The sequence below is a fragment of the Ptychodera flava genome, chromosome 9 (assembly GCF_041260155.1).
Source record: "Ptychodera flava strain L36383 chromosome 9, AS_Pfla_20210202, whole genome shotgun sequence".
Taxonomy (NCBI): Eukaryota; Metazoa; Hemichordata; class Enteropneusta; family Ptychoderidae; genus Ptychodera; species Ptychodera flava.
The window spans coordinates 8,350,292-8,422,380 of NC_091936.1; the positions used below are offsets into that span (position 1 = coordinate 8,350,292).

The following is a 72,089-nucleotide window of genomic DNA, read 5'->3' on the forward strand; positions in this document are numbered from 1 at the left end:
TGTTTGAACATAATTCTGATCCAGTCGAATTTTGACCGGCGTTTTCATGGTAGCAGCCATATTTGTTGTAGCATGTTCTATCAGGTGACTAACCTCCGCCATCTTGAACAATTCTGTTCAAGATGGCTACCCGGTACCTGACCCTATATTTCCCCACGCCCTCTACCGGGGAAATGGGTCAGGGAACCAGACTATGGGAAGGCACATTTTCAGTGTATACCAGTGGGAGGGCAGTTACGAACAGCTCTCACTTTCCCCTCCAAGTTTTAGGTCAGGGTCAAAAATAAAAAAAATCGGTATATCAGCCTTCAAAATAGGTTTGTGATGATTTTGAGAAATTCATGAAATTTACAAGTTGGCGGCACTTGTAGATTGAACTGTAGAAGTGAAGGCAAAGAAGCTGTTGTGAGACAACCAACCCATGTCAACAAAAAATTGAAAAAATCATGACGTACTGAACAACATATCAAGTATACGTTATGTGACTAAGAAAAAGCATGAAACACACAAAAAGTGTTTATATTTATATGTTCTGTTTAAGAAAAACCAAAAAAAAAAAAATCAAAAAAAAATCCGACCTACCTACCCAACTTTGAAGTCATCCCGCCCGTTGAACAGCTTTTTTTTTTTTTGGCCTAATGGGAAATTGTCTTTAGGAAACTTTATTTTGTAAGGAAAATGCCAACCGGTCTTTAATGTGATGTAGTTGCTCAATGGTTTCACCACCTGAATCATGCTATGGTGGTTGAAAATGTTCTGTGAATGACCATGTTTTTCAGCCGACTATACAGATGGTTTCAGCTGATAAGGGTGGCAGCAACCTCTATATCTGGTAATCCCAGTTTAGAGTTTTGTATTGGTACATCAAGGATTATCTTTTGCATAGCAATTTACACTTTTACATGACTTCCATGTATAGGGGGATCAGTATGGTTTGTTTCAGTCAATACAAAACACCACTAATGCACATTAGCTGTCTCTGATGCAGGAAATGTTTCACAATGCTAGACGGTTGATATTTTTGTCATTCACAAATTGACCTCAAGTCCTACAAACTGATGATCAAAGGTACAGTCAATGGGTTTATATCTCCCATGTCCTTGCATAAACATCTGAGGGCGCTGCAATATGAATCTGATGACTGGAATGGCCAAGTATAAAATATTTCAAAGTAATCTGTGTTTCCTCTGGCTTCTGAAATTTTTTAGTGAATTTACGAATTGGGTATTGAAACTTTTTGTAAACTTTTCATTTATAAGTAAACTTAACCGTTCCAATGTGGAATATCATTCAATCAAATTCAAATTAAGTACAACATGTGCTTAGACAGAAACTATTTTGAGGTTGGGGGCCTTCAGCTCTCAATCAACTAGCTGCTTCCTTGCATTTGTATATGTATGAATCAACAATGAAAAAAATTAGTAAATCATCTAAAAATTAGTAATTTTACGAATTTGAGAGTGGCAGCAGAAACACAGGTAATGAAAGTTACAGTACTGAACATAAGCATAGATGCCAAAGACACAATGATAACCACACAGTACATCAGCCATATGTGTTTCTTTAAGTCCATCTTGCTGGAGAGATACCTTGGAAAATATATAACCCCTGTGCAGAAAATTATCATTTCTTTCCACTGGTGTCAGAGAATACACCCTACATATTTAGACAACTGCATCTTTGTCAGTCTTGTGTATGACGACCTGGCTTTGAAATTGACTTACTTGACTGTTTTGATTTATCAAAAGTAGTTACAGCGTCCACCAGTCTTCTGATAAGTGAATAGTATGACCTTTGAACTTTACTCTCCAGTTCCGGTCTGCAATATTCCAATCTGATTGCATAGTCACTGAAAACAAGAAAGTCATATCCTAGTTACATCACTGGCAAATTAGTATAAGTTCAGTCTACTGTTCTAGAACTTGAAAATATATCCATTTTATGACAAAAAATGCACACTGGACACATCTTGGCAAGGATTTTGATAGCATGAGTGAAAATTTCATGGACTCAAGCCTTTGCATGTGATCAAAAGGTGTTTTCCTGGGAGCCTTAAGCCATGTACTGCATGTGATCAAAATGTATTTTCCTGGGAGCTTTGAGCCAATGTACTACATCGGTAACCCTAACAATAATAAATCTCTAGGGTACCAGTGATTAATGCAAAACACTGCGTCTGCTCAATTTCACTCTTCTCCAAGATATTACTATGGTGATATGTTAAACACAACCAGACATGTATACAGATATCATATTTCTGCAGACAGTGTGCCTTCTAAGCCAATATCATGTGACATGACTTAAAGAAATTGCCTGTGATGCAAGCAAATTCATTGGTTTACATGTAAAGATTTACATGTAAAGATATGTAAAGCTGATGCAAAGAATTTAAAAAATTCCTGATATTGACGCAAAGTTTCCAGAAAGTCATGTTTGTTAGAGGGCACACTGGTTTGCAGACCAATGATACATTTATAACATTCTTGTCATATTTTCTTCAACAAATTATCTGCCACACATTTAAGACTTCACAACTGTCTGTTGGGAGAAATATGGTAACACTGGACTTCACAACTGTCTGTTGGGGAGTAATACAGTAATAATGAACTCACATTGGAAAGTACTTCTGAGCCCTCAGCATTTCTGGAGGTAAAGCACACATGGTACTTGAAAGAGTCTAGGATTTGACATAATTCTGATGAACTCTGCAGCAAACATGAAGACATCAGCCAGTGACTGAGCTCTTGACATTGCTGGTCTAGTAAATGATGTACTCTGATAAGAAAAGAGAGAACTGATTTTAACCTCCTAACAACCTAAAATCCATTTAAATATGATCCTTGGCAATAAATATTTTGAAATCCTTGGTGATCAAAACCTGAACACATTTATTATTTTTGCTTCAAAAGAATAAAAGACTTACTGAACTAGAGTATCACTTTGCCGTCCCCTAACAGCATGGATACACCGGAGTGAATCCTGATCTAATCATTTGATTTTTGCCCTGAATAAAACTGCTGAATCAGATACTATTCAATCTCTACAGTACAAAGAACAGGTTTTACACTTTCACTTCTAGCACTCTGGTTTAAGGTCCAATTGCAGCATAGTACGATATAACAGGATTGAACCAAAACTGTTGAGCTGAAGAAAAGCTAATTCAAACCCTACGTTTCAACTGTTGTGGTTATGTACCTTTTGGTAAGATATAATCTATTTTGGCAGCCACAGAGATCACACACAGGTTTGACACAATGGCTTCAAATAATACAGGATAGTGTGGTATCTTTATATACTGCCACAGTAATTTTCAAATCATTCTCCTTATTTATATAGGTAGATCATCGTTTAGTGAGACTTTGCCATGTAAAGGCACTTGTACACTGCTGCCTTTAGTTTCACCATGTCTAAGAGTATGAGCCAAGCTGTTGTAACAATAGCTTGGCACATGTGACTTATACAGAGTGAAACTTTAAAAAAAGCAACAAATAAAAAGTCAACTTTGTAGGGATATCCTGCAAATGGCTCTAACACTTGGTTTCTTATTGCTTAGCTAGTTGTCCCTTTACATCATAACAACACCACACTTCCTAATCACCACATTTCAAACCCAGCTGGCAATGGTTTACCTGTTTCTGCTTAGCAGTGTATTCCTCATGAAATCCATCACAAGTCTGAATGATGGATACTTCTCATAAACTACTCTCCTCTTCCATCAACGTGTATCTACCCTGAAAGGCAGAAATTGTTCATCAAATAATGTTACTACTTTTGAGCAATATATATAATGCACACTGAGCATCAACAGGGCTCATACCAACACACCATTCCAAACATGTATTCTTCATAAAAACTTTGTGATACAAGGGAAAACCATGTGCTATTACTTGTTTGATGCACTTGTTACTGGTTACAATTGAGTGGTGAGGCCTTAAAAGCAATGAAGTTATTATTATTACAGTTGAGTGGTTGGTCCAATACACAAATAAGGAAAAAAGCTCACAGGATTTAGCAGCCTTTCTAAAACAATCCTCAATTACACATGTGTACAACACTCAGTTGTTTAGGATTATTTAAAAAATAGCGTCAATGACACTGTAGCTCCCATCCTGGACTATTATTGTTTGTTCTCTGGTCAGATATTGAACATGTGTGAAAGGGATAAAGTGCATGAAGTGAAAATAGTTAAATGAAATGTACTGGAGACAGTGAAATATGTTTAATGTAATTATTCAGAATATAAAATGGAAAAAATACAGAATTAGATATATCAAATACTGTGATACAACCATTAACTCAACAAGTCATTTACAATGACATAGTCCCCACTTGTAATAGCAGTATTAGTCTTGATGGGGCAGAAAAATGTGGTCATTAAGAAGTATCACTGGAGTGTATATGTTGAGATCTATGGGCACATAGGTCTATGTCGTTGTTCCCAATTTGAAACACATGAGGCATGTCTAAGTTATGGTTCTAAATCGGGAAAAAAGATCAGACCTCTAGCAGTATTGGCCAGCCAAGAAATACATATGCGCATAATAAATGAGGTACAAGATGTGACATCTTAAGGTCTAATATCCTATCAAAATTGGAGGGTATAGAACTTGTGGTTACTGAAATATGCATATATGTGTATAATCAAGGTCAAAGGTCATCGAGGGTCGCATGACATTTTGAAAAAAAAATTATATTGCTAATTAATCCCTATATGCCAAAAAATCCGATCTCTAGCTCTATTCGCTTGCCCAGAATTAGATGTGTACATAATTAATGAGGTAAAGCGTGTGTTGTCATAAGGTCTCCCATCCTACTAAATACAAAGGACATAGCACTTGTGGTTACTTATTTATTGACATAAACATATATTTTAGGTAAAAGGTCATCGAGGTCACATGACATTTGGTCAAAAAATTTCTCTCCTATAGTTATCCCTATATACCAAAAATCAGACATCCAGCTCTATTGGCTCGCTCAGAATGAGATATGCGCATAATTATTGAGGTACAGTATGTGGCGTCATAAGGTGTCCAATCATACCAAACATGAAGGGTGTAGCACTTGTGGTTACCGAGTTATGGAAAAAAATATATATTTTAGGTCAAAGGTCACCGAGGTCACGTGACATTTTGTCAAAAAAAAATGTTTTGCTAAGTTATCCCTATATACCAAAAATCAGACCTCTAGCTCTATTGGCTCGCTCAAAATTAGATATGTGCATAATTAATAAGGTACAATATGTGGCGTCATAAGCTGTCCCATCATACCATACATGAAGGGTGTAGCACTTGTGGTTACTGAGTTATGGACAAATATGTATATTTGAGGTCAAAGGTCACCGAGGTCACGTGACATTTTGTCAAAAAAATTGTATTGCTAAGTTATCCCTATATACCAAAAATCAGACCTCTAGCTCTATTGGCTCGCTCAAACTTAGATATGCGCATAATTAATGAGGTACAATATGTGGCGTCATAAGGTGTCCCATCATACCATACATGAAGGCTGTAGCACTTGTGGTTACTGAGTTATGGACAAATATGTATATTTGAGGTCAAAGGTCACCGAGGTCACGTGACATTTTGTCAAAAAAATTGTATTGCTAAGTTATCCCTATATACCAAAAATCAGACCTCTAGCTCTATTGGCTCGCTCAAAATTAGATATGAGCATAATTAATGAGGTACAATATGTGGTGTCATAAGGTGTCCCATCATACCATACATGAAGGCTGTAGCACTTGTGGTTACTGAGTTATGGACAAATATGTATATTTGAGGTCAAAGGTCACCGAGGTCATGTGACATTTTGTCAAAAAAATTGTATTGCTAAGTTATCCCTATATACCAAAAATCAGACCTCTAGCTCTATTGGCTCGTTCAAAATTAGATATGTGCATAATTAATGAGGTACAATATGTGGCGTCATAAGGTGTCCCATCATACCATATATGAAGGGTGGTAGCACTTGTGGTTACTGAGTTATGGACAAATATGTATATTTGAGATCAAAGGTCATCAAGGTCACATGACATTTTGTCAAAATATCCGAGATATCTACGTGAACGGGTGGACTCACGGATGGACGAACAGACGGACATGACCCAATCTATAAGCTCACTGGACTTCATCCGTGGGGACTAAAAATTGTGTCACTGCATCCTTTTTGCAATATGAATACGATGAGAAACTAAATTTTTATTTTTCGTGGCCTTATACATGGGAGTCTATGGAGATCTGCCTTATACATGGGAGTCTATGGACGTGTAAACTAAAAATATGCAAATTTCACCACGATTTGCCCAAATTTGGGAAAGGTCACTCCTATGCACTTCCATACCAAGTTTCAAATCAATCGGACTTGTGGTTTCAGAGCAGGAGATTTTTTGACCAAAAATGGAGAAAATTACAAAAAATTCATGAAAAATAGCAAGTCCAAGATACTGACCCAAGATGTGCACAATCATTTCATGTCAGCCCAAAGTACTTACATGCTAATTTTTCATGTAATCTGCTCAGTGGTTATTGAGTTTTTTCAACTTTGACTGTTTTTACATTTTTTCACTTAATTTGCATATTTTTGGCAATGACAACTTCATTTGAACAAAATCTCATCTACAGCCCATCATCCATGTACACACCAAATATCAAGATGAAATGTACAGCGGTTTTGGAGTTTTTGATGTTGACGGACAGACATACAGACATAGAGACATACAGACATACAGACACACAGACATACAGACATACAGACATACATACATACAGACATTTCCCTAGCCTATAAGAATAGCTTCCATTGCCATATATACATATGGCTATGGGAGCTAAAAATCACTCATTATTGTGGATCCCTTCCAATCCTCTACTAGGTTTGAGTCTCTCTAATGCACCATGTGAGGGCAGTACTACTTGCACAACTTACTTTGAGAATTGTCCCTCTCAGTTGCCTCCGGCGAGGGCAGTCTATTCCTTCCACATTGGTATGACAGACTTCTCATCAAGTTCCTATTACTTTTCACTTGCTCCTGAAGAAAAGAACACATCAAGTATGAGTTATGTTTTCGACAAATGAAACTGGTCTGAACCATGATCACTTTCAATGGGATTGTAATCAGTATGTGGTAAAACTATGGCATTGAAATACCATCAAGCAGATTATTACAAGCTTATCACTGCAATGACAAAACTCACTTCCATTTAGTTATAGGTATTGAGACACTTACACCCAGACATTTATAATTCAGAAACTTCTGACCAGAATGGTTAGGGACGGGCTTAGAGCAAGTGACTGGTGGATAAATGTCTAGGTAAAGCTAACTCCCTTGGCACTAAACTATGACATTTCTGGTGCTAAATCTTTTGAGATCTTGATATTTTCCTTCCGTCAAGTTACTAATCTTTGATAAATCTTACCTCTTGCTTTGATTCTTGCAGCGAACGTCAACAGAAACATTGCTCTATCTCAGCAAACAGTCACTGAAAGAAGAGTTCAACAGATTACAACTTGAAAGACACGATGGTTACCTTGATCCTTTTACCCTGCAATACTTGGGTTAGATCATTCCAGTGACATTATAGAACTTTCAAAATAATAAAGATATGATATCCACTCAATACAGCTATCACGTTTTCACTGGGTAAAGGAGTGCTGTTATACCATAGTCACTTTTCACCTGTCACACCAATCCCTCACCTCTATAGCCATGTACCGGTACACACACTCTCTCTCACACATCATCCAATTCCTCTTCATAATGCAGAATTGAAAGTCACCTTTACACAAACTTGGGAAAAAATAGCTGTTCTCAAATATGAACTAATTTTTTCCAACTATCATCACACTTTAAATACGCCTGGGTGCAGAATATGTCACTCCTTAAAAACGATTTCAACTAGAACAAAATGAAAAAGCAAAAGCAATATGAGTAGCTGATTAGAATTTATAAACGTAAACAGTATACCTTGCTCCTCCAAGCTTTCTTGCGGTCTTTGTCTTTTTCCACTTTTTAGTTTGCCAGTTTGCACTTCTGATGTCAATCAATCTGTGAAAAAAGTTGGATATGCAAACAAATACATGACTGTAGAAATTTATGAACAATGCACCTCACTACATGCAATGCAATGGAAATATTTATATCAAATTTTTTTCCAACGCATTTGATAGTAAAACGACTTAACAACAAACATCATTTATTCTATTACTTCCTTTCTAAATACTGATACAACACAGCATTGATTTCCAAATCTGCTCATTACTAAAAATTAAGATATAAATCGACAATATAAATTTTATTACTTTTGCAACAATCTCTATTGCAACCAGGGGTGAGCAAATCAGAGAGGTCAAAGGTCACAGATCCTCACATTTTTTCTTGCTCTATCATTCCACTGGACTGACTGCTCTGTGAATATCACTTGTGCACTTGTATAACAATTTTATTCAGGACTAGTAAACAAGCCTGCAATGTGTCTGAATTTATCTTGATGCCGGTCTTTGGGACACAATACACTGAATAGGTTTCCTCAATCTTGTGAAAAATTGCATGGGTTGGTGGGGTGGGGATCTTAAAATCCTGAATCACTACCTTTCTGTGTGTCAGTGTTATCTATAGAGCAGGTGGTTCCCTTGTTTGTGTATCCAGCTTATGAAAATGTTGTTTGTATGAGACACATATGCATGTTTAATACATATGTGGATGGAAAAGTGAAAGACTTAAAACTTGCTCAAACTTTCCTAATTGAAACTTTCAACCATTTTCTTACCAAATCAACAATAAAAAGCATGGCTAACTGTGCAAATTTTGGAACTAGTGGGACAAATTACCCAACATTTTGTGATATTTGAAATTCAAAATGGCTGCATTGCATGACAGTGAAATACCATGTGTACTGTTGAGATAGGGCCAGACAGCCAGACAAAACTCTTGAGCAGGATCGAAAATATAAGATAGAAGAATCTCAAAGAGTTAACTTTTTTGCTGACTGATCAATGGAATTTAAGTGTGCTAACCACATCTTCTATCAATTTTTTTCAGAAGTTCGGACAGCATGGTGTGTGATTTAGAAAACTTACAGGTAGGACAGTACCGGTATGATTGACATGTACAGGTTACACGCACTGAGAAATCTTGTGATATAAATCTAGTGGCTTAACAAGTCATTGACAATTTGATTGCTTTGTGAAAGTGAGTGGCTTGCATCAAGAGACTAGGGTACTATACTTATGCCAAGTTTTTAAAAAATTGCTTCATAGATGTTTGAGAAAAGGCTGGTGATGATGAATGCTCAGATCGACATGACCTATGACCTAATCAAGAAGCCCCTGCGGCGGGGACAAATAATACAAGGATAGAATATTGAGTGATGGGACACTAGTGGACCACTTTCATAAAAAATATCACATTTTGTTGAACTCCACTGCTGTTGCAAGCATTAAGAGAAACCCACAGTGTGTACTGTTAAAGGTGTAACTGTAACAAAAAAGCTAATGACTCACAGGTTCAAGGTGAAGGTTGTTGGTTCAAGAGACCCTTTATAACCTTGTTGGATACTCCACATCTTCTACCATGTAAAACCCACTGGATCTACCACCTTTGATGTATGCAATGTCATGGTCAAAGAGATCTAGAAACTCATCGCTCTCTTCTCCCAGCTCCTCTTGTATTGTTTCTGTTTCAGCTCGCAGCATGTTTTTTAGATTAACGGCATGAAAAGCTGAACAGGCTTTCTCGTCCAGCTGTAAATATTAAAATTGTAAGATATTATACCAGTGCAGTAGCAACATGATAACTAAACTTCTTGATATGGAGGAAGAGCTTTTAAGAATACAACAGAGAAAATGATGCACTATCAATTCTTATATCTTCAATGACAGCACTTGAGTTGTAGTTGTATTGCAAAGCTGAGTCTGATCAGTTCATCACTTTTTATTATCAAACAATCTTTTAAATATGAACATTGCATGCATGAATTTAACTTTATCTTCTACAAAATATGACCGCATGCTGTACGTCTGATTTAATCAGATTGCAGACAATCCAACTAGGACTGGGGAATCATATAGATGGAATGTTGGGTGATTATTAAGCGCAGTGGTCGTCGCGCTGCGCGTGCGCGATTGTTTTGTTGATAAACATGAATTTTTGTAAACATAAGTCTTCTCAACTTCAATCGGAGTGAGATGGGAGCGGTCCCCCACTTTGTTAATGCCTTTGTAAGACTCAACATCATACAATAGTAAATATTAAGATCGGAAACGAACTTCAGTGGTGTATTTCTATTTATAAACTCATGTAAGGCTACGAACATTGAGACACTACACTCGGCACATTATGTCGCTGAGTTTACTGCACGCAGTCACAAGTGAACAAATGGGTTTGATTGCGCGCGGTCACGCTGATTGTAAGCTTACACAATGCTATGTATAGTACAGTAAAAATACATCTCATTGTACAGTATATACAGATCTTTCTTTGAGGACAGATTTTTCCACTCACCTTGAGTCAGCAAAGGAGCCTTCCTCTCCACTAAGCTGGTTTTCCATGAGAAATTCAAAGAGCCAGTGGAGTTTCCCTGGATCACACCTTTCACAGGCTATCGATATGCTGGCTGCAAAGTCATTGACGGTTTCTACTGTCATGTTATTCAGAGATGAACACTGCACAGGTGAAAGGAATTCCCACAACCTGTCAAGCTGAGAATAGACACAAAATACTGAGTGTTTACTTTTTTCAAATGTTAATGGCTGCATTTGACTGTCACGAAACACAGGTCACTCTCAAGGATGCATACTATAATGTACATGTGTATCTGCTGCAAAATGTACAAATGGTACAGCAAACCATCACAGTATAGTACGACACATCTACACTGCCAGCTGATGGAAACTGTAGGTCTGTTCAGTCATAAAAGATGTCTCTCTCTACAGAGACATTTGTACATGTAAGCCTGGTGTTTATTTCTATCAATCAGCAATAGTTTCCAATATGTGCATTGAAATTTGTCTACAGGGACTAATAGAGAGTGGGATTACTGGGATAAGGACTCAATGTTAGTTTCCTTGCCTTTCTTAGATTTCTCATAAAACATTTTACATTTTGTATACGTAAGTTAGTTAATGTACCAGGCACTACTTTTCTGATGAAATTGTTTCTTTCTCATTTCATTTACTGTGTTAATGAAATAAAGAGTAATGACAACATCAGACAGTGAAAGTACCACTTTGACAACAACGATGAAGTTGCTCATGGCGTGGGGACTTTGTGAGGAAATTTGCATTCCTGTGATTCAACTATAGTTCACGGTTGAGTAAATTAAGGTAGAATGTGCTTGGTGGGACATTTATTTGGACACTAACACTTTTACAATCCTTTTCTGATCTACCTCTTGTGGGACACATTTTAAAGCTCTTGGTGTAAGAAACATTTTCATTGCCTTAGTGTTTTTTGAAAAATTTAACATTTTATTTATCTTAATAGAGTTAACACAGGGATGGCAGCAATTTTCAATTTCAAATATCGGTAAATCTTGGGCACTAATTTGTTTCTCTAGTACCAAAATATGCAAGGTGATGACCCCGGGTTATATATTTGTGATTTTGAAAGAGAGTGGTTGAAGTTTCATTAAGGAAAGTTTGAGCAAAAGTTTAAGTCTTTCACTTTCAAGGTGCATACCACCTTAAAACTTTCAAGGTGCATACTACCTTAACTGTTAGAAGACCAAGTCCTTGATTTTCACTTTTACTACAAGAATAATACATAAATACTGAACAATCACTGTGTGATCCTTATCAACAAGCTCTAACCATCCATTGGCACCATCACTGCAACACTCACCTTCACCAGTATTTGCATCCCTTGATGATTCCCGAGATCAGCTCTGCAAGGCACCTTCGACTGCGCTCTGGGCTGTCTGAGGCAAGTCTCTCCATGCGTGGTTTGAACAGTGGCAGGAAAGTGTTGCGGTAGTTCCTGAACAAGCCCTGTCAGAGAGAGGACATGCAACATTAGCAGGTTGGATGAATCACTGAAGAAAGGTACAGTAAAATGTGCAGTACAGAAAATCTGATAAACTTTCTCAATTCAAAAGACAAACAACTCATAAACCAAAGTTAACGCTAGTATGAAAAATAACACTTATCCCCCCACAAAAATCCTTCTCTCTCGTTAGGGTTACTATGACCCCTGGATATTGTGAGATATTCAGCAGCTGCTTTTAAATAAGTTGGGATGAGAAAACCACTTAATGAATGTCAACAAGAAAAGACAACCACTTTGGAGGAAAAAGAACATCTTGCCTTTATGTTGTAAACTTTTACTGAAGTTCTGACGACAGCTTATACCTGAATACAGTCATTAGACAAGCACTAACAATATATGTCATGCACCTTTGAAACAAATGCTTGATTTAGCCAATCACAATCAAGAGCACAGAAATGAGCTTCTACTCACTTTGAAAAGTACAAATCTCTTGGTGTTGAACTTGTCCTTGCCTTTCCTCTCTTCTAAAGGACAAAGAAATTTAAAAGTTTGTCTTCAAACTCTAGGTTGCTAAAATGATTATACACTATGGCCTCACCCTGGAAAAATAAAAAAGATGTCTGACATGAAATGCTGACATGACATGAAATCAATATACAATACATATACCACCAATGAAATTGAAATGCTCACATTCAAGGAATGCTGCACCAATTAGAAAATGTTTAAACTAGACGTGCATTTGCCTTTCAGAGTGCCTTTCTTGCTTTGATTACATTTAAAAACGTGAAATACTTGTTGATATTGTGTCTGTCACAATCTTGGTTGTCCATTCCTGTTTATCTTTATTGTATAAAGTATGTGCAAATCACTAATCAACAGAGACAATGTGTTCAACGTCATTGAAATGCACCTTACCGCAAACATTTCCTCTCTACTTCTGTCCAGATTAGGTTGTTCACTCAGTGGAGCATACGTCAGCATCGGCCTGAAATCAGGGGGAAAATTGAACAATACAATACATTGCCCAGGTACTCTGAGAACGGTGATGAGTAAATTGGAGTTCTTAATACGAGTACAGCTTACTTTGCCAGTCTGCTTATACAATACAAGCAAGCTACAAATATTTCAAATACTGTCATCTCACATTGTCTCACACTGTGGAGTTTAATATTCCAGTTAACTATTGAAATGCTACCAGTGTTATTCTTTTATCTGACAATAAGTAGACAAGGTTGTCACTAGAGGGCGCTTCTTCTTGGCCCTTCCCTGTACAGAGCATCATCCAATTCAGACAAATGGTTTACAAGAATGTTTCATAAACTGGTAAGTCTGCACTCACATGGCAGGAATCTCTGAAGGAAAAACTGAATTGAAACGACACAAGAAGCAAGATGAATACAGACTCACTTTGTCCATGTGTAGTATCCCCAGTGTCTCTCATCAATCACGACACACTTATCCCCTTACTCCTGTGTTTAAGCAGATTACTGCTGTCGTAGTGGTACCATGAGTTGTCAAGTCTCTCACCCATGTGGATTTCATAACTTGGATAATCAGCTGGCAGGTCAACTTGTTGAAACTGATCAACTTCCAGAGATTTTTGGGTTTTTGCTTGTCTTGTCTCAAGATGCTGCCACTCCATTGATGGCAGTCTGCCAAAGAAAGAAGCAAAAATAATTTTATAATTTTATAATAATCTCTCTTGAAAGTATTGCCTTTTACTGCTCTTAAAATTATCAATTACTCATATGTCAATTAGTAAAAATCCTTATTCTCCCATAATAAAATAAAAATGCAAAATAAGCACATTACACCTAGGTTGAGTTCCTGTTCACAAGATTTCCCAAGCAGGTTCTCTGAAAATCACACAGTTCACCTCATTAACTGGACAAGCTGTAGACCGCAACATGAAATATCAGGCAAAGTGAAAAATGACACAATGCATGGCAAGCCAGGGTGATCATTACACATGAAAAGGCAAAATATATTTCATGAATTTATTATCAGTAATAGATGCATGAAATATATGAAATATAAAATGTGAGTATATTTGTCATCGGCGATGTTCACTGTTTCTCTGCCAGAGGAAACACGCATTTGTTTGTGTAACCTCAAGGTCTTTGAAATATTAAAAATACATATATGCAAATTTTATGCTAATTTTCAGAACTATTGAATCTACTCTCCCCACCAACATACATACCTATTATGATAGAAATAACTGTGTTGTATTGGAAATTTTTGAAATTTATGAAAAACCACTTTTCGTAGTTCTGCAAAACCACATCTATGAGATTCCACTCAGTTCTAGACAATTACCTAAACATTCCTCATCCAAAAATTTGTCACTTTTGGTGCAACAATATTTTTTGAGTTATGAGCTCCACAAATTTGGTCTACTTGTGGATAGATTGACACACAAACACAGACTGACAAAGTGGTGACATCTAGGCCCCCTCAGTGTGCCTCCGGCACATTGGAGCAAAAAAGGTGACTTTTTGATTTGTAAAGGATACCTTTACAATGAAGGAATCATTTCTGTGTTAAGTAATGCTTGAACAGGGCCCCTCTAAATATATAAAATCTGCATCAATTGTCTCATAGTTGTATGAAAAGCTACATCGTCGAAGATTTAAACTAAAGGAAAAGGTAGGTCTCTCACCTTTCTGACTGTGGAGTCTTGTACCAGACTACTCATAAACTGATTGACTGCATTTGGCGGTAGTGGAAGATCGGCACAGATCATCAATGTCAGCAAACCAAGGACTATCTGGGAAAATTTCCATCTCCTGTGAAGTGCACACACCAATGAATGAACATTGTGAAGTTGATCAACATCACATTCTGACAAAGTGTCTGAGTCAAATCTTAAAGGGACAAAGTCGGCCATTTTTTCATGAATTTTGTTTGATACAAGACACTATTTAGAATGTTTGACATGTTGAAAGATACTGAATTCAGTGTTTCCCCTGGGTTCCAAAATCTTGTAGCAAATTTGGCTAGAAGCCCTAAAAATTATTCGCCAAACCAGATATTCAATTAGCCAAGCCGATACCACTGATCACAAATGACGTCATTTCTTTCTCATGCGTGCTACGTACAGACAACGGCACGAAACCTGGTTCAGCATACTATTTTTTCAAACGAATCAGATATCCATTCTCGTAGCAGTTTAAAAGTAAAATACCCTCAGACTTGAGAAATATGTGCATTTTTAGCTCCCATAGCCATATGTATATATGGCAATGGAAGCTATTCTTATAGGCTAGGAAAATGTCTGTATGTATGTATGTCTGTATGTCTGTATGTCTGTACGTCTGTATGTCTGTATGTCTGTATGTCTGTCCGTCAACATCAAAAACTCCAAAACCGCTGTACATTTCATCTTGATATTTGGTGTGTACATGGATGATGGGCTGTAGATGAGATTTTGTTCAAATGAAGTTGTCATTGCCAAAAATATGCAAATTAAGTGACAAAATGTAAAAACAGTCAAAATTGAAAAAACTCAATAACCACTGAGCAGATTACATGAAAAATTAGCATGTAAGTACTTTGGGCTGACATGAAATGATTGTGCGCATCTTGGGTCAGTATCTTGGACTTGCTATTTTTCATGAATTTTATTGTAATTTTCTCCCATTTTTGGTCAAAAAATCTCCTGCTCTGAAACCACAAGTCCGATTGATTTGAAACTTTGTATGGAAGTGCATAGGAGTGACCTTTCCCAAATTTGGGCAAATCGTGGTGAAATTTGCATATTTTTAGTTTACACGTCCATAGACTCCCATGTATAAGGCAGATCTCCATAGACTCCCATGTATAAGGCCACAAAAAATAAAGATTTAGTTTCTCATCGTATTCATATTGCAAAAAGGATGCAGTGACACAATTTTTAGTCCCCACGGATGAAGTCCAGTGAGCTTATAGATTGGGTCATGTCCGTCTGTTCGTCCATCCGTGAGTCCATCCGTTCACGCAGATATCTCGGATATTTTGACAAAATGTCATGTGATCTTGATGACCTTTGATCTCAATATACATATTTGTCCATAACTCAGTAACCACAAGTGCTACCACCCTTCATATATGGTATGATGGGACAGCTTATGACGCCACAAATTGTACCTCATTAATTATGCACATATCTAATTTTGAGCCAGCCAATAGAGCTAGAGGTCTGATTTTTGGTATATAGGGATAACTTAGCAAAACAATTTTTTTGACAAATGTCATGTGACCTCGGTGACCTTTGACCTCAAATATACATATTTGTCCTTAACTCAGTAACCACAAGTGCTACAGCCTTCATTTATGGTATGATGGGACACCTTATGACGCCACATATTGTACCTCATTAATTATGCGCATATCTAATTTTGAGCGAGCCAATAGAGCTAGGGGTCTTATTTTTGGTATACAGGGATAACTTAGCAAAACAATTTTTTTTGACAAAATGTCACGTGACCTCGGTGACCTTTGACCTCAAATATACATATTTGTCCATAACTCAGTAACCACAAGTGCTACAGCCTTCATGTATGGTGTGATGGGACACCTTATGACGCCACATATTGTACCTCATTAATTATGTGCATATCTAATTTTGAGCGAGCCAATAGAGCTAGAGGTCTTATTTTTGGTATATAGGGATAACTTAGCAATACAATTTTTTTTGACAAAATGTCACGTGACCTCGGTGACCTTTGACCTCAAATATACATATTTGTCCATAACTCAGTAACCACAAGTGCTACTCCCTTCATGTATGGTATGATGGGACAGCTTATGACGCCACATATTGTACCTCATTAATTATGCACATAGCTAATTTTGAGTGAGCCAATAGAGCTAGAGGTCTGATATTTGGTATATAGGGATAACTTAGCAATACAATTTTTTTTGACAAAATGTCACGTGACCTCGGTGACCTTTGAACTCAAATATACATATTTTTCCATAACTCGGTAACCACAAGTGCTACACCCTTCATGTTTGGTATGATTGGACACCTTATGACGCCACATACTGTACCTCAATAATTATGTGCATATCTCATTCTGAGCGAGCCAATAGAGCTGGATGTCTGATTTTTGGTATATAGGGATAACTACCGGTATAGGAGAGAAATTTTTTGACCAAATGTCATGTGATCTCGATGACCTTTTACCTAAAATATATGTTTATGTCAATAAATAAGTAACCACAAGTGCTATGTCCTTTGTATTTAGTAGGATGGGAGACCTTACGACAACACACGCTTTACCTCATTAATTATGTACACATCTAATTCTGGGCAAGCGAATAGAGCTAGAGATCTGATTTTTTGGCATATAGGGATTAATTAGCAATATAATTTTTTTTTCAAAATGTCATGTGACCTCAATGACCTTTGACCTTGATTATACATATATATGCATATTTCAGTAACCACAAGTTCTATACCCTGCAATTTTGATAGGATATTAGACCTTAAGATGTCACATCTTGTACCTCATTTATAATGCGCATATGTATTTCTTGGCTGTCCAATACTGCTAGAGGTCTTATCTTTTTTCCCGATTTAGAACCATAACTTAGACATGCCTCATGTGTTTCAAATTGGGAACAACGACATAGACCTATGTGCCCATAGCTCTCAACATATACACTCCAGTGATACTTCTTAATGACCACATTTTCCTACCCCATCAAGACTAATACTCCTATTACAAGTGGGGACTATGTCATTGTAAATGACTTGTTGAGTTAATGGTTGTATCACAGTATTCGATATATCTAATTCTGTATTTTTTCCATTTTATATTCTGAATAATTACATTAAACATATTTCACTGTCTCCAGTACATTTCATTTAAGTATTTTCACTTCATGCACTTTATCCCTTTCACACATGTTCAAATATCTGACCAGAGAACAAACACTAAATAGTCCAGGATGGGAGCTACAGTGTCATTGACGCTATTTTTTAGACTTCCAATACATTTGCTTTACGCTTGAAGTTTAGCAAGCGAAGCTCGGGCAGCGCACAGCATATCAATGACGCTTGGGTCAGGGGTCATCATCAAAGACGTCAGTGTGTATTCAAAGCCAGCTTCAATCATGCCATGGATCGCGGAAATCACGGATCATAAATCCAAATGTTCACGTCTAGAACAGAACCGTAAAATATCAAATACCGGTATATACCCTTTTGATATGGAGAAACATCTTTTTGTTTCACTGACGATCAAGTTAAATGCTGAAATATCGCGACAGACTTGCGTATTTATTTGCACGATGTGAACGCGGAACAAGGCCGACTCGGCGGACGAGCGAGCGCTTCTCTGAAAGTCTGTATACGATGTCACGTCACAATACACGACGGTCCGTGATGCACTGAAAATTGTCGCGAATTTATATTAAAGGAAGCCAATTCACACAAGTTTCTAACGCCAGTAAAGGTATTTTCTTGTTGGCAGCAATACACCACGAACATTTTCGCTATTCAGGAGTGCCTTACTCGCTCTACGTTCTAAAAAAATGCCATGCGTATGCTTTTGACCATGCATGCCGCTACCTTCCTTTCCAAATTCACGATCGACTTTCCTACATTGATCATAATTTTTCTTTCCATTTCATAGCTTTACTTGCGCTTAGAATGTGTGTTGTAGGGGTGGTTCCCCCCATATTGGTGGAGCAGCCAAAGTCAAAAAGGAAAGTTTGCCGTTTTGCTTTAGTTTCACCGTCACTACGATCCTTCAATTCAATTCAGTGTTGACGATGACATGGCTGTCACTGCACGGAGTTATCTGTAGGCACACATTGCGCGTAGTCAAACCCAAAACTTCGCAACATTTTAGTCAACTAGTCATGATATACATGCGGTTATTGATTTGTGAGTTGTTTCGTTACAATTTTATTCATACTGTATGTGTTACAAATAGGATCTCCTGATGCATGAAAGGTCGGGGATGCACAGAGATACGTCTCAAGTTGAATGCAGGACATGTGCGCGCGGACAAAGTGATGACGTCATAGTGCAATTTTCGATTCGCAAGTTTGGCTAACTTTTGCCAAATCTTCTCGCCAAACGCTACTTTTTTCTCGCATTTGCGATTTGGCGAGCGGGCAGCGGAAACACTGTGAATGAATGGATACCATGCGTGTATTCGACCTAGGTTTTAGACACGATACATGAAACCATTGCGAAAATGAATTAATGGTCATGACCATCAATTCATTTTCTCCATGGTTTCATCTACCGTGACTAAACTAGGGTCTAATATATGCATGCATGGTCACCCATTCATTCAGTACATGCATCTTTCACTTCCTGAGAGAAGAAATACATTATAACATTCATCAAAGAACCACAATGGAAATAAGTTTTTAACTTTTTGTGCAATGCTCGGCAAGTAATTTGTCTTTACTGTAACAGTGTTGTGCTTGGTGTAATTTATCTAGTATTTTTTTGTATTCATTTAATTTCTGTATTTTTACATTTTCCTGAATATTTGCTGAATAAAATCAAATCAAATCAAAGAAGAAGGTCTGTTTATTGACTGACAATTCACCATGGAAATTGTGATAGGAGGGCAACCTGAATGTTTGCACATTGGTGCAGAAAGTGAAGTAGTGACGATTGAGATGTCAAAATGAAAGCTTCATGTGTGCTGCTTGGGAATGAAACACTTACATCAAAGATTCACACGTGCGGAATGTGAAAGCTGTATGTGTTGCCATGCTCACTGCAACATTAACATTTGCATCAAAACTGTCATATTTACGGCAAGCAAAAGTTACATGTGTTGCTATGGTAATACAGTACAACATTTATGCCTAAAAACTTGCACACTTCGCCAAGTTGAAAATATTCATTTATACCAATATGCACCAGCACAAGCCTACATGCTGAAGTGTCACAGACAATGCTTGGCAGTTTTGATGATTTTTTAACAGAGAGCCATTGGCAGTTTTATCAAAGATAATGTGTAGGTGCATCCCTACTGATGTCGCTCTGAGTCTTCGGATGCTGTCTCAAAGAGAAAAGTTTACTGATACAGACAGTCAAATGATGAATGGCAACATGCACCAAGATGCTAATGTTGGCAAGCTGAAGTTGACAGAAATTACATTTTACAATACTACTTTGATAGCTGTTGTGATAACAGTAACTGAATACGTTATTATATGAAGTTCTCTAACAAACAATGCAGGAAACATGAAAATTGGATGAAAATTCCACACACAAAGTTGACAATTTCTTGAGATCTGTTTGGATGATCAGACAGGTCACCTAAATTTTGAATTTTGACAAAACTGCACATCCAGTGAAAGGTTTGGACACCTGCAACAGCAAATTTGATTTGAAACAAAGTACATACAAAGAAGACATACTTCACATTTACCTAATTACACACATATGCATCTCTACAACCATGTAAACGCTCTCACTCACATAATCACACACTCTGAAGGGTATACACAAAGACAGGACGACATCCCATAGGAAACAGGAAAGGCAAATGATATCATGAAGGTCAAAGCCAAGGTCAGGCACATCTGCATAGGCTACGTGGCTAAGAATAAAGAGACAGGAAATGACATCATACCTGGTTAAGTTGAGGTGAACTCTGTGTCAATAAATAACTGAATGTTGATGACAATGCTATCTCTAAGACACTTTCAAGTTGATTTTTGGATGTATCGATGTGATGTCTGGTGGTTGGATCTGGGGTGCTACTTTCTATCAGGAAGAAACACCTACAATGAGAAGAAGTCCAGAATTATTAACATTAAAAATATCTCAGAGTTTGTTGTTTTCTTTCAGTTAAAATTTCAAAATTATTATCACGTCACTGTCCTGCAAAATGGGAAAGTATACCTCTTGAAACAAAAAAAACAACAACCATTATCAGGGCTCCCGCTAAGTCACCAAAATGATTAGCCAACTCATTAGCCAAATCAAAAATCTTTTAGCCATTTTGAGTAACTTTTAGCCAGTTTATGATCTCAAGTGTGGCAACAGCTTTCTCGTCATTCAGGAGTCCCTAATTTTACAAATCAAGATGTTTTGTATGATGTTCATGATGGTTTTTACATTAACGAAATATGTGTTTAGTTTTTGCATTTATAATCTGTGTTTTTATGACATTTCAGGGATAGAAATCCTTTCTCATTTTTGGTGGTAAACTTTAAACACCAGAAATAAAATTAGGTAGCAATTGAATTCTAAAAATCTGGTAGCAATGTTAAGTGTATATTACAAGAGGTGCAGATTGAATATTTCTGCCACATTCAGTTAGTATTCACAGTATGATAGCTTGTCATAAGTTACAGGCTTCTCTTGTGGCAAATTTATGCAGTCTTCCATAACCTAAATGTTTGAGCCACACAAGTAAAACAATTTTCCATGCAGAAGACAGCATTTATGGTATAGCACAATGGCAGTGTAGATACGATTATTGTGGTATTTAAGGGCACGGTTTTACTTGTATATCATAGTTGTGATCAAGCAGGCTGAAATAGCATCTTGAGTATAAGTACTTTTCTTGAGACAAAAAGGGCTGGGCCAAACAAAACTCTTGTAAAACAAGACACAACGATATCACTGTTTGAGGGCATTCATTGTTTTAATGATTATGATAACATTTTAGCCCAGATATATTTTCATTTGATATTTTGATATCATCAAGAAATGTCTGGTGATGTTCACTTCTAGATTATTAAACTGGTGGAATCTACAAAAATATTAAAATCATTCAGAATCACATAATTTCTTGTATAAGTTACAGCAGTTTGAAAGTAGGCCGAATGGGAGTCAGTCAAGCTGAATGCCAAAGGCAGCAAAATTACCTTTCACCTATTGGACCACCCTAGGTGGTTTCTTGTGAACCATAATTGTGTAATTAGGGGGCTTCATGCATGACATCACATGATGAGATGACCCAGACTTGACCTTTCAGAAAACCTCAGTTTTTCTCCTTTTCTTTTGTATAATGGCTCCGTTTGTGAAAGTTTCCTTTGAAATTATGGTTTTTACTATCAAACTGAGTAGTTGCAGGCCAAATTTGATACAGCAAAGTATAGGTAAAACTTTGTTAGACTCAAGGACGACCCAGGACTCACAGAGGCAAAGCAAGCCTCAGTGTATTCATGGACCTTACGTTCATTATGTATTGTAGTATCGAACAGCAACAGTGTTTGTTTTACGTACCAGGGAATTTGTAACTTTGTAGAAAGGAGATTAAACTGTTTCAATACATTGCAACTTTGTAGGAAGGAGGGTAAACTGTTTCAACATCTTACAACATTTAATTGTTAGGTGTAGTTTTCTGTTGAGGAGGTCTAAGAATTCGATAGCCACTACATTAGCCAAACAGGAATTTTTGTAGCCATTTTTAACTTTCTTTCGCATTTGGCGAATTGGCCAATAGGTAGCGGGAGCCCTGCCATTGTTTATAATTTTACATGTCACAAATTGTATCAGATACAACAGTTTAGGGCTGCATCTCGATCTGCTACCTACTGTAGCCATGTACGACTGCTGAATACAGTCAAAAGGTTTATCACGTCCATGCTTGTGCTTGGAGAGATATGTGTACATGCATTACAATGTGCAGATGGTTTCTACGATGTCATGAGATATGCCATGATGTGCTGTTAGTTAAGAAACAGTAACTGTAAATGAGTGATTTTGCAAAGGCCTATGGGGTTGCCAAATTATTTTCTGTATGGACAAAAAATTTAGGTTTTTATGATAAAAATTAATTTAAGTCAGAAACTTGACACTATTTTCTAAAATGTAAGATTTCAGTTGAAGGAACAGTATATAAAGAAAAAAATAACTTTTATTTTGCATTATCTATCATTCTAAAATGGCAAGGGTTGAAAACTCACTCAAAAAGTAATTAAAATCAGTATTGTCAAAATTAAAATGTCTCTTATTAATGTAAGAACTTTATTGCCAAACAAAATAGTTGTTTTGTTATATGTAAGCATTTATAGAACATGTGAACATTTCAGAAAATTATGCCAGCTAGAATGGAGATAAATTCTTTGGAAATTTGAAATAGGGAAGAAAATGAAATAGGGAAATCAGGTGATTTGCATACATTTGCATAAATGAATACTTGTGTATCACACAACTTACAACTGCTTGACAAGCCAAAAGGTTAACACATTCAATATTTTAATCTTGAGTTCACAAATTGATTAAAATTGAATGAATATTTGCAAAAAAGTGATTTTTGAGCAAAATACACTGTGTTGGACGCAGCACTCGATCAAGACCTACGGTGTCTGGGAACTGAAGAGCACATCCAAAATTTATCACTGAGGATGCGATGAGGTACACAAAACACATTTGAATAGTGACAGCTTTGATCCTGCATAGTATGTTTACCTTGCCAACAGGCGCCCGTGGGTTGGGTAGTCTGCTAGATCGATTTTCTGCTCGATATATCGATCCCGTGTTTGATCTGCCCACCACTAGTTGCAACCTAAATGTTACAGTAGGGGCTGATCGAACAGAAAATCGATCAATCTATCCAGCAGACAAACCAAGCCACGGGCACCTGTGACCTGGCTCAAACCAGGCACTACGCACAATGGAGGCTTTTGTGCATCAATCAGTCTAGACAGTGGAGTTACATAATGATATATGGAGGGACTGTGGTTTCTCACAATTAAAAGAAGAGGGAAACTGATTTACTGCTGTCAGCAGGGGACTTGTGCAATGCCTGTGCTGCTTCCGGTACAAAAAAAAGCAAAGCGTGGGCCGTGGTCGAGGTCAAGCGACAAGTCAGATTCACGGTTTAATATGCATTATTGTTCGAGCAGGTACATCGCATTCTCTCGAGCTCTCCCGGGGAATTAAATCTGTATTTTTTGTATTCTTCTCATTCATCGCTGACAAAACTGTGAGTGAAAAATGTTCTGTACACAGGCTCTTGACTCAATGCAGGCGAACCGCTAGCCGTCACTGATAGTGATACAATAAAAATCAATTGGATCAGTGACGGCTAGCGGTTCGCCTGCATTGAGTCAAGAGCCTGTGGTTCTGTATATCCCTGTTTATATCATTAAGGTTTCGACATGACCATAAACTTTCCCCGGTTTCGAACTAGTGTATGTGACAATGCAACACGTGTAAGACAGATAACGTATCAAAATCATGCTTATTACGTCCTTACCGAGAGAGGATCCAAGGGATGTAAAATTGTAAAGTGCAGAGAGGTCGAAGACTTCACCTCTCTTTTCGATGGCGCCTGACTATGCACTACGGATGGATCCGAAGTAATCCCCTGCAGCGCATGCAGTAGCTCGAGGGTTTGGTACATGTGATATAGGATCGATTCGAAATAGGGTACATTTGCAAATTTACAGCGACGTCAACTTATCCTCACACCGCGACACGCTGTACGCGTACGATCTAAATGTACACTGTTATCTTGCTGCACTATAATACTTCTTCTGAAATCAATCCGCTAGCGGTTACGATGAAGCAATGCAGTAAGTCATTTCGTCAAGCTTGAATCGCTAAACGATTGAAAAAAAAAAAAAACCAAACAAACATAATGACAGCAGTAAATTTGTCCTTCGTTTCCCCATGAAAACCACGCACAATTTTCAGGGCTAATGTTAGGATTTACGTTTTCTGTGAGCGTAAGCGGAAGTATATACGATGGTCCCTGAAACACCTCCTGAACAGGCAACTTGGTTGGCAGTTACCATGGCTACTGCGCTGCACAAGGGAACTGTCGTGAAATACAAAAAGGCGGATGTGCAGCCGTCGCGTCGGCTTTCAGGCGCTTTTAAACATCTTGATGTGAATAAATATGACTGAGTGAGACACACATTTTGCTTGCACACAGAAATCGTAAACTCGGGTATGAAAACACATTTCAAACATCAAAGTCAAGGACTTTTAACACAGTAGACCGGTAGTGGCAGTGTTCCCCTGATAGTTGATTGCTCGGCTGTTTCATTTTCCGTAGCTGTGGGTCCATAGCTGTGGTGTTTTCAGACGGGATTCCTGCCTTTTACGGGCTGGTTTTGACTTTTTAGGATTTTAACCCGCCACCACATTATGCTAATCCGTGGACTTATCAAGGGTTGGGTCAACATTGGAAAGATAGAGATGTAAATGAAAAAGGAGTAACCTTTCCTATCTTTCGCGATGTTGACCAACCCATAAAATCCCACGGATTAGCATAATTAGTTGTGTTGACTTATTAATTTAATGTGTATATGACAGATAAACGTCCTTGTAATGGGATGTAAAATAAATAAAGAGTCAAGAGGCTAGGTTAGGCCATGGATGTAAAAATAGATTTTTTACATCCATGGTTAGGCCACAGTCCCTTGGTGGGCTATTCAGCTCTGTGACTATTCGCCCCATAGACGAGTGTACAGAAGGTGCGTTTCTTGCTTCTGTACACTCGTCTATGGGGCGAATAGTCCCAAAACTGAACAGCTCACCAAGCGACTGTGCCGCCACCAACTTTCCCGCTTGGAAGTTGGCAAGAAAGTAAGTTGGCAAGTTGGCAGAGGCCCCCGCCAACTTCCCCATGAAAGTTGGCAAGTAAGTAAGTTGGCAAGTTGGCAGAGGCCCCCGCAACATCCCCGTGAAAGTTGGCGAGTAAGTAAGTTGGCAGAGGCCCCGACCAACTTCCCTACTTGCAAGTTGGCAAGTTGGCAGAGGCCCCCACCAAGTTCCCTGCTTGGAAGTTGGCAAGAAAGTTGGCAAGTTGGCAGAGTCCCCCACCAACTTCCCCGCTTGGAAGTTGGCAAGTAAGTAAGTTGCCAAATAGGGTCTAACAAACCCAAACTTGGCAGTTCGCTATTAAATTATGTAACAGACGATAGCCACCGACTTGGTATTTCAGAGTTTGAAGTTGTACCCAAGAGGGGGAAGTTGGTCGACGAGACCTGAAACTTGTACATTCTGCATATCATTAGCATCTCATTGTCGGCTACATGGACTGTCTGCCCATGGATCACCCGGCCGGCCTCGACCATATTTTACCCAGAGACTAGCCCTGCGTACAGGTCTGTGTGTTCCCGGCGTTATACGGCCTCTATGGTGGAGGCCGTATAACACACAGAGGGATATGGGAGGGCATTATATTTACAACATGTAAAATATCATCCAATGATAGTTTGGATTTATTTTATATACATCCAATATAACACACAGAGGCACAGATATCGTAGGTACACTACCTGTACGCAGGGCTAACCCAGAGACCGGCGTTGGCGTTGATATACCATGTAAAGTTTTCTCACTACTATCTCGCATTGCTTTTTGCGGATATTTTGTAAATCACTCATTTCTAATCGCGTAAATAATACTAGTAAGCTTAGGCTCCATGCACTGAGAATAAACCGAGGGACGGACTACGTCGCATCAGAACATTTTCACATCTTTGCGTGTGATGATCGACCTCCGCCACTCCATCCCAGTGTCAGCCCCGGCCGGACTGGATGTGTTTAATCACGGCAATTTGACAGCAATACTTGAAAAGAAATACATACATCCCTACTCATTGTAAAACTTTATCTTTCTGACATTATTATCCAAACATCCTTTCACAAACTCCTCACTTTGCGCGATATGCACATATATACGTTTTCCAGGCCAGGAGACCGGAGATACGGCGCGCCTTTCATCGGCTTGTAACATACATATGAGTTCGTTGACCTCATGGTACGTCTGGGCGAAGTGTAGTTTATGCTACGTTCCGACGTTCTCTTCCGTAGCCTAATCATTCGGCTACGGAAGAGAACGTCGGAACGTAGCATAAACTACACTTATACAAACTACCCAGTAAACATCACGCCTTGGGTTGGGGGGTGCGACTCCGCGGCTTGTCCGGAGTTAGCTGTGATATCGCAGCGGTACTTGTGGCGTGTATCGAACGCGATCGGGTCATTGAGGTCATCGCCACGGGACTGTGGCGATGACCTCAACGACCCGATCTCGTTCGATACACGCCGCAAGTACCGCTGCGATATCACAGCTAGTCCGGAGTGTGCGTCTGATGTCGCTAATCATCAAACCCATTCACTATTTTAAAGACGGGACGAGTAAACAAAGGTATGGCTGGAGTAAATTAACATGTTTCGGGATAGCCCTGCGTACGATGCTGTGTGTTCCGCTACAGCTAATAGCCCGGCCCGCTCACTGTAAATGAGAGTGTAGACAAAACTATAATTATTAATCGCAAACACGGAGATAATTTAAGCAAACAAATTAAACCAGGTGAATGTCAGAATAATCCACAAGAAACTTACCAAAATGTACCCCATTAAATGCGATTGTCTTTGTCTATATTTGCCTTTATTACTATAATAATTTCTCGGGGCACCGTGAATTGTTAGGGTGAGCGAGAGTACACGGGATTTGCGAGAGATTTTGAAAATCGCATTTTTTATCAAAATTATGAATTCTTATCAACATATTTCTGTACCACCGTGTTCGTGAATGAGAAGAGAACGTGTGGCCACAAAACAGTCTCTTTACGATCTGTGCTTGGAGAACGGGGTGAAAAAAATAATCAGTCAGAGCATGAAGAAAAGTAGCTGTGGAAACGCAGCTATCTGTTGGCGGGGTAGCGGGGATCGCTATACGGGTCAAAGGTCAACCACGCCACAGATAGCTGCGGGCCACCTGCCATCGAAAGTGGGTCTATTACGACGACACAACATGTATCGGAATTTTGAACAGCAAAATAAACCAAAGTGAGCGTAATTCAATAAAATGACCTATACCTGCCTGAACTCTGATTATTGCTTATTCCCTAACTCCTTTTGTGAACAAAATTTCTGGTTCGTTTACGTAATTCGGCCGATTTTCAAAGGAGTACTCAAGATTTTCACTCCAGCAGCGAACTTTGACTTCTATTGATATGCTAATAAGGATGTCGCTCGTTCGAACGTGAATAGCGTAACGGTCGCGATCAGATCCTATTAGTCATGGGGGTGAACAGATCGAAACCTGCAACATGCCTTCTTATCAAACAAAATACGACCTTCTAAATTTATGTTTTATGAAATCTTTATTACATATCATGTTAAAATGTATCACCAAATATTGAAATAACTGTTTAATATAAAAGTTTATTCCATAGATTTTCAAGAAATGTTTTCGTAAGTAAAACCTAAACTTTAAGTGCAGGTGTTCTGATTGGGATCTATGGGTGTATAATGATCTGGAGGGAGCGAGTAGGTTGACCAGGTCTATATGAATATGTCAACGTTGGTATAACTGATACCACACGGTGACTGATACCAGCCGTCTCCCTGACATGCCATGGATCAAACGGCAAGATCGACAGTGCAAATTTGTAAAAAAAAATTGCGGCTAGATTTCCGAGATTGTTTAATTCCAACACTTAACTTTACGACTGAGCTGTCGAGAGTGTTTCAAATGTAAAACCACAAAAAGGCCGTTTTTCTACAGCTTACCATATGATGTTTAAAGTTGTACAAATTCAAGTTTTATTTCACGCGTGACGGTGTGAAACCAAACTGATTCAGAAACGATCTTTTGTAAAGATTACGATGTGATGTGTAAAGTTGTACAGGTTCAAGTTTTATTTCTTGATTGTTTATTCAGAAAAAGTTTGATCGATGTAAAACATCGTTTGGCAATACTTTTCCTCGACCTTCGAAGTTGAAGCAATAACTCGAGTTTCAGTCTCGAAATTCGAGATATCTGGATATACCTCTATGCTGGTGCACAGCATTCTGTTAAAGAGGATAATTTTCGGGAAATGTGGAATTATCGCCCGGCACCATATCAGCGCCAAGTCGGATACCATATCAGCGTTCAACTGTCGCGTTGTTTTTCACTGATTGAAAAGACTAATGAAACAAATCGGCGAAAGTATGATGCCAGTGACGATTCAAGAAAAAAAAATTTCTGGTTCGTTTACGTAATTCGGCCGATTTTCCAAGGAGTACTCACGATTTTCACTCCAGCAGCGAACTTTGACTTCTATCGATATGCTAATAGGATCTATCTGACCGACCGTCACGCTATTCACGTTCGAACGAGCGACATCCTTATTAGCATATCAATAGAAGTCAAAGTTCGCTGCTGGAGTGAAAATGTTAAGTACTCCTTGGAAAATCGGCCGAATTACGTAAACAAACCAGAAATTTTGTTCACAAAAGGAGTTAGGGAATGAGCAATAATCAGAGTTCAGGCAGGTATACCGTAGGTCATTTTATTGAATTACGCTCACTTTGGTTTATTTTGCTGTTCAAAGTTCCGATACATGTTGTGTCGTCATAATAGACCCACTTTCGATGGCAGGTGGCCCGCAGCTATCCGTGGCGGGGTTGACCTTTGAGCCGCATAGCGATTCCCGCTACCCCGCCAACAGATAGCTGCGTTTCCACAGCTAGAAGAAAAGGAGAGGAACTGATAGAGAAAACTGAGAAAAAACTCAATAACAAGCTTATCAATAGTGTCTGGACCACCTGTGGGCCCAGCCTCGCTATTTACAAACTGAAAAAGTCACGTGGACGGTTCATCTCAGCTCAGCCAAAGCCTTGAAACGCGCGCGACATGCCGCGACACGCGACCTTTCAGTCGTGTCGGCTACATGGACGATCTGCCCGCTGGTGGCTCCTCAGAAATACTGCGGGCAGTTTCTCCGCCGAAAACAGCCGATTTTGAATCCAAACTTGCATTGATCATCGTTTTCGAGCACACCCACCTCGCCTAGTTACACGATGTGCCCAGCCGCGCTTGTAAAGTTACACAAAGCCTACTTTTCTTCTCTCTATGCGAGGGAAGCGTTCGTATCGCCGCCATTGTTATTCTCATTCAACTCTAAACCATGGAAGGCGTATGACGTAAACAGTATAGCGCCACGTACGGCGAGTATTTAGAGAAAAATAAAAAGCAAAAGCAACAAAAAACAAAGCGAAAGAAAGCTAGAATTATTAATAGCTGAACGCAATATGATAGTTTGCAATGCAAAATAAAATTAAATAAATAAATAAACAAGAAATGCCCGTAAAACCCGTCCAAAGTGAGCGATGACATCATAGGCGTGTTGCAATGCATTCTGGGTAATGAAGGAAAAATTTGTGTATAGCATGTTCTATGGTAGTAATACCGGAAATAGAGAAAGAAAAAGAAAGAAAGAAAGAAAAGAAGGAAAGTGAGCAAAAACTAACAGTTCCAGAGCTGGTCTCTGAACTAATAAAAATACTTCAGCAAATATTTAGCAAGGAATCAATTTCGTGGCAATACTGTCAAAAAGGTATCTTTTTTACATACAATATAGCAGTAGTATTGAAGACCATCCCTGCAAGGGAAATACCAAAAACCCAAGAGAATTATTTCTATTTGCCAATGTCATCTGCCCTCCCCCTCTTGTTGAGAAACAATGATCTAGAAGCACATTTTAATGAGCAAATACTCCAGCCTCGAGTGTGTGAAAAAAACAAACAAACAAACATTCAAGCAAACAAATACAAAATTTATTTTAGCTTCAAGTTGGTAAGCTGCTCCAGTCTACGTGTGATGTGTACAAGTTTGGTGATGAATTCAATGACTTCTTCTTTGAAACCTCTTTGATTACAGTAATGGCCATTGCCAATGACATCTGTGGATCACAAGAATACCAAAGATAATTCGAAACAATTGTTGTTGTCGTCGTTGCACACACTGTGCACATTTATTACATTCCAAGGCCTCTGGGAAATATGCAAGGAGGTTACATGTTAAAGTACAATAATTAGAAAGTATCATACACTGAATTAATAGACATCACAAAAAACTCTTAAACAGTTGTGAAGTATAATAGTCTTCATTCTAAGTTTGAAGGCTTTCAACACTAACTGACAAGTATTAACATGTTATTTTTGAATCTGATATACTCGTGAGATTTTTCAACTTTTACAAAAATTCAGTTCATTAATTGCTATTGTGGGTAAATATTCTGTTCATGGCATATTGTAAAGTGGACATACTAAAATAAAGTGATAATTATCTTGTACAGAAAGTCAGCAAAATCCTTCATGTCTATCGCTGACCTTGATCTGTCTGTCAGTGATCTTGACCTACATTTCTGTCACTAGCTAGATGTTTCCAGAAGACCACATCCTTGATATGCAAAATTGCAAAATCTATTTAACATCACAGAGACTACTACTCAGATCTTGTCTATGGTCACAAAGTTCATCTGAACATTTTCAAAGTAGACTTGAAGTCTCCTACTTACTAAAGGTCTTATCGATGGATGCATTGGACAGCAAAGTACAGTTGAACATGGTGAACTGTCTCTTCAGATGCCGAGGGATGTCACTGTGACCGCCTTCCAGTTGGATCATGGCGGCCATCATCTGGATGCTGGCGATGATGGTGAAGTCACCAGGCTTGAAAAGTTGTAAAATCCTCCCATCTCCATCATCAGATGTACAATCTCATTGGTAATCTAGAAGACATAACAGAGTTATTGAGCTTCCATTATTTTGAAACACTATCCAGTTAAAAACAAGTCATCGTTGATGACACAGTCCCCACTTGTTAATGGGTACTTTGATTACAGGTCCTCAGAGGGGATAGAGTCCTCTTCATTAGGTCTGTGATAAAAATACTTTTGAATAAATTCGCTTAATACATGTCTGAGTTGTAGTTCAGGACATGAAAAAATTGTAATAAAATGGCCACATGTCGGCCATATTGCAGGTGCAGCCAACGGAGCTATTCATCGAAAAAGCTATTCCAGGAGCAATTTTTGAGGGCAGGGGAAATTTTAATTTTGCTAGGGCAGGGGACATGTTTTTAGGTGGCAGGGGAGCAAATTTTAGTTTATTTTGTAGGGCAGGGCGGATATCGGTTGATTGTCCTGGGGACAGGGCTTGGCGAAAAACTTTTTGAGGGGAATTGTTTCCAGGGCAGGGGAAATTGGCAATTTTTTTTTTCGCGATAGGGCAAGGGAGCTTCAAAAATTCACAGTGGGAAGGGGAAACAGGAAAAAATAAGTGGGGAGTGGGTAAAAATGAAGTTTGAGAGTGGGAGAGTAAGTCGAAAATTTTCTGTGGGAGGGCAAATTATGAACAGCTAATTAATTACCCTCTTGACTTAAATTTAATCAGTTCACATTATTTGTCATGCACAATGTATCTTATCATAGTAAGGACCTTTTTAAAAGTGCATTGTTCGTTGGCTGCACCTGATATTGGATCGTATCACAAAACAAATCAATGTGCATATGTATGACATAGGTCAATGTCCTTGTACCAAGTTTGAATAAATCCGTTGTGATATGCCTGAGTTATGGTTCTGTACATGAAAAAATCGTAACAAAATGGCCACACGGCAGCCATATTAGATCGTATCACATGAAAAATTGACGTGCATATCTATGACATTAGTCAATGTCCTTGTACCAACTTTGAATAAAATCAGTTGAAACATACCTGAGTAATGGCTCTGTACATGAAAAATCGTAATAAAATGGCCGCCTGGCGGCCATATTGAATAGTATCACAAAATAAATTGACGTGAATATGTATGACATAGGTCAATGTCCTTGTACAAAGTTTGAATAAAATCGGTTGAGATATGCCTGAATTATGGCTCTGTACATGAAAAAATCGTAACAAAATGGCCGCCTAGCGCCATATTGGATCGTATCACCAAAACAAATTGATGTGCATATCTATGACATTGGTCAATGTCCTTGTACCAGCTTTGAATAAAATCGGTTGAAACATGTCTGAGTTATGGCTCTGTACGTGAAAAAATCGTATTTAATGGCCGTCTGGCGGCCATATTGGATCGTATCAAAAAACAAATTGACGTGCATCTGTATGACATATGAAGAAATCCTTGTACCAAGTTTGAATGAAATCACTCCCGGCATCTCTGAGATATCTGCGTGAACGGACGGACGGACGGACGCACACACGCACGCACACACGCACGGACATGACCAAACCTATAAGTCCCCCCGGACGGTGTCCATGGGACTAAAAAATGACAATCCATTGGACATAATACCTTTCATGACTTTTGTGCAGAAGCAACAAATATACAAAGGACACCTTTGCCAGTATTTCTTGATGCCGCTGGTAACTGTCTTAGAGGGCCTTCTCAGATCACTCATTGCATGTGTGTGACCCTTTGACCCTTTGGGCCCCCTAGGATGATATCAAATTCTCAAATTTTTGGTGTATGTCAATTTGACCATAGACAGTCACTTTCTCAAGTGTCTATGATTTACCGCATCATCTGATGTCAAGCACAAGGATTGGAACTAGAAACCCTGTTGAGTGTATCCACCATCAATTTATTATAATATGGTAGCAGAATATAGTAACTGTTTCTGTCTCAACATTTTGATGAATCCACTTGAATGCAAAGAAAACCTGTCCACACAGACACCTTTGTATTCAGGGCATTTCTCAAAGGTTTTCCAGCCAATAGTCACAAGTTGAATCAAAATTTACCCTTCCAACAAGAACATATCTCTACTACAGAGACAAAGTCAGCCATTTTGTTTGATATGAGATACTACTTATTGTTTGACGTGTTGAAAGATACAGAATGAATGAGTGATCATGCATATATTCGGCCTCAGTTTTAGACACGATACATGAAACCATCGCGATCATGAATTAATGGTCATGACCATTAATTCATTTTTGCCATGGTTTCATTTAATGTCTAAAACTGGGTTCGAATACATGCATGGTCACCCATTCATTCAGTATCTTTCAACATGTCAAACAATATAAGTAGTATCATGCATCAATCAAAGTTCATGAAAAATGGCTGACTTTGTCCCTTTAAGGACACTTGTGCCATACAAAGCAGTGTTCTAGATTGATAGGTATCACAATACATTAAGCAGTTCACCCCACATCGTTGTAAGAAGGTCCTTGATCACAATTGATAACACTGGGTTTGGGCTAATTAAACCATGATGGTGAAAGTGTTTTAAAGAGGCACTTTACCTGGTCACCCCATTCGTTGATTACTGGCATGGTGATATCGTCAACGAACGCTGTCATTTCTTAATGATTGGTGGACCATAGGTGTTACCCATACGTTTGTCAACATAGCTTTCAATGGTATGCTGTGGAAATGTACAAGAAAGTGAATACTTAGAATCTGAATAGTTTTGTAATTTTTTGCAAAGTAGTCTTTAGCATGCACAGATCCCATGAAAAGTCACTGAACTACCATTTCTCACTACACACAATGATGGCTATTCACATTTTCCTCTCATTGGGATGTCAAACACTAAACACATCAATTACATAGAAGAACATAATGTGTATTTGTCAAAAATGAGAAAATCTTTTGATTTTCTGGCCTTTGAGATCTGCACTTCTTCACCTCACTTGTATGACTGTTTTGTGCTTTGTGTTTCTGACCGTAATATTTTCCATCGTACTGTTATTCTAGACTTGTATTAAGGTAGTGTGCGCCTCGAAAGTGAAAAAACTCATAAACTATTGCTCAAATTTTCTTGAATGAAACTTTCAACCATTCTCTTACCAAATCAACAATAAAAATCAGGGGTCACCTTGCAAAGTTTTGAACTAGCGAAACAAATTACTCAACATTTTCTGATATTTGAAATTAAAATGGCCGCCATTCATCAATATGTACGTATCTCAGATTACTGCAAGTTGCCTTTATTGCACACATTGTGAACTATTCTCAGGTGTGCCAAGTGTAACTACGTTGAATTCACACCTTCAATCAGTATCTCTTGTATTGATATTGATGGGAATATATAATACCCAAGCTAGAATACCCCGTCGTCACCCACAGTTGGTGTCTCCCTATTGTTCTATAATCATGTCATTCTGACTAACATTAGCGCCATTTTTTATGGAAATCTGAGGTTCAATCTGGCTCTGTCACAAAGTCAACTTAGACTTACCTGTTGAATGACGAAGGCTTCAAGAATGTCCATCTTGAATTCCAAATTCTGAGTGGCATATCTGAAGATCAGTGCAAATGACCCATCAAAGAGACCTTCCAAAATGGCAGATTCTTGTGGAGAGCGTCTGTTCAGCAAACCCTGTCAAAACAATATCAAAAGGTATAAAAGTGTAAAATTTCCAATGGTTACTGTGAAATGTCAATCCTCTGATACTGTGGTGGTGACAATGAAAAAACTATGAAACAGAAGCAACCAATGATGCATAAGCATTGTCAGTATTCATGATTGTCATGCAATAGCATGTTTACAAGGTCCATACACTTAAAGTCAGCAAAAAAATCCAAGACTTTCAAGGACTTTTTCTGTCAAGGGCTTTTTGGGTCTTAACATAAAAGTTTTCAGAAATAATTTTTACAATATATCATTTTTATATCACCATTTTGTCAACATCATGACTGATTATCTAGTCATTTAGTCATTTTTGAAAATTGTGGGGGATTATCAATTTTCCAGGACTTTCCAGGACTCAATTTCATTTTCAGGAACTTTTCCAAGACTTTCCTGGAGGTTTAAAAACTCAAAAGACTTTCAGGAGCGTATGGACCCTGTGTTTGGAATCTAGTATGCTCACCAAATAAAGTCAACTGAGTTTCCCATGAATAAAAGGAAAGTAGACAATTGAATTATATACCAAGAGGCAACATGGCTTCTCACCTGTAAAATTGGTTTCCAACCAAGACCAGTGGAGCTCATGTAGACCATACCATTTCGTGACACAGTGGCTGGTAAGGCATTGTCAATGTTGTGCACTTCAAAGATTATTTAAATTTACAATTTGGTGCCATGGGAATACGATCACCGTTGGCAAGGGTGAGCTTGTCATCCAACACACTGTTCAGGTTCTCAATCCAAATGGCGTCTACTGGGCCATCAAGAACCAGCCAGATGTGTTCACCTGTAATTTTTTGTCAAAGAAAGAGAAATTTCATCATGAGAACACACCAGCATGGTGACATGACAAGAGTATCATGAAACAAACTAGAGAATTGGAAGCGCTCACTTCTAGACTCGTGTGATATTGACATACTGATATCACTGACTAAGTGCAAGAGGGATATCATTCATCCGTTCATTTTCAAAAAGTGGTGAGGGTCTTGTTGTCATCCAACACACTGTTCAGGTTCTCAATCCAAATGGCGTCCACTGGGCCATCAAGAACCAGCCAGAAAAAAGTGGAATACCAAACATACACTTACGCCATTAATGGAATACTGATTAAAAGTTATCAACCGGTGTGAGTGAAATGATACCACATTCTTTGTTTGCAAGCTTCATCATATTGTCAAAATATGAAAGTCTGACATCTTTCCAGCACAGGGCTTACATGTATGATAATTCATTTTAGGTCATTAGGAACTGACAAATATTATGTGGAAATACCTAAGAGTGACTAATGGAGTAAAAAAAATATAGGTCCTTATACATCTCAAGTGTGCAGTGACAACTTTTACCTTTGGGTGATAAATAGCAAATTATATCATACCAGTTATTGATGGCCCAAATACAGAGATCTGATTGGTCATTGAAACTCAAAAGGATACTTGTGATGAGTTCTTGTATAGAAGGGACAAATTATCTTAACAGCCCTCATGAAACTTCTCTGCAAATGAGCATTCTTTGGTAGATATTTCACCAACCTGTTTTGGCTCTCAAGGTCTTTCTCCAGAGGATGGAGAAGGTATTGTCTGTCCAGTCGTTGGTGGCCACATCCAATCTACCGAACATCTGTGGTGCAGTAATGGCCTTGTGGTTCATTCTCATCTCCCTGTGTGGTTCTCCACAGTCAGTCGTGGCCTTCATCAGCATGCGAATGCAGCAGGTCTTGTCGGCACCATTGGGGCCCAGAGTCATCATGCCATGACAGACACGCTGTGTCTCAAACAGCTGGAGAGATTGGAAGAGTATAGTTGTATGTATGTGAGTGACGCTTGATTTTTGTAACATAGCAGGGCTTGAAGTATAATAACTGTGGTGTACACTCAGAGGTTGGCAAGTCCAGTGGCTTGAGTTCTGGAACTACCAAAATTACTGAGATCGGTAAATTTTTAATTCAACTGACCCAATGAACCAGTTAATACTTTAACACTATCATCATCACCCTGGTTTGGCCAAAACTTATTTTTATCAATGGTGATTGTGGATCTGTTTACAGGGAATTAGGGGTGAACTGGTTAAATGGATATTGGTCCACGGACAACCAAACACTCAATGTGTTACACTCTTTTTCATCTATCATCGAACGCTCAACTTCATGTGAATATTGATACATCTCATGAATTCATCAGTGTGTTTCCTTTGAAACTTCATGAGTTGATAAGGAACTTCCTAAGAAGTTCCAGACGCCGCCGCGCTGGCGACAAGTTTAATGTAAACATAGATACTGTGTAGCTGACTGTGAACAGTATCTGCTGTAAGTACGAGAGAACAGGCTCCCTGAACGCAGCCGGTGATAGACCAGTGCGAGAACGCACCAGAGTTATGGACAATGTTCTCCAACATATCGAGTTCTACAAAAGGCGGCAGCCAAGTATTTACTTACACGAAATCAGAAGAAAACTTCTTGATAATTAAAACGTGCCATCGCTGGCGACAATCCACCGAGCGATAACCAAATACCTGAGCATGAGTCGAAAGAAAATATCAAGTCTTGCCGCCGAATCAATGACTCCAGCTATCGAACAATATACACTGGAGTTCATAGAAACTGTTTCTGACTACAATATAAATCAAATTCATTGGTTTGATGAGTCTTCGGTGATCCGAACTTCAGGCAATCGTCGTTTTGGACACGCAGAAATCGGAACACCGGCAGTTGAAATACAACGGCATGCATCGAACGCTACATACACGATCAACCTCCTTGTCAGTGCTACGGGTGTCGATCATTCCGATGTGATCGTTGGACCATCAAACGGGTTGGAGTTACTGAACTTTTTCGATGAGGCTGTTCAAGTTACGGATAATTTTGGAAATCCGTGTTTGGCCGTCGGTGACTGTGTGATTATGGACAATTGCAGTTTCCACCACTATCGATATGTTGAACAAAATTCCAACGAATATTGCAGGAGAAAGGGTTCGACTGATTTACCATCCAGTTCAACGCTTGCGAGCCGTGTTTCAACTATATAAAGAGTGAGCTTAGATCTAATCAAGATTTTGCTAACAGGTTCACTGAACTAGCGACTGCTAATGCCATGGCAAACATTACTCCCGGTGCTTGTCGTTTCTTTGCGAAAGAAAGTGGTTTCATTTGGGACCATCATCATTCATAATCGTCACGATAAGTTGCGCATGTACATTTGTGTCGGCGTGAAGAAATGAACCAGCATGATGTTGACTTTCAAAATGAACCAGCGCAATGTTGACTCTCAAAATGAAAGTTCGACTACAATTCTTGTTTCTCTTTGGAAATGAGAATCTTAGTTTCCAATTTCACACATTTTAAAGCATTCTTTGTCGGCCATGACTGCACAGCTCAGTGCAGAGCACTGAGCTCAGTGCAGAGCATGATATTTAGGCACGCGACCTTCGGCAGTTGCTTGCCAGACGTAAAATTTTCTTTCAGCGTGGTTAAAAATAGCAGAAGTAGACTCTAAGTTGACATTTGTTGATCGTGAACACGAGATTTCTGATGGTCGGGAAGTGTCCAGTCTTTAATTTGAATTGATATTGTTTACCTGATACAAACATGCACCATAATATTGGAAGTGAACATTAAACACAAATTCCGATGACATTTTCACGTACAACACTCATTGGTACCATGTGCAAACCATAGATTGTGTATGTACAAACCAACGAAGTCTAATAAAGCATTGAGCGTTACCGCGATCACTGTGCATTCTATGTAAGCGAAAATAAATGTGGCGCACCCATGTTGTGTGCCCCAGCAAGTTTTATTTGTTGGCACCGTTTTGTCTGGTGAGTTTGTAGCTATATATATTATTACATGGTTGAGGCGGCGAACTCTTTGAGGGATTTTAAGTTCCTTATCAACTCATGAAGTTTCAAAGGAAACACACCGATGAATTCATGAGATATATGTATCAATATTCACATGAAGTTGAGCGTTTGATGATTGATACCAAAGAGTGTAAATGACTTTCAAGAGCAGCTATCAATCAAGGACCATGTTATATTGCTTTTACAAAACAGAACACATGCACAGTGCATTAACACCTTAATTGCTTCATTCTAGCACTTTTCCTAAATATGAACACTGCGTGCCAAACAAAAGGAACTGCTACGTTTTCATCTCATCATGACAAATTTACTGACTATCATGTTGAGGAATAGATATTCTCCAATCAAGAGTTGAGAAGATTACTATCTTCTGATTTTCAACTGTTGTATATCTCACCTGAATCAGTTTGAGTTTCCATGATGGGTGGGCAACAAGTCCTGCTTCTTCAACTCTGTGGACAATAGCGCCCTCTAGCATTGGGTAGCCAGCCTTGTCCAGTGTGCTGCCAGGAACAAATCACTGATCAGGGACAGGAAGAGAGGTTTGTCTTCATCAACCTAGTAAGAGAAAGAATTTACATAACATGGTAAGTATATCACATTGACTTATGTCTGCCTATTCTAAAGAAGTGACACAAACCAAAGAGCTATCTGTTGCAGACTTCTCACACGTTAAGGAGGTACGCTACCATTCCAAAAAATGTTGGGACATTCTTGAAGTTGACTTTTCTGAAATAATCTTTATGTGTACATTGCAAAGATATGAAAAAAATATGGGGTACCCATGCAAAATTTTTGAAAAAACACATGCCAAAATTGACAGAAAACCACTAAATCTCCCATTTTGCGAAATTTGCACTTACCAGCAGAATCTTTATTTTATCGCAAACGATTAACAGATCCCAGTATGCATACCACATTTTTGCATTGCCAGGACAGCTGAATTAGGACAATCAACTAAAATTTGTGATGTCTTGTCTTAAAAATTAAATATTAGACCCTAAATTTATCATTTAACTGTAAAATTAGTCTTTTTAAAAAATATAAACTTCATATAAATGCACAAAATAATTTTCAAAATGTTAAAAAGAACAGCAATATCTATCTAACAGACAATGTTCTTTGATTTAGAAGCAAAAAAGTTGGGTCACCACGCAAATTTTCTTACTAAACAGCAAAAAGTGACGAAAAAAGGTGAATTTTGTTAGACCTGAGATTTGACCCTCTAGCTTACTGATATTATGTCAGAGCTACAATTGTTAATTATTCTCTACTGATCTTTCAAAATAAAAATAACTGTCGATTTTTCAGTGCAAAAATATAATTTCGGTTGTTTTGATTCATAAAAACTTCTGAAAGAAATATTATAAGGTCACTAGCATGATTTTTTGCCATTTTGTCCTGTTATTCACGCTCACCAGGTTAGGTTACGCGCAAACCTTCTAGTTTCAAAAGGTCTGAGTGATCAAAATACTGTATTATGATTTACATGTCAGCAGAGATTTCATCATTTTACAAGCAATGCAATATTCTCCAAGGCTTCAAAAAAATGGAGGGGTGACAAATTTATATTAAAATGCATAATTTTCACATTCTTTTGTCATGAAAATGTAAATTTTGTGTGCTTATTCACACATAATTGGTTGCTCCTAACAGAGGGGTGGTCAATATCCCCTCGTAGAGAACCCTGTGATGCCATCCGTACTCTGTAGTCAAATGTAATGGAATGATCTTCAAAACCTTGCTCTGAGAAAGATAATCATTTTTACCTAGACTAAAAATTTCTCAAATGCAAATTTTTTCCTTTTATAAAAGTCTCTTTCATTTCCAATTCAGATGGAAAGCTTTTGCATCTTGCAAACATCTTTGGCTCTGACGTCACATTTTCAACATTAGCTGCAAAGCTAAACATTACAAAAACCTTGTCTCACTGTTTGTACCAGATATTATAATGCAGCTTGCTCACGGTTATGATTCAAACTATACCAGCAAATATGGTTCTATCACTTGACAGACTATCATCCTACAAATGATTTTTTTAACCTGCTGACATTTGCTGTCAAATAAATCTTTAGACCATTCAAAAGCAAAAATGTAGACCTAGGATGCTGGCTCCATGTGCAGGCTGTGTGCACGACAGCAAACATCATGCATCACAGAGAAACATAAATGTTCTTTTGTCTTTCAATCTTTTCATAGTAAATGAAAATTGCTAGCACAGTTCCATTTGCAACATTGAGCATTATGACTTTCCCTACAGAAACTGAGGCCACCTTAAATCATTTGAAAATGAAACATTTTCTGAAAAGTCTAGACTTGCTCCAAGTCTGTTGGCATGTAAACATAAAAACAGAATAAATTGAAGGAGTAAACTACAGAAATTCTCCCAGTCATTTCAAAAAATACCACCAAGGGCACAGTGTTGGTCCCATCTAGCAAGCAAAAAGAGGTATTATTCCTATATTTACTTGTGCTGTTGTGTTTGCAAAGAGTTTGAACTTTCAATGTTTAGGCAATAGTTCACTTTGACAACCAGTTTTCAATTTTGGAATCAACAGTCAAAATTTGGTAGCCCAACTTAAAAATGGTCAAGTAACTTAATCACAGTTAATTAAATTTGAGTGGACGGACATCTTCACAAATGGACATACTTGCAGACTGACGCCAGATGCCTGTCAGATATCCACCCCAAAAGCTGTTTCAGACTATGGTCATAGTAGCTAACAGCCAGACAATGCCATGGCACTTCGGACACCCTGGAGACTGCAGCTGGGTGTCCGAAAGTAATACAAGTTACACAACATTTCTGATTCTCCTCTTCGACAATCATCTCAAAATTTGCACAAAATTCACACTTTTTTTTTTATTTTCACAATTTTACAGCATGTGAATAGGTGTTGAAATTAACTTTGGCAAAAAACATTTGATTGACAATCTATGGACGCAAGATGGTCATTAGTACATTTGCGTTTTATTCATCAGATAAAATTGAAAGGCCTTATTTTGATGATTATACAACTTTACTTCCAGAGACTCATTAAAAGATAAATTGATAATCTGATTCTTCACACATGGTGTCTTTGACTCTTCACAGGTTTTACAGATTCAAGGCTTCACACACTGATGGCAGGGCTCTGAATCAATAGCTTTCATCCTTCTGTTGCCAAGACAACAACAAATTACACGTTCTCTCTCTCTCTCTCTCTCTCTCTCTCTCCATACAGAAATGTCACTAATAATCTATTCGTAAGCTATGAATTAAAAATGTCTCTCTGACTGCATGAATGGCACTTTGACAACATCTTGTCTTCATCCCTTCTACAGGATGACAGTGACGTATCCAATTTATACTGGCACTGGTAGTGGCAGCATTTTCAATTTGGAACAAAATATGACCATACATGTATTTGTAGCTTTTAAGAGTAATGTGCTTGTGTTTGTCTTCTTACTCTTTGCTAAATGATGGTAACACTGAGGGCAGAGTGTGACAAGTAGCCTAGTATAACATTCATGTATGCAATTTTGACCTGTCCTTAGGAAAAGTATGAAAATCAAAATACAATACATGAACTACATGTAAATGTTCTCTTCCAAACCCATGGACATCTTCAGTGGCAGTCCCTAATCCCAGGTTCTCATATTTAATAGTTGTTGACATTGACTGCTTATATAATTTTAGTCCATATTATTATTCTCCTGTAAAAGTGGTGCACAGATTGTTACATGTAATATTGTACAGCTGATAGAATACCTACCCCTTTAAAACTTCTTCACAATTTGCATTGGTGGATGTTGTTTTAAGAATTTTACCAGTACTGAACTGGTTGGTCTGGCTGATACCATCACAACAAACACACACAAGTGTGCATGATATTGGAAAAGCCAACACATGGCTATTTTTTACAGAATACCACCCACAAGAAATACTTACATGTAAGCTGCCAGGATATACCGGTACATGTATCCTAAAAATTGCCAGTTAATTGAGCCATTACAGTACCTATCTAAAATCATACTCTCACAAAATTTCCAGCAATTTTAACAATTAGGCAACTTCACTTCTTGGAAATAGTTTCCCATTATGCCATCATGACAAGGCCACCTTTGACCATTGATCTCAGGATTTCACACACATACACATGTACATGCAGTACTTGGGAGCAATGGACTGAAAAACTCCATGTGGAGATGGGATACTCTGCCAATTAAGCGTTGAAATCAAGACGGATGCACAAATCATGTCTGTTTGATACACTGGTGCTGCCAAAACTGATGCGCATAAATTCTTCCAGACTCCATGGACTAGCATCAGATGACAGGAACTTGACCAATTAGTTTTCAGTGTGAAAACCAAGAAACTCGTCACACACACAAGATATCACAACCTTACCAGGGTCAACCATTTGATATCTTTGATATTGTCTTTGATATATCTTTCCTTTGCAAAAATGACCTTCACCTACAAATGTACTTCTCTGTCAGTTCCCAGATAATACTGTAATTATTCAACATATCTGTCATCTCAATTCATGTGTACAAGAGCATTACACCAATATTATTTTGTTTATAAAACCTGCATTCAAAATAGAACGGAAGAGTTGCCTTCAGGCTGTTATGTTTGTGTCAGATTCCTTTTTTTTTACTTTACTACAAAAATTCATGTTCAAATGTAAACAATTATTGACATGCGGTAACAGTTTTACCTACAGCGCTAAGTTACAGGCAAGCCTTGCCACTTCGGTGCCTGATATGCATGTTTTTCTTTCTCACACTAAAGTTTTCATATCATTAACAAGAAGGAACCTAATGACTGGATTGTTTGTACAGGATAAACAACAGAAAACTGACACCGAAATATATCTGACATGTAAGCCTTGAGATATATTACTATCACCAGTCTTGGGTGCAAATTAATGTCTTACGACCAGATTACAAAATTTTGTAATTACCGAATACGGCAACTTGCGAAAAATTCACCTTACTACAGAACAAAACAAGTTTGAACCATCATGGCATCTCACATCCACCTTGAGGGCATTATCTCAAAAGATACATGTATGCCTAGAGGGAATTCAATTGTTGAAATAGAGATGACCGCAAAGACATCTAACTGGGGGTCATTCTCTAGTAACGCTCCATAGATAGGCTGAAAGAGTTGAGTCATAGGCTATTTTCTACATTCAACTGCTCATGATAATTGGAATTATTAAGCTATCTTGCTGAAACCAACTTTTGCTTGTAACAACATAATTGGTCAATGAAGATTTATGTACATGTACCGGTACATGAACTCTTAGAAATGCACGTATATGCTTTATGCTCTGAAATATTTCAAAATAAACGATCAATCCATCAAAATTCCAGTCACTCTCTGACATATCACAAACCTGAGAGAACATCACTCTCTGTACCTCTTTTCACATCAAAAAATGTTCACCTTTCCAGTGTTCTGCCGAGGCCGCGGCCTTGCGCCATTGCCGCAAAAATAAAATTGAAGACCCCAAAAAAATCAATCATCGGGTCCGCAAGGCGCAGTGCGCCATCAGTCCCACTAAACTTTCGGTAAAAAAATACACTTATTTACGTACTATACGCGAAAGGCCAAACGTGGAAGTATACATTCCACGCTGCTCATGCGTGCATGCTGCTCGTGAGAACATGAGACGTATTGCTTCCATAGCAACCTTCAGTGATTTTTTATTTGCATAATCGCGAACTAGGTTGGCTAGATTCAAGTCAGCCAGTCAGCGTCTCTGTTAAATTCAATGCCTCACAGTACTCTCTGGAAAGGAAAATCGCTTCCGTGAATAAATCAAAACACCGAGGCAGAACAATTCTTAGTTTCTTTGGACCAATTCCGCCCTAAAAAGGCAAATCCAACAACCGGACGAGTGAAGACAATACGATCGAAACATGACATCGTGTCTCAGCTGTTTAGGGACTGGACATAAATTACAGGGGGGGTGGGTCGGTGTTTTTCGAAAAACCGCTGCGTAAAAATAGTGACCCTTCAAAAGTTCATGCACAAAAATTAGTGACCCTCCCCCTTATCCGTGCATGAAAATAAGTGACCCTCCCCTGTTACTCAATACCCCCCAAAAAACCCGCAATGTGTTAAAGACCCCCTTCTGACTTGCTATACTTTTAAGTCGCCCTCCCGAAAGGAAGGCAAAATGTGGCCGATATAACGCGTTGTCCAAGAAATATCAAATCATATGTGTGTGATAATTCACGTAAATGTACTTTGCTTGAAGTGGCAGGTAAAAAGTGCATGCCTGTACAAAAAATGTAATTTTTAGATTTTATCGATAATGTTGATTCACTATACATGTAGTCGACTATAAGAAAACTACGAACGTGTATTTTCCAGTATAAAACTAGCTATATCTGTTCATATACAGATGTTTAATAACTGATATAGATATACTTGATTAGCTTGGGTTGTTTACAAGTGCACATGTGAACAAGATATTTGATTTTGGAATTTCTGTCAAAATGTTGATCCACTATACATGGGAGTCTATGACAAAACTATACATGGGAGTCTATGACAACACTGTCAAAAAATTTTCAGAATTAAAAATTTGCACTATTTGTGCATATATGGACCCTCAATAATTGACATAATTGTGCTTGATTAGAAGAGGGTGGTAAAATGTGCATCTGTGTACAATAACTTTGTTTTGGAATTTCGCATAAAATGTTGAATTTCGCATAAATGTTGATCCACTATACATGGGAGTCTATGACAAACTGTAAAAAAAAATTTTCAGAATTAAAAATATGCACTATTTGTGTATATATGACCCTGAATAATTGACATAATTGTGCTTGATTAGAAGAGGGTGGTAACACGTGCATCTGTGTACAATAACTTTGTTTTTGGAATTTCGCATTGTACAATAACTTTGTTTTTGGAATTTCGCATGAAATGTGGATCCATTATACATTGTAGTCTATGAAGAAACTATGAATAATTTTTTTTAAATACAAAACTTGGCAATCTGTGTATTTATGTATGCTTGATTATTGATATTGATGTTCTTGATTAGACGAGAGTGGTTACAAGTCCATGTGTGTGTAAGAAATTTGATTTTGGAATTTCACCGAAATGTTGATTCACTATACATGGCAGTCTATGGTGAAACCCTATGAATAATTTTTTTCCAATACAAAAATAGGTAAATCTGTGCATTTATGTACACTGAATTATTGGTATGAATGTTCATGATAGACTAGAGTGGTTTCAAGTCAATGGTTGTGCAAGAAATTTGATTTTGGCATATCACTTAAATGTCGATTCACTATACATGGCAGTCTATGGTGAAACCCTATGAATAATTTTTTCCAATACAAAAATAGGTAAATCTGTGCATTTATGTACACTGAATTATTGTATGAATGTTCATGATAGACTAGAGTGGTTTCAAGTCAATGGTTGTGCAAGAAATTTGATTTTGGCATATCACTTAAGTGTCGATTCACTATACATGGCAGTCTATGATGAAACTATGAATAATTTTTTTCCAATAAAAAAATAGGAAAATCTGTGCATTTATGTACACTTGATTATTGGTATTAATGTTCATGATTAGACTAGAGTAGTTTCAAGTCAATGGGTGTGCAAGAAATTTGATTTTGGAATTTCACTGAAATGTCCATTCACTATACATGGCAGTCTATGATGAAACTATGAATAATTTTTTCCAATACAAAACTTGGTAAACCTGTGCATTAATGTACACCTAATTATTAGTATTAATATTCATGATTAGACTAGAGTGGTTTCAAGTCAATGGTTGTGCAAGAAATTTGATTTTGGAATTTCACCAAAATGTTGATTCACTACACATTGTAGGCTATGAGGAAACTACAAATAACTCATAGGTTATCTGATCCTAAATTGTTATTCAAAAGTTGTTCGACCTGAAGCTTCCAGTTGTTATTGATGACACTATGCACTATTCTGAACAGTTTGTATTCTGTCAATGTCCTCAAAAAATTTAAAAATGTACATACAGCGACATGAACGTTTGACACCGACCTATACCCAATGTATTGTCAATGGGAGAATGATGTCAAATAAGTAATCTCCCAAATTGTTATTGAAAGAGTCATTATAGGGGACAGTTATGCACAATAGTGTTGAATAAGTAGAAATCATAACTTAAATCAATGTGGCTGCTTGGATCATCAACACATTGTTTATTATACCTGAAATTTGCGCCCGAAGGGCGCGCCGAAAATGGTAATGGCAGAAAATGAAAGTGCCAGGAGTTTTTTTTTTTTTTTTTCAGTATTCCAAAACGTGCACATGCAATTTCAGCTTTCATGCATAAAAAAAGGTGACCCTCCCCCATAGGCTTGCACAAAATTTTATGACCCTTCAAAAATGCTTGCGCGAAAAATGGCGACCCACCCCCAAAAAACACCGGCCCACCCCCCCCTGTAATTTGTGTCCAGTCCCTAAGAATTCTAGAACTCGGGGCTACAAGATCAGTTCTACACTTGGTTCAAGTCTTTGTGAATGTTTGAGTGGGGTGAACAGAATGATTTGTGTTCTGTTTTCTGTTGAGTGGGGTAAACGCTGTACAGGGGAGTTTCTCATTCAACTTGCAGCCAAGCTCCTTCATTAGAGCAATATGCGGAGATTTCAATCAGTACAATATTGTCCGAAGCGATGAAATCAGAACAATGTGGGGTGACTTCGCACGTCAGTGATTGCTTGGTACGCAGACGAATACATGTTTTCACTGAATATAACTCTCGACAACTTTTTTCAGGTAATGTCCCATGATTTACGATGGTCAACCGATCAGTTTTAAAACGCGGTCGATGTGCAAACTTAATGCCATATTTTCTGTGCGTGTAACATACTCGTACTCGATATGCGTTTTCTTTTCAGCCAGAATAATCGGGGGAGGGCTGTCAATCAGTTTGTATTGGCTTTACGCACGGTCCCCTTCTGTAGAGGGACTGTGCTTTACGTCACTGTGTACACGGTCCGTCTAGCAAGTACTGTGCAAGAAGTCCAAATCGGTGAATCCGACAGACACTAACTCATTACTGCGCAGACTCAAAGGTCACGCGTTTTATCACTGGGAACACCTGGCCTGGGTTGCCAAATTGCAAATAGGTGAATAAGAAATAGGAGGGACACAAGAGAAACTATTACAAATGGTTTTATTCTTTAAAATTCACCGACTTGAACCCAGTCTAATTTCAGGGGCGCTCTGAGCCAAATCTGTTAGGAGCTCAAGACATCCTCAGAGCCTCCGATCATAGCGCCATGCTCTGATATAAACCCAAGTTATCGGCATGGCGAAATATAAGTACCACTCAAATCAAAATTATATTTTCGGTAGAAAGGGAGATGTACTGTATATTTTGGTCTTTTGAGTCACCTGTGAAAGTTTTACTGTATTGGCCAACAAAATGCTGAGGATTGGGCAACAGCCAGCGGTATATCCGATCGAGAAAACCTTATTCTTGCAAATAACAAATAAATTGTAGCATTACGTAAAGTCCATCCGGACCACAATCAACTTTGATATATGCAATTCAATGCCTACAATGTGAAGGAATTTCCCCAGTCGCCTTTGTTTTGACACAATTAGCCGTAAACATTTACCCGTAGTCCAATGACTAAAAAATGTAAAGGACTATTTTGTCTGTCTTTGTTTTCACACGATCAGCCACAAAAGTGAAAACTGTAATATTCATGAATATATTAATGGCTTTGTTGACCATAGGCAATATATAGTTAGGCTTTCTGTGGTCAATTATGCGTTATAACACGATACGCCACAGCACCGTTATATTCACAGCTAGGTCGCACCCGTTGAGCTACAATGTCGAAGTCTATCGCCGCGCCAGTAGTCAAGTACACACAGGTAAGCCAAGAGAGAACAAAATATTATTTTCCGGATATATGGGCAAAGCAAAGGCAGCGACCGAAACCAGCAAAATCTCGCCCTCTCATTCCATTGTTATTGATGACTTGGCGTGTACATTTTACAAACTGTCAAAAATTATAGAGGCATTGCATAAACAGTCAGTGTTAACAGAAACAATCTGATCATTCCACATGCTCTAAGAAGAATACTCAAAACAATGTGAATAAAAGCACAGACAAATATAGTCGGACTGGCTTGCCTTTTGTTCCATGGTCGTCTCGGTAGACTATTGCCTTTCATATTAAAATGAGCTTCGAAGGTGTTAAACTTTTTGGAGATTTTGTTTGTGGTTGATAATTGCTCGAGATTATGCGAAAAATACGACGAGATGGCATCGTGCTGCCAGTCGAGTAGCAACCATAGTTACTTTGTGAGCTCTCAGGGCAGAAACACTGCTTCACGCCAATCAAAACATAACACGCCAGCAGTTTCATAAACATGTCCTTCCTTGACGAACGTGTAAAAGACGGTATGACTGACCGTAAACCATATTGTATAACTAGACAGTATCAATAAAAGACTTTCAAATTTGGTTCAGACGCACTCATTATATATTCAAAAAGTATGAGAGGAATTTTGAAATGGTAAAACTCACTTTCCTGAAGCTCAAAACACTCCCGTTTTCGTCAGCACGCCAATTCCGCTAAGCACCACACGACAACAACAGCACAAACTTTGCCGAACAAACTTTCGCTTAACCATTGGCGAAAGTCCGCAAATTACCGAAGGATGCATGGTCGGCACTCTTCGAAAAGAGAGGCGAGAGCAACCTAAGGCGAGGCGAACATGGATGGGGTACCTAACCGCTTCACGCCTTGAACAATACCCGTTACAAGTCTGTCTATATTTGTCTGTGATAAAAGGCAAAAAAAAGTTTTTATTAAGTTAAACAATCGCACTATAGACTTTTTAATGTCTTCTAGGTGTTCGCTCTTTTATTTTTCGTTCGCCCTATCGTTGAATACCTTCATACGCTGAAGGTAATTATTGTACCTTTTTTTGGCAACAGAAAAATCGAGTTGTATTACTTCCGCTGTGCCTTAAAGAGCCAAAATTGTAATGAACGTACGTGAAACGTGACTTGCGGATATTTCCGCCGTTTTCTTTTAATAGAGTAATATGGTTGGTATACCGAATTTATTACCCGATTAAGGACTGAACAAGTGAATAACACTGTCATAAGTGCTGAAAGTGGCAAGTAAATTCAAACATTTTAAAATCAATGTAGATTTCCCGCCGTTTTCAAAACTAATCATGAGAAAGAAAAAATAAGATTACATTGTGCCAAGAAAATGTTGGCCATCGTGTGTTGTGCATTCAAGTATATGGCATTATTATACATGTACCGTCGAAAACGCTATGATTTTGCATGAGTTAAAAAGCCGTATGGAACGTCCGTTCCGTAACACGTACGGTTTCAAGGCACCCCATCCCCTGCGGCTGTATCTGTGCTTTCGCTGTTGAACGGTTTCAAGGGACTCGTTGGACGAGTGCCAGAACATGTCTCGCGCTGACTCTGTACGTACGTGTGTAGTGCACACACACTATCTTGAACTTGCAGAAGCGCGTCCAAGATAGCGTTCCACACTTACGCTATAAATCGAAGGAAAAATTTTTGACATTGCAAGAAAACGGTCATTGCACGAAAACGGACAATTTGATGCCCCAGTCACGAATATAAGGTGTATGATAATAAAGTTATTACGAAAACACCGCAAAGGATGGACTCGGATATATTGCGCCGCATTGCCCTCCGCTTCGCGTTGGACGATGCGCTGCGCCAATGTCCTCGTGCAGCCTTTTTGGTATTTTCGTAATAACCTCATAGTATGCATGTTTCTTGAATAATCATGACGTGTATGTGCAAGAAATATTGCATTTTTTATACTTTTTTCTAGTGTGCCAACTTATGAGTCCGACACCCTTTTATTATTATACCTGTTAAAACGCGTAGCAAATCAGCAAGCACTGATACTTCTATACATGTCCCTCAGTTAAAACATTTACACGAACCAACTTTGGTTTGACAATAAAATCATGAAAAATTATGTATAAAATTCGCAGCTATTGTGGCTTAACTTGAATAAATTGGTAAAATGGCCTGCAAATTTGCAACATTATATACCAACATTACGGAAAACGTTAAAATATTGTAATTTAAGGAGTTAAAATCACACGCAAATCACATGCATAACGTCAACTTGGATGTTACTTGATGTTTATCCATATCAAGCTGTGTCACAGAGAAACCAGTGGCGTTTCCGGATGGAGAGAGTATGGTAAGACAATAATCCGCTCAACCTTTGGAGGGACCGTGTTTGATATAACGCTGAACCTGACAACTGAGAGAATTACTAAATCAATTAAAGTCTTTATCGATTATTTAGAATATTTCTTGTGTTGTAGCTCCATCCATGGCCAGAAGTCGGGATTTTTTCATTTTAGACATTTTTACATTTTAGTAGTGCATGTTTGACATGTTAGGTCGGAACTAACGTGACCAAAAAAGCCAATCGTGCAAACCTATCGTGTATCGTGCACGCCTAACGTGTACGGACCTAACGTGTCTAAAATGTCTAACGTGCATGTCATTTTAGGTTTTCATCATGAGTCAAAATCTATCATGCCAATCGTGCAAACCTATCGTGTATGGTGCAAACCTAACGTGTACGGACCTAACGTGTCTAAAATGTCTAACGTGTATATCATGACTGTACCATTCAACTTATCTGGAGACCCTAAAATGACATACACGTTAGACATTTTAGACACGTTACATACGTACTCGTTAGGTATATGTACGATACACGATAAGTTTGCACGATTGGCATGATAGACTTTGACTCGTAAACAACCTAAAATGACATACACGTTAGACATTTTAGACACGTTAGCTCCGTAAATCTTAGGTCGGCACGTTATACGATATGTCTCAAACTCTATCATGCCAATCGTGCAAACCTATCTTGTATCGTGCAGACCTAACGTGTACGGACCTAACGTGTCTAAAATGTCTAACGTGTATGTCATTTTAGGTTTTCATCATGAGTCAAAATCTATCATGCCAATCGTGCAAACCTATCGTGTATCGTGCAAACCTAACGTGTAGGGACCTAACGTGTCTAAAATGTCTAATGTGTATAGGCCTATGTCATTTTAGGTTTTCATCATGAGTCAAAATCTATCATGCCAATCGTGCAAACCTATCGTGTATCGTGCAAACCTAATGTGTACGGACCTAACGTGTCTAAAATGTCTAACGTGCATGTCATTTTAGGTTTTCATCATGAGTCAAAATCTATCATGCCAATCGTGCAAACCTATCGTGTATGGTGCAAACCTAACGTGTACGGACCTAACGTGTCTAAAATGTCTAACGTGTATATCATGACTGTACCATTCAACTTATCTGGAGACCCTAAAATGACATACACGTTAGACATTTTAGACACGTTAGATACGTACTCCTTAGGTATATGTACGATACACGATAAGTTTGCACGATTGGCATGATAGACTTTGACTCGTGGACAACCTAAAATGACATACACGTTAGACATTTTAGACACGTTAGCTCCGTAAATCTTAGGTCGGCACGTTATACGATATGTCTCAAGATTCACGTGATGGCCTACAAACACGGTAAGGTCTAACTCTATCATGCCAATCGTGCAAACCTATCTTGTATCGTGCAGACCTAACGTGTACGGACCTAACGTGTCTAAAATGTCTAACGTGCATGTCATTTTAGGTTTTCATCATGAGTCAAAATCTATCATGCCAATCGTGCAAACCTATCGTGTATCGTGCAAACCTAACGTGTACGGACCTAACGTGTCTAAAATGTCTAACGTGCATGTCATTTTAGGTTCTCCACATGAGTCAAAATCTATCATGCCAATCGTGCAAACCTATCGTGTATCGTGCAAACCTAACGTGTACGGACCTAACGTGTCTAAAATGTCTAACGTGCATGTCATTTTAGGTTTTCAACATGAGTCAAAATCTATCATGCCAATCGTGCAAACCTAACGTGTACGGACCTAACGTGTCTAAAATGTCTAACGTGTACGTCATTTTAGGTTCTCCACATGACTACAATTTCTATCATGCCAATCGTGCAAACCTATCGTGTATGGTGCAAACCTAACGTGTACGGACCTAACGTGTCTAAAATGTCTAACGTGTATATCATGACTGTACCATTCAACTTATCTGGAGACCCTAAAATGACATACACGTTAGACATTTTAGACACGTTACATACGTACTTGTTAGGTATATGTACGATACACGATAAGTTTGCACAATTGGCATGATAGACTTTGACTCGTAAACAACCTAAAATGACATACACGTTAGACATTTTAGACACGTTAGCTCCGTAAATCTTAGGTCGGCACGTTATACGATATGTCTCAAACTCTATCATGCCAATCGTGCAAACCTATCTTGTATCGTGCAGACCTAACGTGTACGGACCTAACGTGTATGTCATTTTAGGTTTTCATCATGAGTCAAAATCTATCATGCCAATCGTGCAAACCTATCGTGTATCGTGCAAACCTAACGTGTACGGACCTAACGTGTCTAAAATGTCTAATGTGTATAGGCCTATGTCATTTTAGGTTTTCATCATGAGTCAAAATCTATCATGCCAATCGTGCAAACCTATCGTGTATCGTGCAAACCTAATGTGTACGGACCTAACGTGTCTAAAATGTCTAACGTGCATGTCATTTTAGGTTTTCATCATGAGTCAAAATCTATCATGCCAATCGTGCAAACCTATCGTGTATGGTGCAAACCTAACGTGTACGGACCTAACGTGTCTAAAATGTCTAACGTGTATATCATGACTGTACCATTCAACTTATCTGGAGACCCTAAAATGACATACACGTTAGACATTTTAGACACGTTAGATACGTACTCCTTAGGTATATGTACGATACACGATAAGTTTGCACGATTGGCATGATAGACTTTGACTCGTGGACAACCTAAAATGACATACACGTTAGACATTTTAGACACGTTAGCTCCGTAAATCTTAGGTCGGCACGTTATACGATATGTCTCAAGATTCACGTGATGGCCTACAAACACGGTAAGGTCTAACTCTATCATGCCAATCGTGCAAACCTATCTTGTATCGTGCAGACCTAACGTGTACGGACCTAACGTGTCTAAAATGTCTAACGTGCATGTCATTTTAGGTTTTCATCATGAGTCAAAATCTATCATGCCAATCGTGCAAACCTATCGTGTATGGTGCAAACCTAACGTGTACGGACCTAACGTGTCTAAAATGTCTAACGTGCATGTCATTTTAGGTTTTCATCATGAGTCAAAATCTATCATGCCAATCGTGCAAACCTATCGTGTATCGTGCAAACCTAACGTGTACGGACCTAACATGTCTAAAATGTCTAACGTGCATGTCATTTTAGGTTCTCCACATGAGTCAAAATCTATCATGCCAATCGTGCAAACCTATCGTGTATCGTGCAAACCTAACGTGTACGGACCTAACGTGTCTAAAATGTCTAACGTGTACGTCATTTTAGGTTCTCCACATGACTCCAATTTCTATCATGCCAATCGTGCAAACCTATCGTGTATCGTGCAAACCTAACGTGTACGGACCTAACGTGTCTAAAATGTCTAACGTGTACGTCATTTTAGGTTCTCCACATGACTCCAATTTCTATCATGCCAATCGTGCAAACCTATCGTGTATGGTGCAAACCCAACGTGTACGGACCTAACGTGTCTAAAATGTCTAACGTGCAGACTTTTACAGTGTTTAGTCATGCACGTTTGCCTTACACGTTTGGGTTCTATAATGTACAATGGCATACAACTCCCCATAGCACGATAGCTTCAACAATGTGAAACGTGCATTTTTACCATCTACTGGCCATAGCTCTGTAACTCTAGTCACAAGGAAAAGTACGAGTTTCAGACGATCCTTTGATGATATCTCAGGTATGTTGGAGGTTCTGTATCGGTACTCTGTGGAACGTACCTAGGTCGATACAGAACCTCTCACATAACTCGATATCTGTGACATTTCCAATGAAGACATGTTGACCAACTCATATAATCCGCTGATAAGACCCATAGCTTGAGGTAGACTATTAGGCATTGTTAATCGACTAACTGCTGTGACGTTGATGTCAAGTGTAAATCTAGGAAATATAGCTTATTGTATTCATTAGTGGTAACGGTTGTCAAGGCTTTTAGTCATCTACCTTACTTGCTTTGGTTCTAAAGCTATGAAAGAAAGACATTTGTCCGAAAAGACCGTATACCTAAAATGAGCAGTTTGCATATCATTTATATTACTGATTCCTCGGAAACTGAAAACCAATGCACGCCGCTGCCATCCACATCGGAAACGCATCAGTCAGAAACAGAGCAGTCTCAAAACATTGAGCAGCCATGCATCGGAAACTCAGCCTTCATTGAGGCAGGCCGGTGTTTCCGTTAACGCAAAATCCTGCGCATTTTACGCAAATTGTTCTGAAATATGCAAAAAAAATCATGACTGTGTAAACTAATACGCATTGAGAAATGCTGCCCCATGACACGACGTACTTGCCGCACTGCATGTATTGCATTGTATTGCCTGAATGTGGTTCAATGCAGGACAAAATTAGAACATATGCACCTGCTTGCAAGTGACATTTATCATGATATTGCAACATTTTAGATTTTAGCAGACCGCAGCACTTTATGCAACATTGTATTTCGATCATCATCACAAAACGTCACGTCAATCAGTTCTGTACAGACAATGGCACTACAGATGCAAAACATTCGAGAATCGATCGAGTCTATGTTGAACTTGTTGGTAACACAATACAGTTGGTCATTACGTCGCATGTTATTTGGAAAGTGTTTACGGATGACCATTTAGAATCTGTCGGGTTGCATTCTTGAGAGGTCCCGCTGGACTTTGAACAGTATCTGCTTTTTGTTGGCCCTTTGAAAACACTAATTTCACAGTCAGGTCTTTTCTTTGAACATGAACTCATTGGGCTGCTCAACGATCATATACGGGACTTGCATCACGGCATGGCAAGCGTTCAGCTACACCTTGAAGCTCCCCAGGTTGTTGTTTTTTTATTAATCACTTTGTGACTAATTTTTACTCACATCACTTTGTGACTGATTCTGACCTTTCTCCCTTTTGCTGAGGTTCATGTTCTCAACGTCGACACGGTTGGCCGACGCGCCAAATTTGTCATCGATGGCTGAAGTTTTGGCGGGCTGAGCTGCGGTCGAACCGACTGTTGGTGGATGACCCGTTTTCTCCATCTTCCTGGTTCTAGAGGTGCTCGCCTCATCGGAAGTCTGTAAGGAAGTAACCGCCTCACGTACTAGACAGCGCTGTCCAGGCAAAATGTCCAAGTCACGAAGATCTTGTTCTTGTATCGCTCTCAAAGTTCGGAAGGTAGTGAAGCCATTCCGAACAAGGCATGCGATGGTATCTTCAGACAGACCAAATTCATCCTTTGCAAGTTTCTCCATTCGTGTCAGTTCCGATTCAATCGGTTGAGCTGCCTCTGATGACGATGGCTTCGTTACTCTTCGACGACTCCTGGCAATTTTTGTCGTCATTTTAGCGTATTGATAACGCATAAACTTGTAAAGCTGAACAAGACTCACGCCGTACAGGCAAACAGATACAAATCACGTGACCAACTATAAAACGTCATCATGAATAATCAGGCTCATTATAATATTATAAGCAGGCTTATACTACTCATAGAGCATGCGCATTACAGGAAACCCTCCAAGTTCTACAGAAAAGACTGCCCAACTCACTTCAGATACTGATTCCTTAGCCGTACGCATTTTGAATACATTTTACGCAAATAACATGGGGCCCGGGGGCACCGACGTCCTTTGTGCCTCCTTACTGTTTATTATTTGCCATACATGTGAAATTTTGCAAAAAGTCAAATTGTTTGGACATAAGTGAAAGTTAATATGAAAGTGAATCAAGAATAAGAGATGGAACTCAATAGGATCAACAATATCTAAAACAGGAAACGGTGAACTTATATGATACAGAAGGGGAGAAAATTTAGCCACAAACTATTGTAATATAATGGACAATGGCTAATCTAAACCAAATTACTTAAACTGGATTGTTGGCATTGATTACACATGTATTTATTGTCCATCAAATAGAAAATAAATTTGGGCCATTGACTAAAAAACATTTGCTTGTTACACGTACTCACCACACTTGTACTTAGTATTTGGAGTGTACACCTATCTACAATACCACAATGATAAAAAGTTTGGACTCTGAAGGTCAACAGTGCATCTTTAATGTATGAGACTAAATAAGCTTACCCCTCAAGTATGTATAGGCCAAAACAATATTTAATTTTGAATTATGTAGTGCAGGGAAGGACATAGAATATGGTGAAAAGCAAACTAAATATAAAAACTGAATATACAGTTATGGAAAGGTTGTTTTACAGTCATGAGTATCTAGTGTGTGCCGAGAGACAAATATTAAAATTGGACAGTATCATCCTGACCAGAGTTTGTCTGAGTGGTTGTTTCTTCTGATTTTCTGACACGGTGATAGGTACAAAATATTATGTTATTCACCATAGTTATGCAACATATAGCTTTCATTTGTTCACAGTAGAACTGAGTTTTACATGTAAGATAACTTTCTCATAAACTGTAAATTCTGGCTTGTGGCTGCTCAAACGTCGCAATACTACATTTTTTGATATGATATGGAGAGACTTGCACACATATGCAATATGCAGTGACAGTCGATATATTCATAGTATTACGAGTCTACTACATTCAAGCATAGTGATGTTGACAACTACATGCATGCCAGTGCACGATTTCAAAGTAGCCAGGAGGAAATTCTAATGGTCTTTTAGTGGAAATATAGGTATTAAACGACAGTGAAACAAACAACATTAGTTATCGTGACCTTGCTAAAGTGCAATCTCGGATCATGTATGATCTGATGATCATGCCAAATTACCATGTCGGATTATGCCGTGATTCTGAAGTGCGCGTAAATCGGTCAACATAAGCACACAGACTCTCGCCAGTCGCTTGTACTGCTTGGTCTCGCGTAGCTTTCGGTATTTATACAAGCTCGTGCCTTATACAAGGTCGTGCACTCGACCTTGCGCCTTCGGCGCTCGATCGCCTACGTGGATTACTACCGCAAGTGACTCCGGATCCGGTCAAAAGAAGGCACGAGGACTGTCGACCCGACAGTCTAAAGCACACACTGTCTTCAACAATGATGTCAAAATCAATGCACAACGGTCGAAATTACCCAAAATAAGCAACAGAAAACTTAAAGTTATCGCTGTGTCGAAAGGACAGTACATCAACATAAAACGACGCTAGTTTGTTATGACATGGAGGTAGAAGGACAGAGCGAATTCCCTCGCTCTCACCCAGCTATTACTAACGGGGCCGCCGGTGGGATTGCCTCGCTAAAGCAATGGATTCGCCGGTAACGAAGGAGCGTTTCGTGCCAAAAAAATACTGCCCAAAAAATAGTACATGAGAGCAACAAAAATACAATCACTGTGAACTTCATATTTACAAAACATCATCAAATAAACGCTAAAAGCTTCAAAACGTCAAAATTCGCAAAAGACCGAGAAACAAGACGGCGTCGCCCGTCGGTTTGATTTTTCAAAGTCCTTGCCAGGCAGACTGCCAGGAGCTGGTCTTTGCAAAACAACGCTAACTTGTTATATGCGCATGCGCATATTAAGGGGAGACCCATTTGATTTCGGGGGGGGGGGGTATGCAGGAAGTGGGTATGGGAACTTTTTTTGTCAGAGAGACAGCATTTTTTAATTTCAACTGTCACACCTGCATAAACTTTTTTTATCAAATGGAGTAGCAGTGCAATTTTTCAAATTTAAGCCAGTGTTTCACATATCACAGGATGGTTTTATATATTCATTTTACATTCCAACGAATGAAAACAAAATGGGAAAGTCTAGTATATATACAACTTTAAATATAGAACACTTTTTTGGCAAATCAACAGTGATCAGTACTATACCTGCTTTTCTTTATAACAGTCAATTCCTTTTAAGTTCTCAGGGGAGATGTTATCTTTGTGGTCAGAGAAACAAGGCTCACACATTGTATTTCATTATATTTGTTCCTCAATTTTTCTTTGACAACTTGTAATCTTTCTAACATATTTATGTTGAGAGAATAATATATTGGTTTTTACACTAGTTTATTGACTCATGTCTTGTGTTTTAAATTTTCACAATGTACAGAAGTCAAATAGTCCCATCTAGATATTGCCTGTACCATTGAGATATTGCAACAGAAATCCTGAAATATGATTTCTTGGGTCAGAAAAGGGAAGGAAAACATCGAGTGCACTGAGGTGTAAAGTAGTGAATGCTTATATCATAAGTGCTGGAAAAAAAACACATGAGAATTGCTTGTGGTAAAAACATTTGCGCTGCCTATGGCAGCATGCTAGCAAAGAACACATGAGAATGAAGTTTCCAAATTTTGCTCATTTCAACTGCATTGTGACAATGCCTTTTTTATTTCTGTCTGTTATGAGAATTTTTTTTCTCAAGCCATTACAGGCTTATTTTTTTCTTTATTTCACCTGGTGACAATTTTTTTTTCTCAAAATCCTCCATACCCCCCCCCCCCCCCCCGAGAAATCAAGTGGTTCTCCCCTAAGTGAGTCCCTGACCTATGCGGGCCAGTGGATTACTTCCTCTGATATGCCTGCCGGTACCATCATTCTTCAGTCGATCAAAGGCGCCTTTCGTACCAAAAAATACACGACAGCCGTAAAAGTGCATCACTGTCAACTTCATAACTATAGAACATGTTAAAAAACACAGTGAAACGTTCACAAAGTAAAAACTGTGCCCAGACCGAGAAACAAGATGGCGTCCGATTCGATTCTTCAACTCAGATTTTGTCCTAGAGTTGTGCGCATGCGCAGACGGTAGCTTTAACGAAAGCGAGTCAAAATCAAGTAAATATAAAATAAAAATGGATAAAAATATTTTTAAAATAATACAGGCATGTATCACCAAATTTTGAACATTTCTGACGGCATTTCAACTATACGAACACCCATGCCAAATATCACAATAATCAAATCAGTGGTTTTGAGGAAAAATTGAAAATAGTGGTTTTCACAAAAAAGCTAAAAAAGTGACTTTAAAACGATTCAATCAAAAAAAGAAAAAGACCGTTTGAGATACATGCCAAAGTGACCACCAGACCAACTTTCAGAAAAAGTTACTGAAGCGTTTCTGAGATACCTGCGTCCACAGCATACGGCCCACTGTATGCAACAACAGAGGCCGCGTCATCACATTAGTACTTTGGGCCAAAGGCCCAAAGGACTAAAAACTCAGTTGGGTAAAATCATACGCAAGTTTTGAAATTGTCACACAGGCATGTTCGACGTCTTCATGAAAAATGGTTACGTGATTTCAGCTGGCTCCACAACAATGCCAAAAACAACCAAATGACTTGCAAAGTATGCATAAAGCATAATAATAAACGAAATACGATGACCTGAGACAACATGAATTTCCGAACGAGTACTCTTACTCGCCTTGTACTGTAGGTAGAACCGTAAAATCGCAGCACTCATGGAATCTGCGAGTTCGAACTTCGAAACAACAACACGGGTATGGCACGTAATAAAGTGTATAACTGTCTTGAGAATGACCCCCTTTTTTCAACAGCGACCCACTTTTTGAGCTTCCATGGGCCCTCAGACCCCACTGATGCAAAAGCTTGGCAGAACACTGCCTTTCACTAGCTTTTTCACAGATTTTTAACTTCCTGACACCAGCCCTTCAAAAATCTTATATCCTTTCGGGTCAGTCACAATCAGGGTGCGCTAGATGATTTTCATTTGTTATGGACATATATCTGCTATTCAGACTGATATTATATTGCTTATTTGTTTCTAATGAATAGTAATAGTTGTAACTAACTTAGTCACATAAAGAAATATTGCATATATTGTGCAGGTTTGATTGTACATCCACAAAAATGCCTTTAAAAACTGTAAAAAGTAGCGTTATGCTGTTTCACTTCAAAATGTACTTAATTTCAAAATGTTTTTTGAACACAGTGTTAAAATTGTGGAATTTTTAGCTTACATATGTTATTGCAGAATACCTAACCTTTCTTTCACAAGTTATTTCATGTGATTATGTGCATCGGAACAGAAACTGTGGATTTTTACCAAAACTGTAACATCGTTATGTTTTTTGTGTTTTATGACCATAAGTACATATGCCTTTAGTTTATATGTAGAAAAATGGATAAAATATGGTAATATTGAATTTAATTCCAACCTCAACATCCATGGCAAGCATTTTATACACAAAAATTTAAATAAAATTGCATATTTTATTGTTTTGTGAATAAATGAATATGGAGATCGTTGTGGTCGGAATTTCTTGTAGCGTCCGTGACACACTCATATCTTATGGACAACAGGAGTTACAAAAGATCTGATGTCACAGGCCTAAGTGTCAATAGGTGCTTACCTTAAATAAACAAATTGTATAATTACTGTCCCTTGCGTTCACTATTAATATTCCTAAAATATGGAAATGTAGCATCCGTGACGGTGTAGCGTCCGTGACGGTGTTTACTACATACTCATAATTAATAACTATTTAAAACATTTTAAAGCAGTTAATCCACTGAAACATATAAATACTAGTGTGTATTGTGTGTACATACACGGAATTGGGTTACAAAATGTCTTCAAGGCATAAAATTGTAAATTTGCACAAAATTGATTTTTTAAAAAGTAATAAAACACTCAAAAAGTTATGTTGAGCCTCAACTGTAACACTTAGATTGGTGTTTTTTAAGAATGCAGTAATTATATTGAATATGTTATTAGAATTCTAGTGAAAAGAACAATGAATTCTGTGCTGTATATGCATTTATTATTGTGTATTCCATTTCAATTCATTATGTCACGGATGCTACAATAAAATGCAAACATTGTTTTTCAGATTATAAGCCAATCTAAATGTGAAATAATCACCACATTTTATTGTTTTGTTATCACAATTTGAATTTTAAAAAATCAAGGGGGTAAGAAATGACATTTGTGTTAACTCGTCTCCACCACTTTCACATATTTAGAAGGCAGGACGTCCTATTATAAGTGGCTGTTCCGGCCCAACAAATAATATCTCTGAATATCTAGACTATTTCATCAAACCAATCGTCGAAAGACAATCAACATACGTCAAGGACACAAAAGACTTCATTAACAAACTAGAATCAATAAAAATACCGGAAAATTCTATTCTGGTAACATTGGACGTGGCGAATACTATAAACAAATCCGTAGCTGCAGCATGGGGTCGCCTTTGTCTCCTCAGATCACTGACATCACATTCCATGAAACGGAGAAAACCATTCTAAATCTCCACTCTGATCAAATATTCCTATGGAAACGTTTCAGAGACGACATCTTTATGATTTACACGGGAACAGAAAGTGAACTCCAAACCTTTGTCGGGGAGTGCAACATGCTGCACCCTACGTTCAAATTCCCATTTGAATATTCTATCGACAAAGTCTCATACCTTGACATAACGGTCTTTAAAGGTCAGAGATACAATCGAGAAAGAAGGCTCGACTTCAAAACCAACACAAAACCAACCAACACGTTCCAATATTTATTGAGAAATTCGTGTCACCCGAGCGGCACTTTTAAAGGCTTCATTAAAGGTGAACTTCTCCGATATGCTCGCACATGCAACAACGACATGGACTTCATCGAAAAGGTCAACTTTTTCACTTGCAAACTTCAACAACGAGATTATAGAAAAAAGATATATCTCATATCAAGAAAGATGTTAATCTCACAAATCGTCAACGATACCTCACCGATAAAGATAAGAGGAATATGACATAAGAACAAAACTGGTTTACACAACGACCTTCAGTCCATTCATCAAAACCAGGCAAATCAAACAATGTCTAACAAAAAATTGGAAAATAATAGAAGCCGATCAAACACTGGCCAAAGTTTTTCCAGAAAAACCTATCATAGCGTACAAAAGGAATAAAAACATAAAAGACATCCTCAAACACGAGGATAAAAATGAACACGAACGGTCCGACCTACAAACCACTCAAAGTTCAGACCACAACATAACCATACTAGCATCTCTATTTGATGAACAATTGCTACTATCAAATTAACATGTGGGATAACAAAACAATTCGAGCGACTGATGAAGGAACCGCACTCTGGTTCTGAAACACCGTTAAGATGAATCACTCCAACACATAACCGGTACTTTCCCGGGGACCCAGATCACATGACCAGAGTCAAAGCACTATCAATTCACCGGTGTCTCGCCATGTTTCTCCATATCATTAAACCACATTGATCGATTCAATATACCGCATCACTATCAAAGGTAGAAAACGATGTGTAAAGTTGCTCTCATTTTCTTATATATACAATATTACACACTTGGAGATTTTCTTGAGAGTGGAAAGGACATGTAGCTGTGTAGCGTCCGTGACAGCACTCACATAATTGAATACTATGAACACTTCTGTTGAAATTTAAACCTTTAGTGTCTTGTTTTATCTTGGTTTTACACTTTAAGGCACAAAAGCACTGTTAACTTCTGTGTTTTTGACATATTGATAGTTTATTACTGGTATAGACATTTTTCACATACTCCAACTGATTTTTGCAGTAGTTGCTATAGCTTTCTTGTTCAATTTAAAGAAATTGTCAATGTTTTGACACAATTTTCACAATTTAAATGTTTGATAGAGAAAGGTTTTGGAGAAAAGAGAAAGAAAAAACCAGATTGTTAATTGCTTTTTATATTTCAAATTGACCTAACCTTCAAGTTTGATTTTGGTAGCATCCGTGACAAAATTACATGTCATACTAAACAGAAAATATTTTAGAAAGAAGTTCATTTTGATTACACTGAATGGCATTAATATTGTTGCTATAGCATGGTTAATTCATGACAATAAAACTTTTAAGTACAGCATACCAGCGGAAGGACATAGAGAAGTTGAAAGTCCTATTAAAAAATATGATCAATATTGTTGTATTTCTCACTAAACTTGAGGTTGTGTTTATTCATGGAAAAATTAAGTAAATCATACCAAGTATAGCTTATTTTAATGCCAATATGCATCTTATATATTGTAATAACATGAGAAAGCATTAACAAATCATTGTTTAAAATTTTATTGTGACATTTGTGATTCATGTACAACATTTCTGTAGCGTCCGTGACACTGCGTCGACCATATAAAACAATGTGCACTGTGGTAATACTAATGACGTTTGCTTCACCAAATTTTAGGAAGATATGCTCCATACCATAACCTTTCAACATATTATTTAACTGGACAGTTATCATGAACTTGAAATTTTGACCTAAGTGACACACTCTAGCGCACCCTGATTGTGACTGACCCGTTTACAAGACAATGTTTCAGTTCATGACAATTTTCACCCTCTTTCAAGAAGTGTTGAAAAATATTGCAAGCAGATGAAAGACATTGAAATTTGCAGTAATTCATCTGCTGGTTGATTTTTGAAGAAGCACATACACTAAGATATGCTGATTTCCATCTGGTGTGCAGTCACCAATGGAACACCAATGATTACTGACTCTTACAAAGCTGCAGCTATTATCCCATTCTAAAGCAATTATTTTCCAATGTGATGGCAGACTTTACTTATATTTTCATTCTCATCTGGATGTAAAGGAGATCCACTTTCACATCCTCTCTCTCTCTCTCTCTCTCTCTCTCTCTCTCTCTCTCTCTCTCTCTTTCTCTCTGGCGTCAGGTCAATCTGAATCCTTATTGTGCACTACACAGTCTGGGAATTTTTAATGCTTTCAAAAAAAATAATGATGAAATACTCATGTCAAAGCCCTCATGCAAACGTGCAGTCATCACAGATGCTGCCAATGGGGAGTCAAATGCGTTACACTCTACTGGTTCCACACTATGGATGCTCAGGCAGAAACACAATGTAGAACCGGAGTAATGGAAACACACAGACATACATGTAATGTATGCACCGGTCCCATGGATCACATGGACAAAGAATCTGATAACAACGCATGGCATGGGCAGGCAACCATTAAATTATCACTGTAACCAAAGAAATATTGATGAAAAATTGATTTCTTATGTTTCCAAAGTAATTATTTTTCCTATTTTCTTGAAACAAAATAGTCTGTTATGATTAAATCTTGAATTTTGTGGAATCTGTGTTTTATCACAGATGTGTTTTGTGATTACACCTAGCTATCTGCCTTCCTTACATCTTCACTGTCGTCCCCTTAGCCATCACCTCTTCTACCCATGACTGTTATCAATCCTCCTTCCCAGCCAATCGGCCACGTTTGCACAAGACACTACATAATCAAGCCTTTGTCTCATCCTTCCAATTGATTTCTTATGTTTCCAAAGTAATTATTTTTCCTATTTTCTTGAAACAAAATAGTCTGTTATGATTAAATCTTGAATTTTCTGTACTTAACAGATCACATGAAGTGACCTACATATTTGGGGGATGCATATGTATGCAAGAGATATTTATGAAAATGCACATTATGTGATGTCAACAACACTGGATATTGAGTTCTTGGGTTACAAAGCATATAAAGTTCACAATCTGCCGAAAGGTCATCTCAATAATCTAAGATGCTGCCTGTTCAGATATGGTTTTCAAAAAAACACATCCCCAGTGCAGCTGTATCAGTATTTCTGCCCCTGTGGTTATGAGCTGCTGTCTTTTCTTATTGATATAAAGGTATGAAATTTTGATTTACTATCTCAACAAACTGGAATGTGTTCAAAGGGAGTCCAAAAGTCATTTATTGTTGACACAGGAAAAGGCTGGATTATAGCTGAGGTTTATTCAGCTGGTGTGTTGATGTTTGTAGTATGTGCCTCGAATTAAAGTGAGAGACTGAAATTTTTACTCAAACTTTCCTTAAGGTCTCCCAACCATTCTCTTCAAAAATCAAGAATAAAAATTAGAGGTCACTTGCAAATTTTGGTACTAAATAACCCAAGATTTTCCGATATGTAAAATTCAAAATAGCAGCCATCCTGTATGGAGAATAATAAATTTTTCAAATTTCGAAAAAGTAAGCTGGTGAAAAGTTTTCTTACACCAAGCGCTTTAAAGAGGCACTCCCACTTGGGAACATTTTTAAAACACATTTTTTTAATGCCAAGGGTTGACATTTGACCACTGCTTGGTGTATACTGTGCAATATAATTATTGGCAGTCCACAGTAAAATCCATTTGTAACATTGGATATGTATACACATGTATCTAGTTTGTGCTGCAAGCTGACAGCTACATTGTACATTGTATGATTTGAGGAACAGAACAAGAAATTTTATTTCACAATGAAGACAAAATCATGGGAAAATACATTAAAAATTTGAGTTAATTTGAGTTATGTCACATTTATTGTCAACAATTTACAAATCAAAGAAACTTGTTTTCCTGTTAATGCAGTGAATCGGCATGTTCTTTATCCTAAACCCTTCACAACACAATGTGGATATGGCCCTGTAGTTTGCTAGGGCAAAATGGACCTCTTCCACTCGAAAATGGGAGTGACAGAATTACATGTCTGAGGTGCACACTCTGTTGTGGAATATCCCAAAATGTATGTTTCAATGCAGATCACAATAATTGTCAAACCTGACACTCATTGCTTGATTGAATGATCAATGAAAATCCTGAACATGTGCGCCATGTTTGGTTGGTTAATGAGCCAAAGTCATCTTGATATAAATTTAAGTCCAGTTTAAAAAGAAGCAAGAATGACAAAAATGAACTTTATTGGCTGTGGAAGTATAGTAACAAAAGACCATATTTTCATGAAAATTCTGGAAAGCCTTTATGATGATTGGGCAACTAAACCACTGTTGTGTCCCATCAACTGGACCATTGACCCTGACCTGATCTCATTGTTTTCTATGGCATAGCTTCCTACACACCCATAGGAATCTACGATGAGCAACTCTATTAGTATAACGATTGAATTCAGATACTCAAAGTTTTGATGACTGATAAAAACATTTGATATTAACAATTGAAATTTCACCTGTTGTCACATGGGTGTCAAGCATTAAAGGTAGAATGTGCTTTGGGTGACCGATATCCAGATCTGAAACTTTTTACTACTAGTAAATATTACTAGTAATTTGGTCTACCACTTGTGAGGGCTCATTTTGAAGTTTACAGATTAAATCATGTTTTCACCAGCTGAGTTTTGTGAAAATCAGGAATTTTATTTCCTCAGCGAGATAACAAGGGGATGGTGGCCATTTTGAATTTCCCATATCTTTAAATATTAGATAATTTGTTTCACTAGTACCAACTTTGCTTTGTGTCCCCAAATTTTTATTCTTGATTATGAAAGAGATTCACTGAAAGTTTGCTGGAGGAAAGTGTGACCAAAAGTTTAAGTCTTTCATTTCGAGGTGCATACTACCTTTAGTGAAAGGGTCAACTGCTATGAACCTCTGATAATATATTCATGACATTTGTTCAATATAAACAAGCAGCTTCTTCTTCTGCTTCTTCAGCCTAGCGTATGTTCAAATACAAAGTGTATGTCTTGCCAAGACATATGTAAATATACAGTTTTGTGGAGGGACCGTGTGTAAATGTACAACATACAAATTCTAGTCCAGACTGAAGTTCATTGGTCAACAATATTCACATCAGGCGGTCAGCAAGGCATTTGGACATGATTTGAGGTAGGGGTGGAGGGGTAGAATACAGCACAGTCTTTCAAAACAGAGCAAACCAGAACAAAAATTTTGTGAATGTTTACCCTCTCATGAGAATCAACCATCTCACAATAACACTGCAATTGTTTCCATGTTTTTTGTTAGTACCATGACACATAATACGATGGACTGTCTACAATAATATACATGTATCAAAGCAGACCATTATATCTCATGATAGGACAGTCCCATTTAAAACATAGGGCCAAAGTCCCTGAAGCTACTATAGACATGGATAAAAAATTAAGTATTTCCTGACTGTATGAAATTATCTCACTTAGGTCATCCTAGGGACTTGTAAACCAAATATTAAAGCTGTCTGACCAGCGGTTTTGAAAAAACAAGCAACTCAACAGTTGACAGAGCTCTGCTGTGTTATGTAGAGAATAACCTTTTGTGACACATGTATTGATGAAGAAGGTGGATATCTGTGATTAACATTGTAAGTGAGTTCTGTTGAATAAGTTGAGACTGTACATACTCAGAGAAAGCACACTGAAGAGACAAATGTTTGAAACTTAGGAAGTTCAAGGTCATCAAAAGCATTATAAGGAATCATGTTACACTTTCATTGCACTGTTTACACAGATTGCATAATTGCTATAAATAGCACATGAGGAATCTTACAGCCCAGCTTTACCATAAAAACCCTATCACTTTGACCACTCTTTTAATTGACCACTCTATTTTTTTCCTCAAAAAGTAATCTTATTATATCCTTACCAAGTCAACCATAAATGGAAATTAGAACTTTCTATATCTCTATCTCTATCTCTATTGACTATTTTGAGCAATTTCTTTTAGATAGCATACAGGGCACAATAAATGACAGTTCAGAATATGTCAAAGTTGGGATTCAGGAAAGTTGCCTTTACATGTTTTAATCCTCCAAGATGGTAAGCATTTCACTATGAACTGTCAAAAAAAGTTGAACTTTCTGATAATTCTACACTAAAATTATTTTGGCTTTGATGATTTCCTAATTCAATTATTTAAAATCATATTAATTATTTTTTTCTGGGTGAATTGATAGGGTTTATACAGTACAAGAATTACATACAATGTAAGTCAAGTTTTGACCAAAAATGACAAAAAAATTCCTTAAAAATACACATTTGCATATTTCATCACAATTTGAACAAATCTAAGTTGGTTACCCCCAGGGACCTGTACACCAAATAACAAGGCTGGCTGACCAGCTGTTATGAAGAGGAAGATTTTTTACCAAAAACACCTTTTTTGAGCTTATTTGCATATTTTCAACAATATCAAAAAACAAAAAAATATGTTTCTCATAATCATATTTGGCATCCACACAACAAATATCAAATCTGTAAGTACACTCAGTGTGACAGTTTTCGGACAGGGATAGTAAATTTCGCCCAAAGTCGTTTCGTAAATGACCAGCAATACAAAATCTTATTACCATACCTTTCGAAACTTTATTCTGGTTATCCTCAAACTCAGTTGACACGACGGGAGTGATATTTCGGGGTCAAAGTTGCCAAAGTTTTGACCCCATGTTGAGGGCGTAGTAATCGGACTGCAATCCCAGAAATCGGACGTCGTGTTTGGAATGTGATTAGGAGCTAAGTATTGATAATTTGAAACTTCAAACCACCGATTTTTAATTTCGATGTGTTTAGAAAACTGTATATAAGAATATTTCATGATAATTAGTTATGTTTAATCCATGGACGACTCAACTATATTTCGACGTGTATAGCGCTTAGATATCGGACACGGGCTGTCTGTGTGTGTGTTGCTTTCGGCACCTTGTATCGTACGGTGTGGCTAACTTCGCTAAGTTTGTTCAGTGAGTATTACTTATAATTGTTTCCATTGCATATTTTGTTTGTATTAGAATCGCACAGGCATTATTTAATAAAAATAGCGAGTATATTTCATCGTATGACATTATTTACCTGTCAAGTTTTTACGCGGTAAGTCACTTACTACGTTTACACAATTATGCTAAATATTGTCTGTCCGAAAACTTGTACACTTCTTACGTTCATTAAATGTACTTTTTTTTCTAGAAACAACTGCGCAGTTTTCGTTAAAACTACATGCAATCGTAGCGAACAATGGAAAGAATATTTTCAAAATCATTATTCTCCCCCACATTCAAAATTCAATGCTAAATAAGGACTTTAGTCAAAATTTCAGTTACTTTGACCTGACGGCAGTATGTTGACAGTATCACTGACGCGGTGTCAGACGACAATTTGTGACCGCCGCTCGTAGCGAACTCAATAGCTTCTACCAAAAACACTATCGAAAACGGGACAACAGTGTCACCTGACTTAATATGAGGTCCCATGACCTGTAAAACGCTATCGATACGGGGCGAAGTGAGTGTAACTAACAGCATGTCACTAAATGTCCGAAAACTGAGGTCGTCCGAAAACTGTCACACTGAGTGTACTGCGGTTCTCAAGATATTTGAGTGGACGGACGCCTCACAAACGGACATACATACATACATACATACATACATACATACATACATACATACATACATACATACATACATACAGACTGACGACGGACGCCGGACGGATACCCATCCCAATAGCTTCTATAGACTATAGCTAAAAACAGTGCACATTGTGTACATTACCAATCAAACCGCCAGGTAAAGGAAACGGAACAACATTATATACAATAATGGTTACATAACAGGGAAGCTTCAAAAAGTACCGTCAACCAGTGATTTGACACAAAGTTTACAACTGACAACACAGAGGAAATACAACATTTGACAGAAACGCACAACATAAAACGTACATGTTGGCGACCACATATATCTATCGCTTTATCTAGTTAAACACAATAAGAACACGACCTTGAACACCATAGAACAAAATTAGACATCCTACGGTAGCTTCCAGAACAAACTTCCAGTGGGACAACACATTTTGGACAACATAGGAATACAATACATTCTGCCAATTATTCCACACAATTTATCCTCTGAACATGAGGCGACCGACAAAGAAAGTCTGGCAAACTTTCGAAATCAGCGTCAGAATCGTAGCGCGCAGTAGGCATATACATGACACGCAGATTACAGCTGAGTTGTACGTGGCTCTCCGTGCCTATCTGCTCTATATACACAAGACAGTGTAACAAAAAATGCACACTACCATACATTAAACGCAAACAACCAATACATGAACGATGTGTGGAGTTGCTTTCCTTTACTAACTAAAGTTGTACTTCCAAAGAATGAGAATAAAATTGATATTGTCAATACACGGTCCCTCCACGTACCGGGGTCAATGTTTAGGTTTGTAAATTGTATACGCTTGTCAACTTACGACATGTTTACCACTCTCACGATCACACTTACAGCGGGGCCACGTCACACTCACAGTGTTGACAACGAACGATGCTATCAACTTACCTATCTCTCTTTCGACAAGCCTCCTCTTGCCAAATGACGAATTTTGATCATAAATCGATGAAATCGCTGAAAATTTATGCAAGTCCGCTCGATACGGTCCAGGAGCCTACAATTCCGACATTTCTTTGCAGAAGAGCGCTGCCATCGGGCACCAATCGTCGTTGAGGGCGCAATTGAGAATAGATCATGGTCATGTCAGGTCATGCACATAGATAGGGCAAGCAAGGTCACAGAGATCTCCTTGTATACTCAAGGGTATTACATGTAAGAAAGCATCTTTGCCTTTGTCTCTAACTAAACTTAAAAAAAGTATTAGTTTGAGGTATCACTTCGAAAAATTATTGAAAAGCGGGGTCACAGTGCTAGATTTAAGCTTATAAACGTGCATACGGTATGCGATACTTTCTGTGCTGAAGAACTTGTGAAATAATCATGCTGACTCTGCATTTTTTCAGTGCGTTTTGATAGAACCATCATCGCGTGGTCATCCACACTATTTTCCCCATACAATCTGAAATTCATTTGTGAAGGAATGTTTCAGAACTCTACTCCACAAGAAATAGCATGCTTTCAACCTCAATCAGCTCACTATGTGTTGGCGGGTTGAACTTTGTCATTTAAAGCCCTAAATAGCTGCTAATGTGTAATTAACCGATCTCAAAATATCCTCAGTTTTCCAAGGGTTTTCTTTGAATGAGACCCATTGATGAGTGAAAAAGTGTATAATGCTTAAAGTGTCAAATAAATTCAAACGTTTTAACATCATTTTAGATTCTTGCAAAACAAAACTAATCATGTGAAAGTAAATAAAGGTAACAACAACAAAATGTTGGCAATCGTGTGTTGTGCATTCAAGTAAATGGCATATATATATATGTATATTTTATATATATATATAAGTTGCATTTATATATGATGACTCTCAAAAAGTAAGACAG

General features: G+C 38.1%; 1 protein-coding gene and 1 pseudogene across 2 annotated transcripts in view; both read right to left on the reverse strand.

The window, feature by feature from the left end:
• Positions 1-25,290, reverse strand: part of LOC139139916 (proteasome activator complex subunit 4-like) — a 41,007-nt gene extending 15,717 nt beyond the window's left edge. For both annotated transcript variants that reach the window (XM_070708880.1, XM_070708879.1), the window contains exons 1-15: positions 24,160-25,290; positions 20,578-20,728; positions 14,646-14,772; positions 13,391-13,635; positions 12,899-12,968; positions 12,452-12,579; positions 11,837-11,982; positions 10,499-10,695; positions 9,499-9,738; positions 7,964-8,044; positions 7,416-7,478; positions 6,925-7,027; positions 3,630-3,731; positions 2,613-2,775; positions 1,725-1,849 (exon numbers count right to left, since the gene is read on the reverse strand). In XM_070708880.1, the coding sequence (XP_070564981.1) occupies positions 9,696-9,738; positions 10,499-10,695; positions 11,837-11,854 (258 nt within the window). In that variant the 5' untranslated portion in view covers positions 11,855-11,982; positions 12,452-12,579; positions 12,899-12,968; ... (2 more) ...; positions 20,578-20,728; positions 24,160-25,290 and the 3' untranslated portion in view covers positions 1,725-1,849; positions 2,613-2,775; positions 3,630-3,731; ... (2 more) ...; positions 7,964-8,044; positions 9,499-9,695. The remainder of the gene's footprint in view (positions 1-1,724; positions 1,850-2,612; positions 2,776-3,629; positions 3,732-6,924; positions 7,028-7,415; positions 7,479-7,963; positions 8,045-9,498; positions 9,739-10,498; positions 10,696-11,836; positions 11,983-12,451; positions 12,580-12,898; positions 12,969-13,390; positions 13,636-14,645; positions 14,773-20,577; positions 20,729-24,159) is intronic.
• A 5,398-nt stretch (positions 25,291-30,688) lies between these two features.
• Positions 30,689-56,498, reverse strand: LOC139140029 (dynein axonemal heavy chain 5-like; annotated as a pseudogene).
• Positions 56,499-72,089: the final 15,591 nt, after the last annotated feature.